The sequence below is a fragment of the Nymphaea colorata genome, chromosome 1 (genome assembly GCF_008831285.2).
Source record: "Nymphaea colorata isolate Beijing-Zhang1983 chromosome 1, ASM883128v2, whole genome shotgun sequence".
Taxonomy (NCBI): Eukaryota; Viridiplantae; Streptophyta; class Magnoliopsida; order Nymphaeales; family Nymphaeaceae; genus Nymphaea; species Nymphaea colorata.
In genome coordinates this window covers 24,505,488-24,576,662 of record NC_045138.2, presented here as the reverse complement: position 1 = coordinate 24,576,662, position 71,175 = coordinate 24,505,488, and the positions used below count along the sequence as shown (strand labels likewise).

The 71,175-nt window shown below is 40.8% G+C and overlaps 6 protein-coding genes across 9 annotated transcripts in view; 3 read left to right on the top strand and 3 right to left on the bottom strand.

Annotated features, from left to right (window-relative positions):
- The window catches only part of LOC116246352 (uncharacterized), a 3,491-nt gene extending 2,701 nt beyond the window's left edge, over nt 1–790 (bottom strand). The window contains exon 1 of the mRNA XM_031618198.2: nt 114–790. Coding sequence (XP_031474058.1) covers nt 114–638 — 525 coding nt within the window. The 5' untranslated portion in view covers nt 639–790. The remainder of the gene's footprint in view (nt 1–113) is intronic.
- A 5,644-nt stretch (nt 791–6,434) lies between these two features.
- LOC116248993 (indole-3-acetic acid-amido synthetase GH3.10-like) lies at nt 6,435–13,294 on the top strand. 2 transcript variants are annotated; one of them, XM_031622083.2, is made up of 5 exons: nt 6,435–6,700; nt 7,999–8,575; nt 9,207–9,308; nt 9,489–10,309; nt 12,576–13,294. In XM_031622083.2, the coding sequence occupies exons 2-5, from the start codon at nt 8,265–8,267 to the stop codon at nt 13,112–13,114; spliced, it is 1,773 nt and encodes a 590-aa protein (XP_031477943.1). In that variant the 5' UTR covers nt 6,435–6,700; nt 7,999–8,264; the 3' UTR covers nt 13,115–13,294. The 2 variants fall into 2 exon arrangements, with proteins under 2 accessions (XP_031477943.1, XP_031477934.1); XM_031622074.2 differs by having other exon boundaries at nt 6,435–8,575.
- A 394-nt stretch (nt 13,295–13,688) lies between these two features.
- LOC116256018 (helicase-like transcription factor CHR28) lies at nt 13,689–25,526 on the bottom strand. 3 transcript variants are annotated; one of them, XM_031632140.2, is made up of 14 exons: nt 24,890–25,526; nt 23,600–23,678; nt 22,722–23,420; nt 22,564–22,628; nt 22,217–22,328; nt 21,915–22,123; nt 20,957–21,028; nt 20,789–20,866; nt 19,787–20,681; nt 17,843–17,973; nt 16,980–17,201; nt 15,710–16,267; nt 14,980–15,189; nt 13,689–14,172 (listed from the first exon to the last, which is right to left on the bottom strand). In XM_031632140.2, exons 1-14 carry the CDS (start codon nt 25,043–25,045, stop codon nt 14,068–14,070), a joined length of 3,591 nt encoding a protein of 1,196 aa, XP_031488000.1. In that variant the 5' UTR covers nt 25,046–25,526; the 3' UTR covers nt 13,689–14,067. The 3 variants fall into 3 exon arrangements, with proteins under 3 accessions (XP_031488000.1, XP_031488009.1, XP_049934380.1); XM_031632149.2 differs by having other exon boundaries at nt 22,731–23,420; nt 24,890–25,525; XM_050078423.1 differs by lacking the exon at nt 24,890–25,526 and having other exon boundaries at nt 22,722–23,436; nt 23,600–23,677.
- Nucleotides 25,527–43,882: 18,356 nt separating this feature from the next.
- Nucleotides 43,883–47,679, top strand: LOC116249529 (uncharacterized). The gene is made up of 2 exons (XM_031622646.2): nt 43,883–44,495; nt 46,977–47,679. The coding sequence occupies exons 1-2, from the start codon at nt 44,211–44,213 to the stop codon at nt 47,163–47,165; spliced, it is 474 nt and encodes a 157-aa protein (XP_031478506.1). The 5' UTR covers nt 43,883–44,210; the 3' UTR covers nt 47,166–47,679.
- Nucleotides 47,680–59,933: 12,254 nt separating this feature from the next.
- Nucleotides 59,934–61,445, top strand: LOC116264567 (uncharacterized). The gene has a single exon (XM_031644870.2). It carries the CDS (start codon nt 60,187–60,189, stop codon nt 60,982–60,984), a length of 798 nt encoding a protein of 265 aa, XP_031500730.1. The 5' UTR covers nt 59,934–60,186; the 3' UTR covers nt 60,985–61,445.
- A 6,044-nt stretch (nt 61,446–67,489) lies between these two features.
- LOC116265962 (uncharacterized) lies at nt 67,490–70,640 on the bottom strand. The gene is made up of 2 exons (XM_031646986.2): nt 69,403–70,640; nt 67,490–69,276 (listed from the first exon to the last, which is right to left on the bottom strand). Exon 2 carries the CDS (start codon nt 68,660–68,662, stop codon nt 67,820–67,822), a length of 843 nt encoding a protein of 280 aa, XP_031502846.1. The 5' UTR covers nt 68,663–69,276; nt 69,403–70,640; the 3' UTR covers nt 67,490–67,819.
- Between the last annotated feature and the right edge of the window lie 535 nt (nt 70,641–71,175).

Below are 71,175 nucleotides of genomic sequence, written 5' to 3'. Positions count from 1 at the left end.
CCAAATAAAACTTCCGAACCACTTTTCTTCAAAATTAGAAGCTACAAACATCACGAAAACTCTCGAAAACAAGCAGCCAAACAACAAAATAAGACCAACACGAAATCACTCACCTGCCAATAGTCGTGATCGATAGTGAGCAACTTAGTGATGGCGAACGTGCCGGCAGCAAGAACTATCGCCGCGTTGATGGCCCTATCCACCATCTTGTTGTCTCCATCCCCACCCTGGTTGGATGAAGAAGGCGAGGAACCAGGGAACCCCTCCACCATGGTGTCCCCAATTCCCATCCCACTCTCAAAAGAGAGACGACCACCATCGGTAGCGAAGCCCCCAACGGGCACCAAATTGGAGCTCTCACCACCTTCCTCCTTCAAATTAATGGGCTCACCGTTCCGAATAGGAATCACATCTATCTCTTCAACGACAGACCTCACCGCCCAATTCCTCTTCTCCGAACCAAACACCGGCCTTAAAGGACTTTTCTTGGCCTTCTGATGCGAGAGGGAAGAGCCGGAGGGCCCTCTGATGGTGGTCAAGGCACTCGAGCTGGATCTCGAATTGGTTTGGGATCTGCCCACGATGGGTTTTGTGATCTGTGAGAACCTCTGTGGAGAGATGCTGCTCAGTGAGGCCATTTTTTTTTTTATTGCTGGGGCGTTTGAGAGGTGGAGGAGGAGATAGAAGTAGGGGGTTTTGGCCGAAAAAACCAGAGGATAAAGGGTGATTCAGGGGGCCATGAAGGCGTCTGGTGAAGATATGTAGACGTCGAGGATTTGGGGTGTTCGAATTGGTGACCTCTTTTTCCTTTTTTTGTGGTCAAGAGATCAAGCAAACAGGAAAGGAGGGTCCCAGGCGGTTCTGGGAATCTGGGATTGTTTTGTGCGGGACAAATAAAAAACTCAAGGTTGGGACACGCACACTCTCCATATATGCCTCTACCCCTGAGTATATACGCATGCGTCCATGTTCCAAACACACATTCAAATCTATACGCACCACAATTTCTCGCTTCCTTTTTCTCTTATTTTGACTATGCACTTGTGATCCACAGGTTTCAACTTGTAAATTCGCGCTCTCCGGTTGTCTTATTGTGAACAAAAGAGCCAGATTTTCCACAACTAGAACAAATCAATGGCTTACAACCAGTGGCGCAGCCTCCTTGCCCACACGAGCTCCACAAAAATACCTTATTCATATGTTGCTGCTTTCAAAAATTTGGTTTCTTATTTATATAAATTGGTGCCCCTCCAAGAACAAAAGTTTTGGATCAATGCTTTTTCATCCAAAATTTGTAGCTCCACCACTACCTATAGCCCACAAATTTAAGATTAAAATCGTGAAGCTAGCTGTTCATTTGACAAACAAGATCCAAATGCTCACTACATGTGGCCTCTCGTGCGTGTGTATGTGTGGTCCTAGATTTTCAGGCATTCATGAAAACTGATGTGAGCACTCTGACCAAATAATTTGCATCTTAATGAGTTTGCATACGTGAAAAAATAAATAAATAATAAAAGAACTTCAAATTTCAGCGTACGCAGTCCATTACTGAACGCACTCCATTGTAAATGCTGTTTTGAGCAAAACTACCTGCAACCCGTGCCCAGAAACTTCGAATCCTAAGGCGATGGAAAATATGACTCTTTTTACATATAAAATGTTTTTTTGTGCATATGATTCGCAGACATTCATAAATTAAGACTGGAAAAAAAAAATTATGTTCAACAAAAAAATAAACTTGTTTGCGGAATTGAGTGCGATCGTAGGCACCTCTCGTCCACCCAAAAACGAAAAAAAAAAAAACTCGTAACGAAAATATCTTCCAATAACTACAAAATTTTGTGGAGAAGAAAAAAGATGCAAGGAGAGCCTTAAACGCCAATGTGGGGAAGGGAAGGTGAGGGCCCCATCAAAGACTGCCGGAAGATTCTAAAACTGGGACCCACGAAGGCGCCTTGGATTGGCCGACGAGACTTGCCTTCATCGAATCCTCATATTCCTTCGAAGTGACGGCTTTGACGTCTACCTTCGGCACTTAAGATTTCTTTCTTTTTTTTTTTTTTTATCAAACCCGTTCATGTCAGCAGGATCGGATCTAGATCTAGATCTAGATCTAGATCCAATACAGACGAAATCCGAAACCTAGTTGCTCCTAATTTATTAAATCCGGATTTTGTGTTAAATGAAATCTTTAGATGACTGAGCGATGAGCAAGAACTACGTCTAACCTCGACTTTGAGGCCCATTCAGGCTCGACGTCTAATCAAATTCTTTTCTCCTCCTCCGACCTCTGCTTGTTTTGTTTCTGAAAAGAAGAATACAACCATGAACCAACCATCTCCACAAAGCAGTTCCTTCATGAAAACTCCAATTCCTCCAGCGTCATATCCCCGTATGACCACAGGGGAAACCGGAAAAATGCACTTGGATTTAGATCTATAGCCCCGATACGCCAGCTCCACGCGTCCGCAACCGAGTCCAACCCTTTCACTTTGACATCAAACTGAGATTGAACCTGTTCCCACACTTTCTTAGCTCATCTGCGCCTAAGAAACAGGTGGACCTCCCACTCTTCCGCTCCACAGCAGACAAGACAGGCATTAGCCAAGGTCAGGCCAAACTACTTCATACCAAAGCCAAAGTATGCCTCCCCTAGTGGATTGGTGAAAGGGCAGTCATCAGCTCCATTCTAGCTGACGGCTATTCATCTATATTATAAACAGTAACATACACTACTCATACACTACTCTCGAGTTTTAAAGTTTTAAAGGAGTAAGCATGAACTCTAGGAAGAGGGACAAGAGAAGAGGAGCTTTAGCCTCTTCGAAGTATCTCCCCAAAGCCAAGTACATGTTCCAATTTGCCAACATCAACTTATCTTGGCCACATGTCTGATCCAAACAGACCGAAACATGAGGATGTTAGACAGAAGAGACATGTCAATCTCTTCTGTCAATTGCCAATACCACAAGATCGACTCTAAGAAAAGGTTCTTTAAGTATCTTTCGAGTTCTTTTTACGTTACAGTACAGGATACAATGGATCATGCTTCTAACTATGAGGCCCAGTGTAACTGCTCAGAAAAAGGTTTTTGTCAGTAAAAGTATTCTGCAAACTACACAAACACATTTTTGGGATTCTAAACTATGAGAAAGGTTATCGGAGTGAGCTGACACCACCAAATTAGATAACACTATGTATCAGAAAGCTTCTGCAACAAAATGACAGGATTGGGACTTGCTCTAAAGCTTTCAGCTTGAAACTTTTAACGTTTCACTCACGCCACATGCTCAGTGAAACTTAATATTTTTTTCAAGATTTCCCTCACGTGTTTCACGTCCATTGCGAATTGCAGGACATTCAATGAATAATGTTATTTTTGCTGGTGCATTGGTAATGGGTACAGCAGCTGGAGAGTGTACTGCATTAACATTTTCCCTTGCCAATAGTAAATGCTGGTACTTTTCCATCGTTAGTCATGTTTGAGTTTGAATTTGAACGCGAGCTCGTGATCTTTTCAATTAAACCCAACAGATCATGTTCGTTCGGACCCAAGCCTGAATCAGTAGAACATAATTCTCTCCGTTTTTTTTTCCTGCTTTTTAAAGGAGCTATCCAGACTATTGAATTTTGCACCTCCTTGAAGATCATAATTAACTACAAATGTCCCTTCCATGTTTTGTCCTATTCAAGGCCCATGTGCGTTTGGCCTCTCACCATGAAAAAGGGTGTTCTTGCTTTTCTTATCGAGGGTATGTTCAGTTTTTTGTCATTCAGCACTTCAACACCCATTTCATACAAGGCTTGTTCTTTCCTTCATCTTCTCTGCCCTTACAAGGTTATCAAGAGGAGCTTAATTTATTTAGTTTATGTTTCTTTTGTGCATTAGTTGTCTCATTCTATGTTCCACATATATAATATAGAACTTTCACGAGCATTATCGGTGATGTACATATCGGAAGTCCCTCAGCGGAAACAATGTTAGACATTTTCAAATCAAATTAGTTTACCTTTACTCTTTTGAGCATTCTACTGTTTTTTACCACCGTTAATGTCACAATGCGGTCAGGACAACAGACGTTCTTCAATTGCATTGAAAGTGGAGGGAGAGTTCCCATAAATTACTAAGATTTTTCTGTGCCGCACATAATTCAAGGAGACCACATCAACCAATAATAGAACCAATAAAAAAAAATTTGCAAGTTTTTTCCACCATGGTGATTGCAGCTACTGGGTATACCTTGACCCTTGGAGCACTCAACCACAATATTGGGCTTCTGATTGCAATACTGATCTTCTTCACTCCTGATCTTCACCAATTAATGCGTACACAGCGTAAAAATTTATCTTTGTCCAATCTGACGAGGCAAGAATCCAGCGCAAACAATATTCGTGTCTATAAGTTATATACGAATGGATGTACGCTTGAGTGACATTATATGCTCCTCTACAGGAAACAATAAAACATCACATATATCTTTCCATGACAGCCGCAGCTGGGAGTATTATTATTCTGAAAAAATTTGTAGTTTTGTTATGGTCTTCCATTAGTTCGAAGAACCAATACGGAAAGGCAGTAGTCAGGCGCTTCGAATATTAAGCAAATAAGTGTTCTGGTTTCAAATTCTTGTGACACACTGTGCACCACCCAATTCTCAATAGATGATCTTCTGGTTCGTCCTCCTTTGTTCATAGAAATAGCATCTGCTAGCAACATTCCTCTCTTTTATACGCGATGTTGAATGAGGAGGTCGGCCGTTTTGCAGTGTTAATTTCGTGGTCTATTTCAAAATAATTTCTTTGTTTTAAAGGCACTTTTGCTCTTCTCTGAAAAAAATACCTCAAAAAAAGAGCAATATGTAACCATTTCAAAAAAGAAAAAACATAACTTGAAAAGGAAAAGAAAACTATTTTTAGTGTTGACCGCATCTCCATCACACCTCTCTTCCATTCAGTTGATCATATATAGCTGACAAAATTAACACTAATTATTAGTTTGAATAATAAAAGGGGAGTGAGTGAATGGTGATTCTGGTGGCTCACTCATTATGGCCATTTGGTTTATTATGATGAATTATTGAGAAAAAAAAAAGTGAGCATAAGTATACATTTTCATCATTTCATTTAATATTAGTTCACATCTTGTTTTTTTTCTTCTTTGTGTTTTTCTTTCAACCAACCAACACATTCAATTTTCCAATAAAAAGGAGGCTATTTATTAGTTGGAATAATAGAAAGGCCTCCATAAATTTATGTCACGATCGATGTGGTTAGCAATATGGAACTGCTATTCTCCTAAAGCTATATATCATTAAACTTAATTTCGTTAATATTGTTTATTATAATGGATATCATCCTTTTTCAGGTTCGTTGACAATTATCAACATGCATGTAAAGCCTCTGTCATGGATCTCGCCTGCACTTAGCTTACCTCGTGACTTTTAAGTTTTAATATATATAAAAAAAAATGGAAGTCTAAAATTGCTTAATATCTTGTCCAAATTAAACATATGAAATTAAGATTGCCGATATTTACGTCTAGAAGCCCGAAGCCGAAAGCTGGAGGTAAGAGGAGAGTTGCGAAGGATGTTGCCTTTACAACTTACGACTTACAACTTGCAGTTTGTCGTGGCGTCATCTTTGTAAGACATGAGGTAGGGTTAATACTCGCATAAGATCATGTGATTTTAACGTTAGTAAACAGGCCGCTTTAAGTTGTATGAGCTTTGGAATATTTTCTGTCATCAAAGAAAATATTACATAACATTTCTAACTGAAACAATGCTACGTGGTAGAAAATTAAACAAATAATGTTTCACAATAATGCATATAGATACATTATAAATCATTTTCCCATTCATAGAGTTGCGAGCCGAAAAGCACAGGTGTTCATGCTTTTCTATTTAGCTTGCATGTTGGCCTCACAGGATTGGTCACCTGAGATGACACGGCCATGAAAGCGTACCCAGAATTTAACATGCGAGCATCTGTTAACATGGTGTTCATAGCAAACTGCAAACTTAAAAGTTGGTCCCGAATCTAAAATTTTTGTTACTATTCCTTTGATGAACCTCTTAAGTCAGGAGGAGAGGTGGGAGAAAAGTCTGACCTGAAATTCATGAATTAGAAAAGTGACGATTACAAGTTGGGTTGTAATTCTTGCATCTACTTACCAAAAGATTTTATCAAATTAGATTCTGGTTAAAGACCATAATTTTAAAATCCCACCACACCACCTCGAAGCTCACACTCCCTCCCATCTAATGATGATGACCCCACCAGACTGCAAAGCAACCGGACTGTTGACAGAACGCGTTTCAGTGCTCCAGACTCGCTAGAACAGCTGGAGCCCATGGTATCGGACCACGTTTTCGTCTTGTCATCAGCATTTCTCTTTCTATCTCTTCTTTCTCTCTGAAGGGTGATCGCAGCAGATATGCTCTCAAACAAGATCTTCTCTGTGAGCAAGATTTCAAGAGAGGAAGTTGTTTCTTCTACCTTTACTAGGAAAAAAAATGAAAGCAGACAACCAAAATAGGCTCTGTGTAGTACTGCTGCTTCTGCCGTTTGGAAAGCTCGGCCACCACATAATGGAAGTGGCTACCTTATCAGTATGGCCAAAAGAGAAGGTGCTGTTCAATCAATGGAGCGAGCAGGAGGCTGCTCGTAGATATTGTCGCTATTATGCCTCCAAAAGGTGATACTATTGAATCAGATGGCGGTCGCCCCAAATGTCTGCAGCATCTTTGTGTTTCTGTTTGCTAACAATCCTGGTTGTGCAAAATGAGCGGTAGTCACCATGATATTTTGTGGGCAGCCTTCCCCTCTTCTGATATCGAAGACAGGAATGCATGATCCTACCTTCCATTTCTTATCTTCCTAATATTTACTTGTTATTGTTCATTTATTTTGGGGAGTGATTAATGCTGGATGCAAGATTTTCACAGTGAAAACCCTAGAACCGCACGTTTGGAATTTACTTTTATTAAATCTAAGATTCTACACAAATTCCGGAGATTTGAAATGATAGAAAAATTGTCCATTCAAAATTTCGAAACTTTACGTATCAGAAAACCGTTTTTGTATTTGAGTTTGATTTCCATGGGAAAAGGTAACAACACTACGGAAGGCTACCATCGACTTTAGAATCGATGGGTGTTGAAGTCCTTTATTTATTGGGCTGCTACAATTACCCACTGCCCAAAATCAAGAGGTGGAAATCTGGCATTCTGCTACACCTATCTGCGTTTTACAATTTCAGCGTCAGTTTCACGTTTTGTCCTTTGATTTCTGCTTACTGCTAACGCCATTACTACATGCAGCAACTTCAGCTATAATTATGGAATGCTTATCTCCTGACTTACCATCATCTCTTCAACCGTAAACAGTAGCATGCACCCGTTGGCAATGCTCTATGCCATGGTTATGTCTTTCATGCCCATGATTTTGCCAACAAAACTAGCTGGAATCTTTTCCGTTAAAGCTAGACTTTTCTGCTTCTTGACCTTGTCCTAAAACAGTATGTTTCATTGATATTATTGTGTCCATCAATTGGGTTAGTTGGTTTCGTATCTGGACATTTTTCTTTTATTTTTTCCTGAAAAATGAATTTCCCTGTGTTTCTTCTTCGTCATAGAATAAGACTTCTTCAACTTTCTGTGAATCAATGCTTAGATTAGGCTTATAAAAGGAAAATGGAAGCTCAGAATAAGAGTAGGAGTTAATTTTTTCATCAGAAAACGATAAATTTAACTTTTCCTTTCAGTGCAGAAGATGGAAATGGATGAGGCAATAACTGTTTTAAAATTCCTCCAGCAGAAAACGGAGGCGGACTAAGCATTATAACCTTTTTAGCAGGAAACTGGAAGTGAATGAGGATTAGGATTTTCTTTAGGGAAAGAAGTAAACATAGAAAAGGGAATGAGCACATTGAGCAGTAAACGTTTTTAGCAAAAAACGCAAACGGATTAAGCATCGGAATCTTTTTTTTTTCAGAAAAGGGAAAGCGGTGGGCATTAATAATATTTTTTCCAGCGATGGAAGGAAATGAATTGAAAGATGGATAAAGATTTCTGTGGTGGGGATTGCGTCGTACAACTCGAGTCAATTACTCATGGACACTGACCACAGCAGATTATTGAGAGACAGCTCAACAGCTGCTCTGTTGACGAAGGGAAAAGAGGTATAGAGGAAAGGGCCATTTCTTTCGGATCACAGATTGCACGCGCTTTCGCAAGGCGAGAGAGAGGAGAGAGACAGAGATGACCAGGAAAGATGGAGATGGGGGAGATATAATCCAGTGGTTCGAAGAAGTGTGTAGAGAAGCACCAGCAGTACAAGCCCGGACGCTAGGCCAGATAATACGCCAGAATAGTGGTGCAGAGTACCTCAACAAATGGATGGGACACCTCCCCCAGCTTCATGAGATGGAAGACCAGGAGTTAGAGTCACTTTTCTCATCCTTTGTGCCTCTCTCTTCTCATGCAGACTATGAGCCTTACATCCAAAGGATTGCAGACGGAGACCCGTCTCCCATCCTTATTCAACAGCCTGTCACAACCATTTCTTTAAGGTCAAAATCCCTCTCTTTCTCTCTTTTGTATACATAAAATTTAAAAATATATCTGTTCATGTTCTCCTAATCATAACCAGTCCGCAGAACATTCTTCTAGGCGTTGTTTGCTCATAAAAGAAGAAATAGTTTTACCTTGTAGCTACTTCTGCCTGCTCTCAGGACAAGGACTGACCTGCTTTCCAGGCTTATGCAAATTCCGAAAGGTGGGCATCCAGAAGCCGATCAAACCTTCAATCACGTGCCTAGGGTCGTGATACACCCCACTATGCCGCATCGCCTCCAGACACTAACTACTGTGCATGGTTGGATTAGAACAGTCCAACCGTTGTTTCATGTCAGTTCTCTTGTAGTACGAGTCTGCTAATTTTTACATGAAATATAGCATAGAAAATGGGGCGTTCTATACTAACTTAATATCGGGGTTGGATTTGTGCTGCTCTTGACATGAACTTTGGAAATCAACGAATTCTGAAAAACAAGTAGACCCATTAACATAGTTTTAAATCATCTAAATGTTAACACCTGCGATAATAGTCTCAACGCGTGGTAACGATGTATAGCGACGTGATTGTTCGGAACCATTATATGTGTTTTATCGGTTTCAGTTACACAGTGTTAACGTTTGCAGCTCGGGGACGACGGAAGGAAGACCAAAATTCCTGCTCTTCACTCGTCACAGTGCTCAATCCACCATTCATATGTTTAGATTGGCTGCAGCATATAGATCCAGGTTTGACCTAAATTGTGTCGTCTCCATCACATGCAATTATGCTCTTGGTGTTCAGTATCGAGTTGTTTATTTGTAGTTTAAGGGTTTTGTACTCTCGATTCCACATGCTTGAATGAAATAGGGTGTTTGGAGCAATTGGAAGATCATTTTTATGTAAATTTCTCACGTTGGTTGTTGTAGGTTGTTCCCAACCAAACCAGGAGGGAGGATCTTGGAATTCATATATAGCAGCAAACTGTTCTACACAACGGGAGGGCAAAAGGTTGGAACGGCAACTACCCACTACTTTGAGAGTGAAGAGTTCAAGATGAAGCAAATGAAGACAGAGACATTCACATGCAGCCCCAGTGAGGTCATCGCTAGCTCAGACCACCGGCAATCCACGTACTGCCACCTCCTTCTAGGCCTGCACTTCTCAGAAGAGGTGGAGTACGTGACTTCCACCTTTGCCTACAGTATAGTTGAGGCGTTCAGGGAATTTGAGCTGCTTTGGAGAGAGATTTGCAGCGACATAAGGGAAGGCACCCTGAGCCCAAGAATCACGTCGCCCAGCATGAGAAGGGCAGTCACTGAATTGATCTCCCCAAACCCAGATCTGGCCTCTACTGTGGAGCAGAAATGCATGGGCCTCAGGAAATGGCACGGGGTTATCCCTCGCCTCTGGCCCAACGCCAAGTATGTGTATTCGATCATGACGGGCTCCATGCTGCCTTACTTGAACAAGTTGAGGCACTATGCCGGTGGCCTGCCACTGATTGGCGCAGACTACGGGGCTACTGAGTGCTGGGTTGGGGTGAACACAGAGCCTGCTGCCCCTCCAGAGACTGTCTCCTTCACAGTCGTCCCCACATTTGCATACTTTGAATTCCTGCCCCTCCATCGTCGCGACGCTCCGATCACTTCTGCAGTGGCGGATGATGAATTCATTGAGGCTCAGGCAGTGAGGCTGTCGCAAGTAAAGGTCGGTGAAGAGTATGAAGTTGTGGTCACCACCTTCACAGGTACAGGAAGAGTCACAAGTTCCACGCTTTGATTTAGATACTGCAAAATATTACTGCTGCATATAGGAAGGACATGGCCCACAATTCAAAATCTGCCTTCCTTTTTTGATCCCATGGCCGTCCCAAATGAACCATCTCACAAGAGTACCTAGGACTAGTTACTTACCAGCCACCACATAAAAGGCCATAACCTTTCTCAGTGTCGGGAAACAGCAGTTCCCCGCAGACGTCGTTCACCATGATTGGAAACCAAAAGAAAGTCCTTCACTTTTTTGCTCCTTATGAAATTGCTTGGCTTAGGTTTCTTGATCAACTCTCAGATTGGAAGTGGCTCGTTAAGTTTAGTTTTCTTCTGCTTTTTTTATTAGTAATGCGGTCACCTCCCTCCCAGCGATCTCTGCTTGAGAAGTTTGTAATTTCTTTTCCATCATCATGCGACTGAAGGGCCCTTATCAAAGGCGGGAAGAAATTAACAAACCCCAAGTTGGGTGGCATTGACGTGATGTGCAGATCATATAATTCTGACACAGGAACAGCGGCTATTATTATCGCATCACGATTTCAAGGAGTTTCATAAATTGTTTAATACATAAGAATTTATAATCCTTTAAATACCCTAGGTATCAGCCCAGTCCTGATCTCTTTACTTTTGAATACAAGTCCGGTTGCCCCACCCACTTGCATGAGTCTTTCGCCCACGTCATTCTACTGTCATCAGTGATACTTCTACTCTCTAACCCAACAGTGATTCCTCTGGTTTTCACGAAAATTCCGTCGGTGACCATGTGCATTGACTATGTTATGACATTTGGGAGTCTACCATTTGAAGTTAAAAATTAGGATAGAACCGATTGATGGTAGGAAAGCAGCAAGTCTCCTTATACGTAAGTTCATCTGGACAAAGGCTTTAGCTCGAAAGACGTTGTATGACATAGCCAAATCTGCTTTTAGATGCGCTAGTGCTTAGCTTTTGAAGCTAGAATATATTTTTCCAGCTATGTAGAAATCCTTCTGACTCACTTGGCAGGGAATCAAAGTGGATGCCATTCTTGATCCATCCACGTCCTTCCTGGAGGGTTGGTTGGGATCGATGGATTGGTGGGGTCAGTTACTGAGGATGACAGCTGCTTGTGGGGGCTGTGAATTAAGTGTATAGGCCGCCCCATCCTATGCGTTCTGCATCCATTAATTCAACCTAGCCTTATAGACTGCTGAATAGAACAAAAATCAACGCTCCCAACTGGTCCCAATCTTGGTTTCTTCTTTTCTTTAGGAAAACGATCTCTTCGAAATCTTGGTAAGGCCAGTTTTTCAGTTGGCAAATTGATTAGGTCCTTGTATTAGATGTTTCAGATTGTAGTATTGAGGCTGCATTGAGGCTGCAGGCATCTTCGAGATCGTATTGTATTATAAACGCCTGAATTTTTTTCCAAAAGTTAACGGAGATTTTCGTAGGATCGCCTAAGTTCTCACTCTCTTGCAGGCTGATAGTTGGTCCTCATCACGCTAATCCTTAGGAACCACTTTCAATAATTTCATGGGAAAGAACTCTTCTTTCTGAATCTGTGCACTGAACCAAAACACGTGATCGGATTTCCAAATGGGGCTCACGCTACTTCTCACGAAGCCCGTCTGTTTTTCATGTGAAACTACTCTGGTCTTCCTCAAACAGACACCATTCTATGAATTCGCATCCGTGTTATGTTTTGTCATAGTTCTACTCATCTCGTTCTGAGAATGATAGAGCAGCTTTGCCAAATTGGCCGAATAAATATTCGTTTTGCTTGCCAAAATAACGGTGTCACGTTTCATATACTATTCCCTTTTGATTATTTTTATTATTTTTGAATCCTTTATATTATTTATTTTTCTTATAAATTTTCAATAATGTTTTTTGTTGATTCGTCTGAATTACTGCATCCACTGATTCGCAAATCGGCAGTCTGGCTGACACCATTGAATTTTCCATCTTGATGGCACTGTGGCATAGTCGTACTGACTTCTGAGGTCGAGGCGAGTTCACCGCTGAAAAGGATGCGGGCCTTTTACCACTACTGCCACCACTAATCGGTAGAGTATAGCACATGGCTGTGCTGGGGGTGTCCTCGGCTAATAATACCTCCATTATTATCTCTATCCCTGCGCCCGGAATTAATTCGTGTTCTTCCGCATGAATATCCACCTATTTTAGTGGGTTTTGCTTGTTTGATCTTTGGCCTGATCTTTTTCTTTGCCCCTTCTGTTTCTATTCTTCCCTGTGTCTCAGGACTCTACAGATACAGGCTTGGGGACGTGGTACAGGTATCAGGTTTCCACAATGGCTCCCCGAAACTGAGGTTCGTGGGCAGAAGGAAGCTCACCCTCACAGTCAACATCGACAAGAACACGGAGATGGATGTTCAGCTGGTGGTGGCCAAGGTGTGCGGGCTCCTCGTGGAGTCGGGCGTCGAGCTCATCGACTTCACCAGCACGGCCAACCTCTCGACAACGCCGGGAAGCTACGTCATTTACTGGGAGCTGAGCCAGATTCCTGCAGAAACAGGCCTCCTAGCCGAGTGCTGCAAGAGAATGGATGAGTCTTTTATGGATCATGGCTATGTTTTGTCCAGGAAGGCGCACTCTATAGGCCCCCTTAAACTCTGCATTGTTAAGAAGGGCACGTTTAGGAAGATTCTTGACCATTTTGTGAAGGATGGTGCGTCGCTGGGCCAATTCAAGACGCCTAGGTGCACCTACAATGAGTTCTTTATTCAGATCCTTGAGAGTTGCACCATCGAGAGGATTTATAGCACGGGTTACTGCTGAAATTGAAACGGAGACGATAGGACGACACGCTTTTTTGGTTGGTCTGGGGCTGCCAATCGGTTGTCCACCAGTGCATGTTCGGATAATTCCCAAGAATGTATTATCAAGCTGGCCCCTTGTCTCGATTCCTTTCAGATAGGCCATTTGCAGATGTAAGCACAAACAGAATTCAGCAACGCCACGATCTCGTTAAAAAAAAAAAAAAAGAATGATCAATAAAATTGCAGTTTTGTAAGGTTTCAGTTCTCTGTAAAAGATCTCCCGAGAATATCTCATGCACCCTTCATAGCTACCACCTTTCAAGGATCCTGTTGCTACGTAGATGAACAAGAGTACTTCTCCAAGCATAACTCAGATTTCAGATTGATGGATTATCCCATTATTCAAGCCCATGACAGGGACTCGGGGAGTAATCCCATCTTCGGGTGTAGCTTCCGAAAAGAGAGATTTATAACAAAAGAACCCGATCGTTGATTCTAGAGCATTATCAAATAAAATACATTGGGAGAGCTTTCATGGAAATAATGGACATTTTATGAACAAATAAGCTATAGATTTAGCATATACATCAAGGAGACTGCAAATTTTCAAAGCAATGCCATTCCCATTTCCCAATACACTTTATTAAAGTTCCCATTTTGGACACTGATTTTTCCATTGTTAAAACTGTGCAGATTTACAAACTCTATCCACAGATAATCCTAGTTAATGAATGCTAATTTTGCCTAACTTGCCTAAATTTACTGTTAGTTGTCACCTGTAGGAGCTTTACATCAGTTACCAAACTCAAAACTGTGAAGTCGAACAAAATCAATTGAATCATCCACCAATGCAGTACTGTTGGTGGCATCTTATCAGAAGGTAAACTGCACTACTGCTTTGACTGGCGTATGTCACTGCATGTGAAAGTTAACCACAAGTACGACGAACCAGAAAAGAATGGCTCTAAATCTTCAAATCATAAACAAATACTTCAAATCATCCTCAGTTAGCCGAGTCTGTCGACCACCTCTTTCATCTTCTCCAAATGCGGCTGCAACCATCACCCGTTTCTTCTCCTATGAACACATCATTCGACAGAATCAGGCAACCCGTAAGCAGCGGATGTCCATATATGTTCCATATGTACATATTTATGTGCGTGATGTGACTGAACTAGATTTATGATTTGTCACACCCCATTTTGCAATCTCTTAAACATTCTCAAAAATATCATTCTTGGGTTTTTAATGAAGATATTTTTCATGGGTATTTTTCAGCAAAATCGTTTTTCTTGGAAAAATCTCGGGAAAATTCAGAAAACTTAAAAAAAATAAAACAATTCACAAAGGTAAAATGAAATAAATCATAAACTAATAGGAAAGCATAAATAAAACTAGATAAAAAGGATGTTTTAATGATGATAAAAATGATAAAAAATAATTTAGTTTAAGTTTGAATTTGGATCCACGATGATATTAATGTTAAGAAAGAGAAAAATAAAAAAAAAATAAATCAAGAAAATTACGCAATTAATATATTTTCCCCTTTTTTGTGATTTTTTAACGTTTCCCAATTTTTATAGTTCTAGATTTCTCAGTTGTCCATAATTATATTCAAATTTTTTAGACGACTCATAATGAGGCTGGCGAATCCTGCCCATAACTACGCATGAATGAGCTTATCTGAGTTTGAAACCTTTTTATATGAATGATGATGCCTTTTCATCCAGAAATACGGGAAAATCAAATGAAAGTCCCACGTAAGGTAAGATATTCACAATGTAAGAGCCAGATTATCCTGGGCTCGGGACAACCATAAAGTACTAATATCAAAGAAAGAACAAACATGAAGGCAACTTTAAGCATAAGATTTTCTCTCAGTACCTGAAGCGCTAATATGCGGTCCTCAACTGTGTCCTTGACCGTCAGCCGAGTAACAGAAACAGGACGAGTTTGTCCAATTCTATGTGCTCTGTCAATAGCCTGATCTTCAGTTGTAGGATTCCACCACAGATCCAGAAGAAGAACATGGCAGGCAGCTACCATATTAAGACCAAGGCTTGCAGCTTTCAATGACATAATCATAACCGATACCTACACAAAACACAACTATGAGAACCAGGTTCCACTACTGCAGGGATAAGGACAATAACATTCATGTAGTATGAAACATGCCACTGCCAGAGACTGGCAGCAGGCTTACAACTGCATCAGGGACCACAAATGAGTATGTAAAGTCCCACCTATGGTTGGATGCATAAATTAATCTGAGTCACCTAATGGAAATGGCCACCTAGGCCTTCGACCAAGATGCTCATCAATTGACGTAGGATCTCGACCAACAAAACAAAAATGAAGATAATCAGCAACAAAAGATGGTTTTAACTTTGAAGAACTACCGACTAGTCTTGATAAGGCTACATAGGTTTACCAAGGGCTGAAGATTAACCACGTCCCTGCCAACCATACAAGGATCGATCATTAATTGATCCTATATGGATGAGCGTCAAATGTTAATCCATCCTCAATGGAATAACCATTAGACATCTAGTAAAACAGAGTGCCACGTGCTGCCTATATATTACTATTTACAAATGAAAGTCTTTTATCAAACCTCAGGAAGGGAGTTAAAATCCTTTACAGCCTTGTCCCTTGCAAGGACTGACATAGTCCCATCCAGTCTTCTGTAATTTATGGACGAATTCTTCAGGGGAACTTCAAGCAAGTCCAGCATTCTAGTCCACTGAGAGAAGACAATAGCTTTCTCTGTTACCCTGAGAGGCTTCGAGTTTTGTTCTGAATGACACCCTTCAGTAACAGAATCATAAGTATGACCTACAGAGATGCTTCGTGAGTCTGCTTGTGGCACTTCTGGCAATGTCTGCAAAATGTCAAGGGCAGCTCTGATTTTTGATGATTCAATTGATGGAAAATCTGTAGACTTCTCAGCTGCCTTAACAAGTTCACAACCAGATATAGCAGAAATATTGTGCTCAGTACTCTCATCGAGGGAAATTTTAAGTGTATTTCTTGAGAATACTGAAGAGATATTAATCTGTTTTTTGCAGTGAGCTGCAGGACATATGTTCTCATCACCAGAGAGTCTCTCGCAAATGCATTGATTGCAGAAAACATGAGAACAAATTGTGACAACTGCATCTTCGGGCGGGTCCTGAAACCATTTTTAGTTATCCAAAAAAAAGAAATAAGAGAAGAGAAGCCACTAGAAGTGCTTAAGATTAGAAAGCAGCAAAAGAGGAACAAATCTAGAGTGACCTAAGTAACTAAACTGCTTTTTGATACAGAAGTACAAATTTAAGGAAATACCAGTAATTACGATCTATTCAATAACGCATCCTCAACATTTAAGCATGATATTATGTTAGGTCCAGACCTCATTAAACCAATTCTCTGAATCACCAACAGGACATGAATGTATCAGTTTATGCATCAGTTTATGCATGGATACCAAAAAATTTTGACAATAAAAGGAGATCTATGCCAGAGTTCATCCTGTTGGTCAGGAGAATCTTGAAAAGTATAACACGGCATTACTTCCATGATAAATATGCAAGTCAAATTCAGAACTAAACAACAACAAACCAATCCCTTAATCTTATCGAATAGATAAGCCATATATAATCCATGTATACAGGAAGCATGTGTAAAGTATTTAGGAAATCAGAACTGAAGTAGCATGTTTGCACCACAGAAAAAGAGAGAGAGAGAGAGAGAGAGAGAGAGAGAGAGAGAGAGAGAGCTCTGTGCCATAAGATTTTACAAAAACAAAAAAAAATGGACACTGAAAAAAACAAAGATCATCCTAGAACTTAATAAGAAAGGTTTAATTGGGCAAAGAACAGAAAACAGATGGAAATCCATACATTGCAGATACCACAGAGTGACAAACAAGCTTCCAAATTGTTCAGCAGTTCTTCCTGCTTTTCTCTAGGAAGTTTTTTCGCAGATTCTAGAGAAAACCGCTGCACAGCAGCAGAATCAAATCCTTTCACAAGTTTAGGATGATCGCAAGCTTGTCGAAGTCGCAAAAGCATTAATAAAATGTTCACATAATTTTGTTTCACTGTCCCAGCATCAGCATAAACCTGAAAGTATAATAAAGGAGAATCACACAGCTATCAAAAAAGAGGTTCTAGATCAAAACAATAAAATGAAAAACAGAGCAATTGTACAGGATGAGCCAGCAAGCATCAGAAGAAAAAAACAAAAGTTTAAATATCTTAAATATCATAATGAACAAACAGAATCAGCAGAAGTTCAAAAAACTTCCAATAATACAGGAAAACAAGGATTCATAATTTCCTAGGGAAAAAGCACATACCAAGCCCAGAACTTACCTCCAAAATAGTTACTTACTATACAGAGATAGCAGGTTAAGAACTACTCTAGCTTAGAATTTTCACTAAACTCATGGTAAGGACTATTCACTGAACACGCGGCAGCTAATTCAAATTAAGAGAAAGTGATTCATCATGTATTAGATCGGGTCCGACATATGATGTATAATACACAAGTCATAGACTGGATGAGTTCGATCTCAGATAATCTAATATAATAAACTCAAGAAGGTTCACTAAGTAAGAATAATCAGTGACAAGGCAGAGGATATCACTGGCAGTGCAGCTTCTAGTAAGCTTCCAATGATTCATGCAAAAGAAGATGAAAACAAATTAACAGATAATCTCAAAGCCTATCCTTATATACCAAAAATAAACAAAAGAAATACCTTAAATTGTTCACGAGAGTCGGCCTCTAGCCTAGAATAAAAGTCTCGTTCGTCCATTGAAAAATCCACCTTCTTTAGTGATATGGACTTTGGAGGCAGTTTAATAATAGGTTCACCGTCAATAATTGTTCCTAGACCAATATAATAACAAATATTTAGATATATATAATAATAAGGCCACTCAGAAACAGAAAACACATTGCTGCAATATAACCAGATAAGGGAGCACATCTGTACACAAACATGTCAAAAAACAACATAGAGAATCAACAAGTAGGGGACATCAAAATTGACATGTTACGTAACACAACCAATTTCCAAAATCACCCATTTGGACCAGCTCTTATTCTGCAGCTGATGAATCACTTCAACATCAAACAAGATGGATCAGAGATATAGCATACCACTTATAGGTCAGTGACACCAGTACCAGAATGCAAACACAGGTAGTACAACGAGAAATGCATGCATAGCAGAAAGTTGACGTCTGCCTTTGTGTCTGAAGGACTAGAAGTTGCTAGATCCTAACATTCAGAGTTCAGACAATTCTAACCAGCAATGTCATAACATTATGCAAGACATCCTCATGCATATAATACAAACTAGTTCCAATATTTGCTCCCAAACAAAACTTAACTGCCCCTATGCATTTCAGGGTGCACATTTGTCAATGAGCTACAATAATGTTAATGAGAAATGTTAAGATAAAATCACTTATCCGGACTAAAACAAATGTCCCAACCAAAGCGAAGTTCCACCCAGGGGGATGTGGTTCAATGAACAGAGTATTTTATCATTTAATGTGTTTTCCCTACTCCTCTAGTTATCCTAAGTGTTCAGATCAAGGCATTTTTTTTTAATTAACACATGAAATCAAGCCTTCAGTAATGGAAGGGCTCCTGTTCTCAAGTCAGTAGTGTAGACATGCAAGGCGCACTTCCACATCTTGGATGAAGTGCTGCTTTTGTATCAGTTATAGGATCTATTCCCATGATCTCCTCAATCATAGAATACAAGGTCTTAACCTTTTCCCCTTGATCTTTGCCAATAACTCTTGTCAGTATTGACTTATTATATGTTGTGAGCCCATCTTGGAGAAATGTCCTTAATGGTCATTGGAACTCTGAAGTTAGTTAGCTCTAGGTGGTTTATCTATGTCCTGCACCAGCCTACACGAGTGGAACCACCATCTACTTAGAGACAGCCAGACAGGTATACATCTAACATCTAGATGTCACAGTGAAGATTCATAGGTTGACAACATGAAACTCATACCTCTGATTTGCTAATATTTCTGCCAGGTCATCACGATAATGACCAAAATTTTACTACCTGTAGGTACCCATAGATAAACACTTTAAATCCCAACTAGACATCCTACCTTTATAGTTTATACAACCCTGTGCAGATATGGAGCACACTATGATGCTAAGTCATGATTCTTCTGACAATGGCAACCTTATATGCACAAAGTCCTCTACTATAACAGGCCATGACCCACTGTCTATTTACTGAGGTCATTATAATTCAAGTGAATGGGTGCAACTGAGCCAGTCTTAGAGAGTGTACAGCATCCCAGGACTCTAAACATGTTTTATATTTTTTCCAACTCTTTCAATGAAGGCCCCCTTAGCTTACATTCTGAATTCCTCTGACAATAAGATATTCATCAGTTCTTTGCATCAGTTCCCAAACCTGATCGTATGTAAAAATTTGTTCAGTACTTAGCTTGTTAGGAGATTTGCCGGCTCCATTAGCTAAAAAAGTATCAAATGCATGGATAGCCAGGAAGAAAACAAAAAAATAGCCACAACCAAATGAATGTTAAAAGGAAAAGGAAAAAAATGAATTTATATGTTTAGAAAACACATACAGATTAACATATTGAAATAAGAGAAAATAAAAAACACGCAATAAATTTGCACAATAAGACCAACAACCCACCTTTAGTACGACGAAGCATAATTGTTTGCAATACCGCTTGTAGCTTCTTGTATCCAGTAGTTGGGGACCTACTAATTGGGTTCTTAATTGTAGTGCAAAAGGACTTGTAGACAGCATATGGGTCGTATCTAAGGAACCGAAAATAACTATACAGATCATCAATTGCATTCTGGATAGGCGTCCCTGACAAGCACCATCTTCTTTTTGCTCGAAGACCCCAACAAGCTCGAGCAACTTGAGTTCTGTGATTTTTTATGCTTTGAGCTTCATCAAGAATTACCCTAAACCATCCAACTCTTGCTAGTGGACGAGCAAAAGGCTCTGAATTTTCAGCTACTTTCTTGTTCTTCTTACTGTTCTTCTTATCATTCTGGTAATGTTTCCTTTTTTTGCCACTAAAAGAATCCGAAGTCAATCCTTCGGATTCATCATTCCTTTTTTCATCATCTTGATCAACAAGTGGTTGTTTTGGAACTTCCATGCTTACAATTGAATATGTGGTCAGCACCACATCATACTTGGCAAGCTCATCCGGATCTCTTGTTCTATTGCTTCCATGGTAAACAAGAACTGAAAGCTTAGCCTTAGCAGAAACTTTATTTTGAAGTTCTTCTGCCCACTGCCGAAGGACACTAGTTGGACATACGACCAGTGTTCCAGCTGCAGGCCTCCTCTTACATGTTGAGGTAGTGCTTTCACTTCCAAAAGATTTGGTACCTATGCTACACTCAGAATTTCCAGTTTGCTTCAGTTCCCCAGGTCCCATAGTTCCATCATCTTCATCAAGATCAAGCGGCTCAGGTTTAACATCAACCGTTTTTTCAGAACTTGTCTTCAAAGATGGAGACTTTTCCATTAGTATGAGAGCAATCATTGATACCGTTTTGCCAAGTCCCTGTCAAAAAGCCCGGCCACAAGAAAAGAGAGCTAAATACATAACCCATAACTTAAGGGCTGTGAAATATGAAGGTCAAGAGAACCCCACACCACAGAATATTTTACCTGGTCATCTGCAAGAATGCCACCAGAACAATGCAGAGTAGCAGTTTCTTTTTGCAACATCCATGACAAGGCGATACGCTGTATTAGAAAACATTTATATCACTTAATCAACACTATGCAGAAAAAACATAGTGCAAGGCCTTCTATGGTATAGATTTAATAACTCACCTGGTGCCTCAAAAGGGGCACTGCCAAAACTCCATCTGGAGGGCTGACTTCTTTTCTTGGCTGAGATAGATCCTGCAACAAGCCTAAACAACTTATATAAAGTTTATCCAGTTTTACAACCAAGGAGGTGAAACTGATGGCAGAGATATAAATCAACTTGTAGCATTAAGAGGGTAGCCTTTGTGACTAGTTGCCAACAGGGTGGATAAACATAATTACATAAATGTTAGGTTCTGCTATAAACTACTGTTCTTAGACACAGAAAGACAGACAATTCCATAAACAAGAAATCATTCTCTCCAGATCTCCAGATTAAGTTAAACATGAAGAGGCTCAAGCGAGTTCCAAATTATTCTGAAACCAAGCAACAGAACAAAGGTACAAAACAGTGAGAGCTAAATCCCCTTTTAGGGTTTTATTTTCGTTTCATTAAGAATACCTCAACCAACTAGTAATGCAACTCAATAACTAGCTAAACTAAAACAACAGATTGAAACCAACACTAGCCTGGAAGCAGAAGCATGCACTGCCAGGTTGACAAATTGCGTTTTGCAAGTCAAAGAATGGCAAGTAACATCCTATTCAACAAGTTCAAACAAATAAAATTTGGCATTATAACATCAGGTGAGCATTAAGCAATAACATTGAAGATAAACAATTTGAAGCATACGACAGTTACAGTTTCCAGAATAAAGATCACCAAAGGACGCAAAAAGAAAGATCAGTATCACAAAATGTAAAAGATTTTGAATGCCAAAATAAAATGTTCACATGTATATACGTGCATGGATATCAGCACACGATGATCCCAACAGAACACAGGACAAATATCCAGAGTACTCGTAGAAATATTATGATGATACACCTTCAAAAGAAAACATAACTTAAGATTTCTACAACAGCATTGCCAACCTAATAAAATTATCATGTGTGCGTGAGAAAGGAAGGCTGTGGATACCTGTAAAGCTAGCCTGTAAGTCAATCTTTCATCATATGTTCTCCCTCTTTCCTCCCCAGGCCCAACACGATGGAATGAGTCACCAAAAATAGGAGGTTGTGAAGAGGTAGGGACCTTGTTCTGCATAGTCATGAGAGGTGGATGTCCTCGAACACTTATATCTTCAACAATATAGACATCAGCATCATTTGAAAAGCTTCCAGGAAAATCTGTATGATTCAGTTGTCAAAAGAACTGAATGATAGTGTGAAAGTTAACATGCTGAAAACCATTTTATCTATGAACTTATGAGATAGTCTTACTAGTGCTTGATAGTTGAAGATTCTGAAAGGCATGAGCAGAAAAGATTTCTGATGATTCTTGAACAAAAGGTACCACATCAGCACTAGATTTTTGTCTACTCATAGAAGAAACCTGCAATATAGTTAAACAGATTTGTGCTTCAACTTCATGATGATAGCTAAGTGGTGAAACGTAATTTTAGAATTCAGATTAGCAAAGATTCAGAGTTAGACTAGCAAAGGTTTCTTCTAAGTGATGTATAACCACCAGATTGGTCTTCACCGTTGAAATAGACACAACAAATTTCTTCCAAACACTTCTTTGCTTAATAAGAAAAAATGGGTTAATGATGAATTCCTGCACTTACATTTTCACTATTGAAAAACACAGATTCTTTCTTCATGGAAATGGATTGATGTTCAGTGGGTGAACCTGCAGTTGATTAAACACATCCCATAATGTATCAAATGAAATGAGGAAGCCAAAACAAAACAAAAAAAAGTGTTATTATGTAAGAAATTTCACCATCCATACATCTATTGTGCTGAAAATCTTGAGAAATCAAATTGCAAGTCATGCCTCCGGCAACTTGTTCAGCCCCCATGTGGAATGGCAACCCATTTTTCATATTTTCCAACAAAACCTCATCATCACTATCTGAAAGAGTAAGGTCCACGACACAAGCAGAATCCGACAATAAGTCTATGTCTTCTACATCCAAATTGGAACTACCAACATGACCTAGCAACTCATTTGCCCAACGATTATCAACACCTTGAGTTGGACCAGGAAGAACAGGTGTCTCTATTGTACTTTTAACAAACATGCCTTGCTCAAAAGGAGAGAGAGATAACCAATCAGAGTAGGAATTTCCAGCATCATGGTTGACTAGAGGCTTCAAATCCACCTGCTGGGGTTTATTCAGCATATCCTCATCACATATTTGATCAGTGTATGCATCAGCAAACCCACCAAAGCTATCCAAAGACACAAGAGAGTCTACATGTTTCCCATCAGTGTCTAATGTTCCATTCAGTATTCCTTCATTCATTGGATCAATGTGTGCATCAGAAGCTCCATCATTATTTTCCAGAGACAACAAGGAGTTGTCCACTCCATTGTTACCTCTAAGAATTGGGAACTCCAAGTTGTTTGCAGAAGACAATGGATTAAATCCAGGTTGACTAGCTTCAAATGGAAGTGACCAAGGATGCTGGGATTCCCCTGAAAATTAATTCCACTTTGGCAAATATAAGTACAAATCCACTACCATTGGAAGAGCTTACAAAAATCTAAATCTGTAAACAAATCGCTAGCTTCACCAGTTCATCCTTCACATGAAGGAAAAAAATACAAAATAAATTGTAAGAAAAAGGAATATCTATATGAGTCAACTTTATTACCATGTTTAGAATCAGAGGGGATCTCAGGAAATTCTGGAATGAGAAATCCACTTTTCATTGATGAAACATCTACATTACCCTGTTATCAACCAAAAAACAATAAAACTTAGATTCTAGAAAAGACAGCCAAGCATATGTAACTGTTTGGTAAGATGGCACTCACTTACCCAAAAACTAATACATGTTACGGTCCTGCACTATGAAGAGGAACCTAGTAATCCAACTCAATTCTGATTTTCTTGGTACAGACACAAATACATCTTCCGTCCCATATTTTTGTCCCTATGTATGTGTGTGGGTGGGGCGCGTGTGTGTGTGGGTGTGTGGGTGGGGCGAGTGTGGGTGTGTGTGGGTGTGTGTGGGTGTGGGTGTGGGTGTGGGGGTGTGTGTGGGTGTGTGGGTGTGGGTGTGGGTGTGTGGGTGTGTGGGTGAGAGAGAGAGAGAGAGAGATTTGATTAATAAAGGCTAGCAGGAACGGCGTTCCATGGAAATCCCATGAAGGTCATTTTACTATGACGTATTTCCCCATCAAAGATGAACGATGAAATGGAATCCGTGCTTGACCTTAACTTGTTCATACATGAGAAAGCAATTCATCTTCTACGCAAATGAATAGATTTACCAACTCCATACCAGATCTAACAGTAGCTAGCTTAACGTAATAATTACCGGCGGCAGCAAGGTTCCTACTGTTCATACAAGACTGATCTCCATCAAGCGCAAACGATCGCTTTCCTAATCCACCCACCGTGCTGCAACAAAGAATATCGTGCCCCAAAATCTCTACTCCAAGAATCAAGAAACACATGCAAACCTAGATAATATGCAAGTAGCTAAGGGGAGACTAAGATGCCAACCATCGTTATGAAAGGATAAAAAAAATGTTAATCTTGTTTTCACTCTTTCAAGTATCGTGACCCAGTAATCGTCCGAACGCCCCGAGTATGCCAAGGGCATGATAACTGAAGATGTTTGTTATTCCTGATCTGGCAATTAATGATCAATTGCGACAATAGTGACTCCACGTGAACCCATAATAAGGCCACCGTAGAATTTTAAATAGCACGATCGCGGGACGCAATTCTTTCCATACACAGAGGGAGAAACGGATGGAACCGCATGAAAATCTTGTAATACAAAACAAAGAACAGTCGAATTTTCCTCTCAGACCAAACAAACGGATGAGGAGCAGCTCCCTCGATGGCAAAGAAGCCAACTGAATAACTGATGGAATCCGAGAAAAGAACAAGCAATTCAACAGTCCGAGAGAGAGAGAGAGAGAGCACATACCTTAGAGGAATTTTGCGACTGATTTTCGTTTAATATGTCATAGAATCTTTCAACACTGATTGAGTAGTCGTCCGAATCATCCAACTGATCGCCGCCGAGAAAGGCGGCGGCTTCCCCCCAAAAGTTGAAATTGCTCGGCCCGTCGGACACCAACATCGTCAAACACCATGAAAAAGCCTCGAAGGCAATCAACAACGTCAACAACGCCCGATGCAAAGATTTTCAGAGGGTGGAGACCCGCAATCAACAAGAATTGGCAAACCGAAGGATAAGGATCGCCAACGCCTTAGCAACGAAGAATCGCCGCCAGTCGAACCGAAACCCCCCAACCAGGCGAAAAGAAGCAAAAGAAGAAGAAAGAAAAGAGGAAAGAGAGATGAATCGAAGACTTTTCCGAATGGGCGGGCGCGTGGTGAGAAAAGAAAAGGGGTGGTTCGCGGGGTAAGAAAGGAGAGAAGGGGGAGGAAACTAACGAAGGGGGTGGGCGGTCTTGAGGCTTAAATAGGTTGTGGCCGTGGGTGAGATGAAGCGCGTGATCTGGAGGAATCGGGAAACAAGGAAGAGAGAGTGGGCAGACTCAGGCTCGTTCCCCTTCCCTCTCTCCTTCATCCACGTTATGTAGGCAGCCCTGCGATCGCAGCCTGAAAAGTCTTCTTCTCAATGCTTCCCCTTTCAAGTTTCGGCGCATGCAATCTCCGGTTCTTTTGTCAAAATTTTATCGGAGATTCATATGCTTAAAAACTTTTAGAACAGGCATCTAGTTTTTTTAATCTATGTAAGTTTTATCTTTTAGTTTGTAAATTTAAAGGGATCTGCGCCTTCCCAGCCGCCTTGCCATAATAAACAGACCTACAGTATTTGGTCGGCAAAAGATCAGCATCGCAGTTCATAAAAATTTTGATTACTACAACTGAATGACGTACCTTTCAAAATTCAAACTCATATTCTTGAATAATATGCAGTATGTACAACTCTATCGACCAAGATTCTCGGGGCTTTTTGGTTTCCACTTTTCACAAACTCATAAATATGTGTTTCTACTATTTGAAAATTGACAACTTTCTCGTTTTAAAATATCAAAATCTTTATAACCCAAGCATATACTCAGAGAAAGTCTCCCATAAAATTCATGTAAATTATAATATATATATATATATATATATTATTTATTGAAGATGGTAGCTGTAGTCTGCCAACAGGCAGCATTCTAAAAACGTAAGGAGAAGTTTCCAAGCAATTTCTTGATTGATTCTTATGTACTTGGCTGGTTAGGTTTTGATTCCTTACGCATCTTCTATTTTCCCCCTTGAAGTAGATTAAAAACGATACTCATTTGCGGTTTTTTTCTTTTTGGTTCTGAGTTTTGGTGGCGGGTCAGCTACCAATGGGTAATTCAGACCCAGTTAGTTTACAATGCAAAGGTACCAAAATTGAAACCAGGTCTGGATCTAGTCCTTCCTAGGGAAAAAATTATATACAGTTTAGTGATTTTTTATCTTATAATTTGAAAAGTCTAACTGCATCTGAGTAGGTGGTGAGGTTGTGAAAAAAATACCAAGTCAACAAAAAGATCCAAACTATATATATATATATATAGAAGTTAAGAGGGAAGTTTCACACATTATCCAGTGTCTTAATTCTTCATGTTCTGGTAAAGAGAGAGTGTGTCGGTGTGATTGGCTTTTTTTTTCCTGTTTAGTTGTTAACTTGCCAACAAGCATATAATATATGGCTATGTATAGTCAGGGGCAGATATAAAAAAATTTCATGAGAAAAGCTGAACTAATGTTTCTAAATTTTGACACGGACATAACTATCATTTTTCAAAATTATTATATAGGACAAGTAAAAATTTTTAAAATTTACATGTAAATTTTAAAAAAAAAATTGATGTGATGTGGGGCCAGGCCTATGGGGGGCCCTTGGCTTCGCCCCTGTGTATAGTCAAGGTCATGCTAAGAGAGAACTTTCCAGTTAGAAAATTTACATAGCATTAATGAATTGATTTTTAAGTCATGGTCACGCTAAGATAGAAATTTACATAGCAGTTCCTATTTTTAATTCTGTCATGGCCCAGCAATAACTCACCTACCATCTTTGCGAAATAATACATCCGATTAGTTTTAATGGCTAACAACAGCTCGGTCTTTACTGCAACAGAGCTTCGAATTTAAGACCTTTAAAGGCGTGTTTGACACACTTAGGCAACGCGTTGTCAATCACAAGAATATCAACATCTTCCGTGTACTTATTTTTCGTACCTCGTTGCCTGAAGTGGTACAGAAATCAACGTAAAAATCAAGACACATATACATCCGATTTATATTTCATGTTTTATTTTGTTGAAACAAAAAATGAGACAAAATGTCTTCAAAATCATGTCCCAAGCAGACACTTTGCGATCCTTTTTTTTAAAAAAAAAAAAAAAAAAAAACATATCCTGGCTATAGATCTAACTTTTAGTGTTAGTGTTAGTATTAACAAATGAAACACTGCATCAATTCTATGAAGGATAATTAAACAAGCAGAGATCCCAACTTACAGTTTAATAGATACAGAATCTTATCCCAACTTAAGAGGAAAGGATTTGCTTCAGGTACTCAAAATCTCTAAAACCAATTCCAAGACCCTCGGTACAAGAAACTGATGAGCAACTTGACCGACTCAAATAAGAATTTCTTTCTTCTCTCATCCTAAGTTCGCAACTGATCTTTTAATTCATTTTATCACGAGCAGCATGTGAACAAGGATTTGTTTGATGGCACTCTATTTCGGCGAACTTCTCGGAGATAATTAGGCGGACTTCACAATGCTTTTTTCTATGCCTGTTGGCTGTTGCCAAACGGGAACCGTAGAATCCTGAGTCTTCCTTTTCAGAGTAAGTCAAGGAGGGAGACCCTCACCACCACCGAGGAGACAAAGTCCATACTTCGAAAGAAACACGTTCAGCTGTTGCTTCCAAGAAAAGCCAACGAAGCTTCCAGCCACCTGCATGTACATGTCAATGAGATTCAAACGCGATCCATCAACTTGGTGACTCAAACAATATCACGATAGCTGCTTCTCCTATAATGGTGTCCATATATATCTTTGTTTATGAAGACTATATATACATATATATATATAAGGTCTCCACTTAACTTCTGTTTCTAGGTTTTAAGCGGCATCGACATAAATGATGACAACGATGTACTAATGGTAGAGTCAAAAAAAAGAATTGAAGGGAGCACTCTTTACATATTTTCATGTTTGAAAGAGTATTTATATACATAACAGATATTTAAAGATGTCTCTGCGATGTATCCTTCAATTCAACTTAAGCATCTCACCGCTTAATACAAAAACGATTAGTACTCACAGGTATCGAACTTAACTAAAAATATATCGTTTTGCAGGCCTATAATCCGACCAGCTATGACATGGGGGAGTTCGATAACGCTTGAAATTTCCACCTAAAGGTGTTGCTCGTGTTTGTAATGTTGTTCAGAAAAAGAAACCATGGTTAAAATTTATGCGAAAATGGAGCTAAAAAAGGAATTAGAGCATTTTAGTGCTTTGGAGCAAATCGCAGTAGTAAACAAGATCCAGAGTCACTCCCGGCTAGCTTAATTGGATCTTGGACCAGACCAGATATCTTTAACTTTTCCTAGACCCCAAATCTTTTAAATTCTAAGCTTTTAGTATTTGCAACATGGCTCAAATCCTTTTTATTCTTATCAAGTATCTGTGATTTGAGACACAGATTAAGATTTGGGACCAAAGTTACATATCAAATACAAACCCAATTGGTACTGGAATTGGTTTTTCGCCAAAATTGATAAGCATAATTCAAATTCGTTCAGGTTTCAAACCGATCGAGTAACTTGATCCACCAAAGGCTGCCAGAAACTCCGCAGGCCTTCGATTAATGAGTTGCTCTCGTTCCGGCCAAGAAATGATAGGGATTGCTCTTTGAATTTGGTTGAGAGAAACAGAGACGAACTGCACTAGTTAGATCGGGTGCTCAAGTGGTGCACTGGAAATTAAAGTCGTTCGTTCCTCCTCTAAGCAACTCTTTCGGGGGAAAAACATATATTTAATTCCTCCCAACTAAACTTACGGCCATGTTTGATTGCTAAGATATGTTTTCCTCATGCAAAAATTATCCTCGGCAATGAAGTGAAGGAAATAGGAAGGGAAAAGCTCGAACTGTGTCATCCAAACTTTAAGGGGAAAGTATTCCTTGTGGGTGTAGCAGTCATCTCCAATCTCTTCTTTCATCAAAAACTTGTGTTTCACACAAAGTGTTCAACGGCCGTTGATCAAACAGATGAACAACGAGTGGAACAGATGAGTACATGGGATTCAAGCTTATCTGCTTAACGGCTCATGCACATCAGAGAGCCCATGCCAAACAAGCTGAACTTCAGGTGAGTCTTCGGAAACCGATGTTCACAACATTGCACCTGAACTGATTCCTTCCACAAAAATAAGTATACAGAGTTCTGCTTTGGCATTATCTGTTGTAATCCAAACGTTTACCCTACAATATCTAAGATATATGCTATAGTTATGGATTTGTTACTGCTTAAAGAGTTCCATGAAAGTACATATGTTCTTCGCACTACACGAGCTCCGAGAAGTTCATACTACGCGAGTTCGAATGACCCACAATCTCGTCTCCCTCATCGCTTTCCATGCCGTTTGCGCTAGGACGATGTGAACCGCAGCAAATATAAAAGCTGATAATATGGCTTTTCTCAGTTTATGCAGCTACAAAAACTACTTTCCAGTATTATCTTTTATCGACTAACTTATTCGAAGATTGCCTGGTGCGAGATATTCGAGGACATCTATATCTCAAAAGCCTGACATCTCCTTTATTCTTTCCATTGCAGATGCAAAGAGAAGCAATGCCCAAGAATTTATCAAGAATTCATAAAATAAACGCCAGGATAGAAACAGATTAAAACATAAGATATAGATATATATAAGAACACGACGAAGAAAGGGATCAGGAGAAGATGGAAAAGACGATATGAACTGATGAATAACTTCAGGACAAGAAAATACAGTGTTGATTCCAATTAAAAACGAGTTAGCAACATTCCTACATTTCTCCTCCTCCCACTGAAATTTCCATCAGGTTCTGCATCTTAGCTTTGTAGATGAAAAGAATGAGCCAGAGGGCGAAGATCAAGGCGTCGTCGAGGTACCCACTTGAACTTGCATCGCCATCATCAAAATTGAGAGCATAACTGGAGGCATCATACCGAAACACCAGCCGTCGCTCGTTCGTCATGCTCTTGACGGCCTTCCTGATCTCTGCTCTAACTCTCCAATACAGTCTCCTGCAACATCTCTTGCTCTGCTCGTTCGCCCATGCCAATTTCTCAACCACGCGCATCTCTTTCTCTGAATATGATCAGGAAAAGAAACAAAAAAAGCATTAAACAGAAAGAAAACAAAAAGAAACCTCAGTTTCCATTGGAGTAATGAAGGATCAAATGCAGGCCTTGTTCACATACCCAACAAGAAAACTTCAGTTCAAGCATGAAACGCAGAAGCGGAAAACCAACAGGAGAACATCCGAGTAAGAGAAATGGGAGGTTGTCAAGTAATTAGAAACCTACCAAAAAGCCTTACTTCTAAATTCTAATCCCTTGCACAGCGCATAAAGCCGTTAGGGGGCTGAACCCTGGTCACATCAAAAGGAATCACATGCTTTTCTAGTCACGTACATCTCAGAGAATGAAATATATAAAATGAAAGGATAAATACATAAATTAATTTCAAATACCAGTCTGACTAAAAACATCAGATCCCAAACCTCAAAAACAACACATATTCACATTCTTTTTGGCACAAAAACTTAGCAAAACCAAACAAAAAAAAATAACTGATCACTTTTTCTGTATAAAGTTATTTATACCCAGAAAGATTTATCTTTCCGTTTGCACGACCGTCGAGCTTTCGGACATAAACATGTATGTGCAGATACAAAAACGCACTTGCTGCTGAAACTTTTATAAACACTTTATATATAATGTATGTAAACATAAATATGAAAGATCATTCATATTTTAACCAAAACATTGGTGAACACAATCAATTTTAATTTTCTAAAGGGTTACCATAAACTGTAGCCTTTATAGGCCACACGTCGCTCACACATCGTTGTTTTCTTTGAGGACCAGGCTGTGAAAACTATCATGATTTTAGTTAGCTTTTCGTATGGTCCTATTAAAGGTGAGTTCCAAGCCTTATTCGCGAAAGAAACGAACCAGAGGGCGCGCTTCTCACTGACACAAGCTGCCGAGGGGCTCCCCTTTAATCGTCTTCCTTGAATGCTGAACAGAACCATGATCACATCGAAGGAGAAAAGCAGTCAAAGAAAATGACCCCATCTGAGGATGGTCAACGTATTGTAAACGCAGCCTTTTTTTCATGCCGATTGCCTTTTTATCACTTGCAATATCTCATCATCCTCAGAAGAGAAGACTTCAACAATGCGGTGTTGCAGCAAAAGTGGCGCCGTAGTCTTTGAACTCGGAACCTTTCATCTATTTTTAAAATATTTTTAGGCAAATCAATGTCAATTCGACAAGTTATTGACTAGGAGAGGGAAAAGAGAGCATAAGATTCAAAACCTGTGAGATACAGAGATCTCTTTTATACTTGTATGTGTAATATATCTAAAAGGAAAGGGCCGTCAAAATATGAGTAGTCACATAAGGATCAGACCTGCTTATGCCCGCTTAGCCACATTGAACCAGGGCGTGCACTGAGCCTCCTCGAGTGCCTCAAATTCCATAACATTGCTCCCTCAGAGGGACTAAAGCGACGTCTCATAACTCGCTCTGTCTTTTTAACTGTTTGTCTCTTTAAGGGTGCAATTGGTGAGCAAAGCTACGGAAAAATGGCACTGGACCATTCTCTCTTTCTCTTACCTTCTTTTTTTCTTCCATGGAAGTCAATTTCCTTCTTGACTGCAACATTGGTGAGTAGTCTCAATCAATGGTCAGAATGTCCACGGCGATTGGTGGGTGCTTCTGCCACAGCCTGCTAAAATCGTCTGCTTCGTGCCTGCGAACGAAGACCACGTATCTAGCCAGCTACAGCGGTAGGCTTCTTCAAATGGTCTATCATTCCTTGATGATTGATGAGAAATTCTACCTCTACATGAATCGGCAGTAGGCTGTTGGAGTCACATGGGGATCCTGAGGACCAGTTCGGTTGGGGATCAGGATTGATTTTCAGAGACTCAAATTTGGAGGATTTTAACAGTACAGACTTGAGACTACTGAATGTCCACCAAGATATTGAACCTCAACTCCTCATTATTATCACTATTCCTCTCGTCATTATATCACACTGGTCATAATTATTGCCATCATTATATCGGCGTCAGAGAGAACCATGAATTTCTTGTCTTAGCCAGGAAAATACACTACTCGTTGAATCTTATTTAAAAGAACGCAAAGGGGGGGAAACTTCACCCGAGTTCATTTGAACATGCGAGAAAGAACCCAAAAACGGCGAGTTAAACCTTTGATAGATCATATGGGAGACATAAATGACTGTTTTCTTGTTTTGGCACCTCCCATTTAAGGACTTGATCTTCAGTTTTATCTTCCACATCCCGACTGGGGTGAGGGAGACCACCACCAATCTCTGCCGGGAGAAGCGTACCTCGGGGATTGAAGATTTTGTCCCTTTTCAGCTTGGTTGAAGTTTTTAAGCCCAAATCCCAAGTCTGGCAAAAGAAAAGCACCAAGGTGTGTGCTTTTTTCAGCCTTTTCTGGAAAGAGTAAAAACCTACAGGCGTTTCTGCAGGCAAGGGATCAGAAGCGTTTGGCTTGCCTTCATCTGTGGATTGTTCCATCTGGGCATTCTTCATTTTCTCGCCGCGATAGAAAAAGTGGAGTGAATTGTCGACTTCCTTCTCTGCTGCCTGTGGACAAGAAAGGTGCGCCCGCACAACATAAGATCATCCAAAAAGCATCAGTATTTTTCATTAAAATTAAAGCAAATGTTCATGGAGATTTTAAGTACGTTGAATGAGAAACCATTCTAAACTTTCAATTACGAAGGCGTCAACTCCTCATCGATATACAAGTTGAAGAGACATCAGCCCAAAACACTGATTCTAAGGTTGAGTAAGACTTCTGCATTCAACAAAGAGCTTCAGCATTCAGTTAAAATCCGGACACTTCTAGTTCAATCGTCAACTCTTTGCACAAGTTAGAGCATATAGAAGCCGTTTATGGAGGGATTTTGTAAACCCCCAGCCGACGGGCGGAGCTAGGATTTTTTTTAGGGGCTGGATTCGGGTAGGGCCAAATTGAATTCAAATTCAAAAATTACATGGCGCAATTAAAAATTTTTATTTTTGTCAATGTAATTTTTTATGTTTTTTCATTGGCCAGCTACAGCGGTAGGCTTCAATCTGATCCGATTTTAAAGTCCAACAAATAGGATTTGCACTTTCACGAGGGCGGCAGCTTGAGGAACATGGTAGATATACAGGAACATGCCATGCTTCTCATCCAGATCCGGCCATCTGGGTTTCATCTTATGTCCACGGGGATCCAACCATACATGATTCACCATGTTCTCTCTGGATCGGTCAATACTGGTGCACTCTATTGGATCTGACGACGTCCATTAGGACCAAACAGAAAACTGATGGATCTTGGAGCTGTCGTGGAGGGATTCTGGTCTGACCTGGCTACTTGTTGGATGCTGACAGAGGGGTGGAACCAGAATTTATTTTTCATAAAACACTAAATACATAATTAAGAAATTTACGCGAAAGCTCAAACTAAGTACGCACCTTACATGTGGTTGGTAGAAGATTGGTCACTTGTTCGAGTATCGTAAGTGTCACATTTACCGCAAGCTGGAGCAGCTTTATGCCCTAGAGGAGGGCATTTGCAGTGTTATGCTATGGAGCGAGCAAAAAGTCTGTTGAACTTGACCTGGGTGTGTTTATTCAACATAATTAATAATAATTAAAAAAAGTATGAGTTGAGACATGGTTGAAGTGAGGGCTGCACACGAGCCGAGTTGATCCGAAGCTTGGCCGGCTCGAGCTCGGCTCAACTCAAAAAACTCAAGTCGACCTCCTTATAGCAAGTTTGAGCTCGGCTCGACAACACAAAATCGAGTTTGAACTCGACTCGTTTAACTCATTTAGATTTGGTAAACTGGTTTTGATAATATTACATAAAGTACCGGTTTACGAGTCAAGTCAACTCGACCTGTTTATTGTTTTGAGAATCTTTGTAAGCTCGAACTTAGCTTGTTTATAAACGACGAGCTGAGTTTTTTCAAGGGTGTTCGAGTGTAGCCCAAGTTGGCTCGGCTCGTTGTGCAGCCCTAGTTGGAGTAGAGCACCATGGGTTCTTGGGATGACAGTTGACCTCCCCCATGTGCGCCCTGGATTCAAAATCTTAACCTCTTATTCACAAGATGATGACACATACTTTTGAAATCTAAATAAGATGCAACTAGATCTTTACTTTCCAGTCATTAAATGCGAACATTGTGTAGAAGAAACGTCTAGGCCAGATCGGTTCCGAACACTGTTCATTAATATGTCGAGGTTTCCTTGTTTTCTTTGTCGACCATCTTACTTTCATCAACATAAATAGGTTTGAACTTTTAAATCTGTTTAACTTCTGCAATTAAATAACTGTTGGCACTGCCATGAGAATCCCACCGGCCCATATACAAATGAAAAAGAAGTGACGATGATTGAGGGCTACCATTCCCAAAGAAGCTATATATATATATGAGTTCAAGCAATAAAGAGTAAAACTGAGAATAGCAGCAATGCATGGACAGGTCGGCCCCTACGTTTCTGTGCATGTATTATTTAAATAATATTTAGCCTCCAAAGATGCTGTTTGTGTGCATTTGCTTTTTACTAATACATAAGAGAGTGAATGTGCTCTATCTTGGAACCTTTTCTTAAGCAACAAGTTTTAAAATTTTAATAAAAAATAAAAACTTTTGGAAAGTACATCTGCAAATTTTGTGTAATATTTGTTGAGTGACCTTTAGAAGCTATATTTACATTCCTATATTTTCGATCTATACTTCCCTTTCAAATTGTAAGTAAAAGAGTATAATATATTTTGGCATTCTCAAATTTTTAAAATCTTTTTGACCTCAGACATTCTAAAGGCACTAACGCTTTTGGCCAGGTTTATTTTTTATAAACCGCATCAGTCGTGCCCCCATGCCTTTAAGAACTCTGACCCAAGTACTTTATATAAAGAATAAGTTTCAAGAAAACGATGAAAAAAAAAATTCAATCGAAAAGGAGGAAGGAATTACTTAAGATGCAAGCTTCCCATAATTAAAAAGGAAAAAAATCCAAATCTCGGTTAATGACGAATGAGTTTCCCTAAGTTTCTCTTGCTTTAAGAGAAGGACATAGTTTCCAGCTTCAAAAGCCTGCTTTTCTAGGAAGTCAAGTTAAAGTGGTCTTCATGGCCTGAAAACGTTTCACTAATGTCTATTAAAAGTTGGGACAATTTTATAGAACAGATTTCAAAGCGCTGCATGAATCTGCCCCAATTTTAAGACAAATTCATATACTATTCTGCTTGCCACATAACCTCTAGTTATTCATGACCATGTTGTTTAACATTTATCTATAGCATCATTTGGTGCTACCACAAAACCAGGAGACAATTGGTAACACTTATATATATTCTCTTATATCCCAAATTAAAAACAAGATACTACTAACAACAACATCAGCAGTAAAGAGTTACCAGTATATTGCAAGTTGGGATTAGAGATTCATGGAGCTGGAGATATAGGAAGGTGAAAGGCGAAGCAACAAAACGATAGCTTTTGTTACTGTTTCCATGAACAAGTAAATAACCTACTTTTTCCTTGCCTTGCAATAAAGTTTGAATCGGCAGCATGTATGCTTTTAATGTGCATGGTTGTCATTTTCAAGTCTTAAACTTACGTGCCACATTTGTCTAAAGTTAGGCCTCAAGTTGTTTCTGCCGTATATGGCAAGGGAACCAATAGCTTTATAAGAAACATCACTTCACATATGAAAAAGAGAAGAAAGCCCGCTACATTGAAGGCAGATCCAGTACCTCGGTCTCGTACCCACTTAAGCGCAGACCGCATCATGTGGGTGGAACCCACCTCCACAAAGACATGGATAGGTGCGTCTTAGCTTCTTTCCTCGGCCTGGTCTGCCCCCCGGACCTGCGCCATTCAATTAAACTTCTACATGTTGATAATGTAATTTCTTCATACATACATATATATATATATATGAACAATTAACCAGAGTTAAATCTCTCGCGGCGGACAAGATCCCACAATTGGAATACCTTGATCCAGATAAATGCCAGAAAGCGTTTTCACTAAAAATGGCAGCCTGAGAAGGTCGTCTTCAATGTCCGGCCAATCCGCAGCAAGCCCACGACAAGAACCGGCCGTGACAGCTCGGGCGCCTGACTTCGAGTCCATTTCATGATGAGCTTTATGGGTCCAGCAGGGTCCATTTAAGCTTTGGGCAGTTGGGCCCGGTGAATGCCTCTAAGTCCAAAAGGACGTGATGGGTGCAGGCTGTAATGAAGCTAAAACTAATGAGACATGCACACATGCAAGCGAGTTAATCAATGACCCTCACGTACCGACCAACAAACACGTACCATACCATGCCTACCCACATGGGAGCATGCATGGTAAGATGTCCAGACCCAACCCCGCAAAAGCACATGACAGCCTCATTTATATGTGCGCCCTACCCAACCCACAGGCGCACGGCATCAACAACAAAGCTATGTCATTCCTCAAGTACAAATGCATGCACATATAAATGCATGCACGTCCACATGCATTTTTATATGGTACGTTCCTCTTACAAGTTACACTAAATACAACATGATTACCGTCGATATATAATATATCATGAAGTTGCCTAACGATGAGAAATTATCATGCTTTTATTCTTTTCCCATGGTTGGTATGTGCTAGTTGCCTATGGTTAATACATTAAAACATCAGACTTTCGTATGCTTAATAGATTAAATGCACTTTTATGTCCAAACCATTCAAAAGGAAAAGTCTATATGTAGCCGTGGTTATTGCCTTGAATTGAATCTGTGTGCAATTGTCAAATGGATATGGATCTGAATCCTGCTATGGGCCCTTATTAACCAGCTAAGCTTGGTTGCAGTTCTCCTTAATAAATTCCAACATTGTCATCCATTCAAATTCTTTCTGACTTGATCCTTGATATCTTTTATTGAAATTTTCATCCCATGGTTGACGCCATTACCGTCGTCGATCTTATTTCTTTCACCTAAAAGACTCAGCCCAGATTGATCAGATTCACATCCCTGTGTGAATTTTACCAAGAAACTAGACATGCATGATCATATACAAGATCCCAATTCAACTTCAAAGAAAACAAGAGAAAAGGTCAAACGAATTGACAGCACTTGTGGCTAGACAGACACTCGTGGGGAATCAGTTTCCCAAGTCTTGAAGGTCGACTTTCCACCTGAGAATCAAAATGTCATGTAAGACACAAACGCACCATTCCCTTTCGTTCGCCATTGACTCAAATTATGAGAGAAATATTCTCTGTGATTTTGAATGATGATTTTTCAGGAGAAGGAAGGGCTACAAACGTGGCGTTAAAGGGGATAAGATTCTACGTGGTCGATTGTACTGAGACTGCCTTTCCTGTTACTCAATCATGAGCATCGTCCTGCACAATACCAATATGTTGATCAATAATGAAGCAAGCGGTTTGGATCCTGGAAATTAAGTACATCATATTAGAGATAGGGGCCAAGTCAAATTTGGTACCACTGAAATGACAAATCCCTCATACCCGAGCTGACCCATTTGGGACCGCATTGTGGCCAATTGAATTGAATTGAATATCTACTTGGCTTCACGCCCAATGAATGAAGACAATGAAGTTTTGTAGGATGAAGTTATGATCGAGTAAGGGTGGAGAAAAAAGATTACACTCCGGCTTATGATTGGCTATCATTCTAAATATTTTTTGGGAAAGCACGTCGGACATCGAAAAGATGTAGAAGAGCAGAGTACTCCATATGGAATTGAAGTTCTCATGAAAGTTTTTAACATAAGATTGTACCATACTTACTGCTTAATAGAGTTATATTAAAAGTTTTCCTGAGGACCACCCTATGTGTTACAACACCATGAAAAAGCTTGGAATGTTGAGCGATGTTTGATGAGGTTAGGATTGTGTTTCTACATTTTGATTACATGAGAATTGCTTTATCAAACAAAAAGCTTTGATTCTGAAATTATAGGTTCAAAATTCAAGAATAATGATTATATCCTAGGAGGTAGAAATAAGATTGTAGAATTTTATAATGTTTTCATCTCTCTTTAGGGCACATGTCTTTGATGGTTTTAGTCATCAATTCTCTAATTTTAATTCTTGTTTTGTCAAACACGACGACAGTCGGAGTGTGAATGAGATGGAAATATTTGACTACTGATCCAAAACTGGGTCTACTTAAATCGTGGGACTTGGACTTGAATTAAATGTATGGTTTATGTGACTGAATTTGAATGACATTTAAGACCCAATTCAGATTCCACCTGATCATGTGTAAAATTTTCATTACATTTATCGGATCTTGATTCAATTTTAAAAAGTTCAAGTTTAAATTTGACTACGAGTCAAAATGAAATTAACAAAGATCCAATTAAGTTGAATCTTGTAAACAATGTCTCGGACCCTGGTCGGAACGGTTTACATCTATATCGGCATTGATTTGAGCGGCTCTGTATCCGCCACTAAAAAGCCTCGCGTCAGACAGAGATCTAGGCAGCGTGTCTGTTGTAACGGCTACCCGAATGATTAGTCTATTTTGAGACAGAATGTGGTCAATTTTATGTTGGACAGCGATAGGGAAATGGTACAATGCGTAAGGAACAAGAATTTCATCAATTTAATTAAAGTCCGGTTTTCATTGAAAAGCCCAAGCTGTTAGCATTTATGATTACCTTGGACCGTTAATTTGGGGAAAAGAAACAATAATACGCACTGAATGCATATTTAATAATAAATATATACCATAATGTGCCGTCTGAATCAACAAAAAAGCAAAATGACGTTTTGTCCAGAATATTTTGTGCTTAACAAAGTAGTCTTTCTTTTCAATTTTTTCACCATGTTCTTCTGTCTAACGTTTGATTTATATATGGACATTGATGTTTGATGTCAGTGTTTTGAATCTGATTAATGGGCAGTTCAACTACCACCTTTCCAATGTGGAATACATGATCATTGTTTATACATGATCATCGTAAACAAAAGAAGAGAGAGAGAGAAAGAGTCAAGAAAATGAAAATGTATATCAAAATTTAAGAACAAGAAGTTCCTTAGATACAAAAATTAGGAACAAGTAGTTTCTTAATTACTGTAACAAACCGCAAAAAAGAAAATATACAATACAACTAACAAAAAACAACGAAATAAGAGAGGTGAGAAGAAAGTGGAAGGACGAAACGACACCATCACCCAGCCGCAAAATGTAGACGCCGCCGCAATCGAATGACAAAATGAGGGAGAGTTCACTAATGAAAGGCGAGGCCATTGATTAATGGGACTTGGAAAATGACCTATTATTTGAATTTGGAATACAGTATATTATCAAAACATAATGTTCTTTTTATCAAACATCCTGTTATGCATGTTCTCTCAAATTTATTCAACAATCGAACAGAGGAACTGTTGATGAATAAGTTAATAACTTTTCTCTTGAAAAACATGCAAGTGAGCTTGCAAATGCAGTTAATGTGGTTATTTTGTCAGCAACAAACCCATGATTGAAATTCTTCAATCACCTAACGATGTGAGACGACCTTAAGTTGATTTTCAGCTTGACTTATCATACTAACCGAACAGTATGTTAGCCAAGGCCGAACAAAATAATGTTTTCAGTCTTTCCACATCGGTGCCACTGCTGCGAACGGACTCTAACTCAAACCGGAAGAAGACGGCCGTCAGGTTCAACCGCCACCAGAAAGGACTCCGATTCTCTGGAAGCACACGCGGGAGAAAACGGCGAGAACATGAACACGCACTGTTCCGCAAAAATGAAGCCTTCTGAACACCAGAGTTACTGTGTTACGCACGTGATGGTTGTCCACACAGGGAAGGAAAGCCAACGATGGAAGAAAGCAGTCGTAGAACTTTAAAAGTAGAGACACGGCTGCCTCCGTTTCCCAGTAGACAGAAGGACAGCGAGGTGCGGGTCCCACGCTGAGCCTGATTGATGGGTAGCCGTGTCCACCGGTGGGTCCCCCTCCTCCTCCCGGCTCCCGCCCTCAAGAGCAGCGCCCCACCCAGAGCATGGGGTCACGAGGCGGACCAGAGAGGATCGAGACGGAGATAATCCCATTGTTCGTCTCTCGAAGCCAAATATCTATTAGATCTAGAAATAGAGGAGAAACCGGGAGGGAAGAGGCTCACCAGAGAACCATTGCTGTGGAGAGCTTGTGGACTTTCTCCTTTCTTCCCTTTCAAACGATGTACACACAAAGAAAAAAGAAAAAGAAAGGAAGAAGAGATTCCAAGCCAAGAACCGACAAAAACCTCTCCCGTCCTTTTCCGGGGGAGCAACAGCGGGATTTACGGTGTCTTTTCAGCCAAATCACAGAATTAGATGCCGAGATGGCGAGACGCCGAGAGGCCCGAGACTCCGTCTATATCCGCGGTCCACAAAAAATCACAAACTACGACACTTTTAAATGAGAAGGAAACAAAAAGCCGGCTCGATCAAATCTCCAAAGCTAACAGGTAAATCGCGATTCTCTTCTCCAAAAGAATAAATATTTAAGAAACAACAGAGATATCATCCGAAATAACAACGACGAAATCACTGTTGCGAGAAGATTAGGTCAAACAAGCTTTCTTCATTATACTACTACTGTTTACTTCTTCCTTTTAGCTTTTCTTCCCTCTCTTCGTCCGTACCACCGGCGGAGAACTTGAAAAAGAAGAAAAGGGAAACAGAAAAGGAGTCGCAGTCGCCTCAGGCGCGGCGAGCGAAACCCTAGACGCAGAAGAGAGAGAAAGAGAAGGGCCCTTCCCGCCCGCGCAGTGATTGCGTACGTAACACGCTTCCCGCTGTTCGTACAGGAGCAGGTATGTCACGTGACTTCACACGCGTGGGTATGCAGCTCGAGCGAGACGAGCGTGCAGCCCCGCGACTGCTTTCTCGTTTTTTTACAGAACAGGGAGCCTCACTCCCATATTTCCAGAAAACCGACGTATTTTTATTTATTTCCAATAGGAGTCGCCAGCTGAGCTTCATTTTGGTAGTCCTCGGCAAAACTTAAGCTGGGCGCGCGTATTCAAAAACTTAGAAACATAAGGGCCGCCTTCTGAATTATGAAAGATGGGTCTTGCAAATTAACCTTTTCGCCATTTTCTTTACCATTTTCTGACGGTCAAAGAAATGTGGACCCTCGGGCACTCCTTTCTGCACACTCCCTGCATTCGAGGACCCACAGGTGGACCCCATGGGTTATACACGTGGCCGTGAACAGTTCCCACCATCTCGATTTTCGAGCCTACGTGGACTTTTCAGCGCCCCGGATGCTTCCACGTCCGCCGTGCCAGTGGAACCTCGCGATTCATATATAAAGTGGGGCTTATTTATTTATTTATTATTGAGAATTCCGATTTACTTGCTTCAGACGGGGGTCGCGAGTCTCCGTCTATTTCTTTCCCGTTGAACTTCAGTTCATTCCTTGGCCCTGACATTGCCCTTAAATTCCGAGATGCCACCATGCCTTCCCCCGGCGCGCTGGTTCGGATTTCGGAGCTTGGAACCAAAACCTCGCCGGATTTTCAATATTCTCCCTTTCCCGGTGGTAGTTCATCCATAATATTTAGGTAATTTTTTTTATATTAATCTGACAAAGAACTTGCTTATCTTCACCTCTTGTGGTACTATGTCTTCATATCATCAGCATACAAATGAGATGAAGATACTGATGTCAGCTTAGAAAACAATGAGGACGAATCGAGTCGTTTGCACCATCTTTAATTGGATTCAAACTAATGTTTAACTTGGGAGACAGAAGTAGGAACCTTGAACTGGATCTAAAATTTATGACATAATCAGATGGAATTCTTATCGAACCTCGAGTTCGGTCACTTCGACCACATACCCAATCAAATTCTCATGACTAGGATTCGAAGCCGCTTTTTCTTGATTGCAATTCAATGGTTCGATTTTATCGGCCCATTTACATCCCTTCACGCGTCACTTGTACATTCACAGAAAAATCTTGCCCGCTTTAAAAGAATAATGTGTCATTAAAACTAGTCTCTGATACATTGACAACTAAACTTTGTTCACATATTAAAAAAATATTGATGCCTTCCAACAAGATTCAGGTTCGCACTCATACATTTTGCTGGTGCACTGCCGGAGTGTTCAACGTAGGGATGTTTTTCAAACCATAGCAGGTCCAACGCCGCCATGTCTTCATGCGTCAAATGGCATTTCTTAATTATTCTTTCAGGCTACCGGTGGTAGCAATCTCATGATCATCACGCAGATGAGGCGCCACACCTGTCGATGTGAGTTGGCTTAGAAAAAACAAGATGATCTGGGTAGCCTCTTTATATATATGTACTTTTAAACTTTTGAAAATAATTTTAAATGCCTCAAATACGAGGTATATACATGATAGGTCAAATTTTCCTGATAATTCCTCATATACATAGTAAAATATGGCGAGGTGATTATATAATAAATCAAATTATATGGGTAAGCGCAGACAACTGCCCACATGTGGCGCTGCCATTGACTGCCACTAACTACCATGATACTATATAAAAGCTTAAATTGCAGAAGAACAAGGTTGGGACTCAGATCTCGAGTTTTGGAATGTATGCTTTTCACTTCTGAACTTGTTTGCATCTGCTCCCCACTTGTATAAAAAAAATAAAGTATAATATACACGTATAACTTTCCTCAAGCTGTTCTGAGACCTTCAAGTTGGCAAGGAACTTAACTCAAGATTTAACAGGTAGGAAACATGGATGGGGCCAATAAGCCACCACCAGTAACCACTCTGCAAGATTAGTAGGACCTTCACCAACTTGAAAGCTACAAACAGAATTATAAAGGAACCGCTTTATGAAGGAATCCACCATGGGGGCCAATGTTTGGTCCGCTAGCCAGCGTACAGTGCATTATGCAGACAAATCATCCTCTATCCTTCCCTAAAAGGATCCAACCATATACAACAAGCAACCACGACAGCTTCATTTTACCGCACGTCAAACCCCAAATTAGCATTGACATCCCCAAGAGAATCATAAGAAACTTTTGAGTTTCTTTCTTCCAAACAAGAACATTTTTTGTTTTCCATGCCGATTTAAAGTTAGACATACAATTTTATTAGTTTCTCTATCCATGAAATCAATATTATTACGTTGCAAATTGGATTTCCGATTCTGTTTGCAAGGGAATTTACACTACCAACATCGTGAGATCAAGTAAACAAGAGAGAAAAAAAAAAGGAAAAAGTGTGGCTCCTCACTCCAGACTGGTCCAGTTAGCAGATAAGAAAGCCATCATAAGGTCGAAGACTTGAACATGGCTGAACTCATCATCCAAACTAATACCATCTTCAAATACATTTGTATATGTATATATACACACACACAAGTTTATATACAATTAAATAAAAGCTTAAAGGGAAGAGGGATTAGATAAATAGATAACGTATAAAGTTGGTACTGCAATTGTAACAGGTAATGGTATGCCAATGATGAACGGATCCCTGCTCAACTAAACGCATACAGAACTAGTAAGGGACAGCGAATCAGCTGAAGTTGGAACCCAAAAAGGCCGGCCAGGACACAAGGAGGGACACATGGTACCACCGTGACTTCCCCACAAAGTGAGGGTACTTCCAAATATCTCACTATTATATAAACACCTCCGAGCAGTGCTGGGCCGACGGGTCAGTGAGGGTGGACTTGACACTAGAAACCGTGAGCTGATACCGCTGGCCTTACCTCCATTGGGACGCTACTGCCCTCTCTCTTTCTCTTGGATTGAAGAAGAGGACTGTACCGCCACCATGATTTCTGCCACTAAGGTATGCACCCCAACAATTAGAAATCCCCTGTAACACCCCCCCTTTATCCACACCTCTCTCTCTCTCTTTCTGGCCGGCAGCATGATTTCTGCCAGAGAAGCAAAGACCAACAATGAGAGATGAGAGTGCAGTCTGCTGATTTCTGTAAATAGAGAAAAGGGTGTTGGAAGAGGAGGAAATGAGTGAGGGCAGCAGTTGGGGGCAGCCCCCTCTCCCTCCTTCCCTGGCAGACAGCAGGGAGGAGCACTGGATGCACTTCGACAGCTCCGTGAACGCCATCTCATTCGGCTTTGTGGCGACTGCCATTCTCATCTCCATGTTCCTCGTCATGGCCATTTTCGAGAGATTCCTGCGCCAGAGGTCGCAGCAGCAGCAGCCGCCGGCTATGGTTCGTGGATTAGGCGATCCGGAGGCTCCGCTGGCCCACGCCTTCCCCTGCAAGCTCGAGGGATCCCCTCCCACCGTGAGTTTTTTCTCCTCTCATCTCTCCTCCCCCTCCCCCTCCATTTTTTGCCTCTTTTTCACCTTTGTGGAGTTTGGTCTCCCTTCAAACAAAAAGGGGAGTTATGCTTTCTGGGTTTTGGGTGATTGATTTGCCCCATTCTCTTGGTGGTGGTAAATTCGCAGTCCTTGTTTAAGACTCGGCAGAAAGTGTGCAATCGCTTCAGATGCCTGAAAGGAGAACCCAAAGTTGGTTTTTACGGTGAAAATCAGGAGCTCCTGGACTTTCTTGGTGGGAAAATGTTTGTTTTTGGTCATTTTGCCTAAAAAGAAAGGGATTCTCCGTTTGGTGTTGGTGGCATAATTCCTGAACTTGGGCAGCCTTGATTGGTCTGAATTTTCACAATTTATGTCCTTGGATTTATCTAAAACTTGATTTAATCTTTGTCTGGACGAGTCTCTTTGGATTGAGAAGAGAGAATGAGCACGTTACTGCCTTTGTGTGAGAAATCCGGAATTTGGGCCAAACAAGCTGTTGCATTGGCACCAGTATTTCTCTATCATGGTGTTGCTTGGTTCTGGTATAGAATACCATCTTGGCGGTTCATGTTGTTGCATTGCAGAGCGGAGCTTGCATGGTTTTCTCCTCTGAACAATATTAGATGGTTCGGTTCGAGTGACTGCTTGGAGCCTATGTTTCTTGGTCTTCGATTCTTCCTCCTTTTGGTCTGGATTGTGGATCGTGTTAATAAAGTTTTGTGTTTAGTTCTTAAGCTTGCGTAAAACTGTCACCTTAAGAGCGCCTGCCCCATTCTTCTGAGGCTCTGCTTGGATTTGTGGAACGTTGTCATAGTGCTTTCCCATCGCTACTTCTCTTTTCTTCTTTAGTCAATTTGCAGTTGCACCTAATCCAGCACCACAGACATGGTTAGAGTAACTGGGGCTTTGTATCCATGGGAATGGAACAAGAAACAAGGCATCTCGCTCTATTCTGGGGCAGAAGGAACAAAGTCTCAATGATTAATAGGGCTGCAAGGTGGTTGCGTCAAGTGGGTCCAGACTCCAGACCAAGCTTGGTGTTTAGTGGTGACAGTTCTGATATCACCATTTGTTAAGCCACTTTAGATAGGCCGTGGAGGGATGGAGTAGACTTAGGATTCTAGGTTTAGGGACCCCACATGAGCCTCCTTGACCCAACAGGGTTGATAAGTTCTGCTGGCTGGGGTGGCTTTCACACCGCTTCATGATGGTGCTTGGGCGATGGCCAGACAGGGCTCGCTGGCTTAGGGCCCGTTGGGCCCGGCTTGGTTTTATGTGGTCATGATCATCTAACTTAAAGTTCAAAAATCTGGGTCACAAATTTGTCAAGCATGGACGATATTTAGAAGCATTGCAATTTTATTGCAAAGGTTTCCAAAGATCCATATGAATATATGATATTGCTTGCACCCATTATTATATATTTTTTATTGATGAAAAGGGCTTCTAGTATTTATTGGTCGTGTAGTTTTTTAATCATAGCCTTACATATGTTCTTTATACACTTATTGCAGACTACAAGGCTAGGTGGGCATGATTAATGCCTTATTAACCCTTCCCGTACAAATATCTCAGATTTTCACGATACATTATAGAAACTTTACTTTTTGCGATAGATGTCTAAGTTTGAAAATTTCAAAGAAAGTCACATCTGCTTGGTTTCTCTAAGAATGCATGATTCACGTCTACATTTAATTCATGCGAGGACTCACCTTTTGCAAGCTTGTGAATGCAGTTATGGCACCATGTGAGAGAATGATTGGCATTTTGAGAGAGCTTGTGAAGTTGGTATGGACCATTCCTACGTTTGTTATAGTTGCCACTTATGAATGAGAGTGGATTAGGATACTTGGGAGGTGACCCTCTCAATGTTAAATGGCACCAGGGTAAACATGTACTGTGATTGGTCTTTACTGCCTTTCTGATGGGGCTTCAGGCATAATTCTTGCGTGTGGTCTTTGAGATGTTTCACATGTACAGATCATCCTTTAGGTGACTTGATCTGCACTCCATATGAATCCAAAACTTGTGAAGGTTCAAGCAGACTTGCTTCAACAAGTAGGGAAATTATTCAACTTGCCAAGAAGTGCTTTTAATAATTCAGTGAATGGCATTGTGTGATCTGAAAATCAATACACATAATTTATACGTTCTTGCTGGCTTGCTGCTCTGAGAACTCAGTCCAGCTCTAGTCTGTTTTAACTGCTATTGCAAAGTGTACTTTTTCTTGCTTCCTTGGTCTATGTTTGGCTTTGTTCTTAAATCCTTTGAAAAGCACAAACCTTCAGACTAATTGCATCTAACTGCCCTGCTTGCTGCGCAAACTGCATTGTATTTGTTAAGCCTTATCAGAATATTGGCTTTGGGATTCATTCGATCTCGTTCTCATCCTATTAGCACCATGATTTCATGTTTTGTTTGGTTCTGCATGATTCCACTGATATTTGGTTCGGCTATGTTTCAGATGTCTGTGTATGCAAAAGGTGTATCAGTGTTAATGCCTGGCCAGCAGATCCCAACCTTCATCGCACATCCTGCGCCGATCCCCTGCAACCGAGAACACGTACTATGGCCGCACCATCAACATAGCCCATTCTCTAACTTCACCCAAACGTGGGAGCATTTCTGTTCTGAATCTGCTCCAAATACGTAAACCTTTCATTTGGTTCGCTGCCGTTTTGTGTAATGAATCAGGTGGGGTTTTTGGAGCCAATGGAAATCAGTGATGAGGTGCTTCATCCCCTTTGGCTGTGTCTGCTTGAAGGTCTGTGCACAGCCATTGCTGCACCCGCATGTTATATTTTCAAGTTTTTATCTTCTTCACATTGGGCTGCATGCTTGCCTTTCTGCAAGTTCGTTGTAATGGCAGCCTAGATATCATGTACAAATTAGTGAATTACTAGTGATATCAAATTATGTTGGGGAATGACCCCACGTCTCATTTTCGACAGAAAAGATCCATGGAAGATGTGGGGCATTGTACTTCTTGGCTACTGAGGAAAGTGCTATAGCGCTTTATCTTTTTGCTACAGAACATGATGAGTAGAGAATTTCTTTTTATTTTTTGTAGGCAAGCCCTCATTCATTCTTGCTCTTGATCTCTTTGTTGAGAATTGTTTGTCCCAACTGACAGATCTTAGATACAGCTGATATCTTTTCCAGTATCAGTTCCGTGTATCTCGGGTTTCAATCTTCCTGTAAAATGGAGTTGGCGAGATGCATCTTTTCTGAATCGTGTTATAAAGGTTATATATTTGGTTAGTTCTTGAACTAGCGACCGCGCCACTGTTGGGGAGTGGACTTGTGAAATCGGTGAAAGTATTGATCCCAACCGGCAGATTTTGTGTGAAATTGACGTCAAATAACTTGGCCATAAGGATAAAGACTGTTTCGGCCTCTTTTGTGAACAGGACTTGCTTTTCAGAGGGTAAGACTGGTTTTACTTAACTCGAAGGGTGCTACTTTTTATGTTATGAACAGGAACTCTCGATCGGAAACAGTGAGCAGGTCTTGTCGTCTGCTAAATCATATTCTTCAAAAAGATTTGCAATGTCCACTCTGTTGTTGGTTCAGTTTTGTTGGCTTCTGTTGATCTGTACCGCTTGATGGTTGAGCGAGGTGAACAGAATGTGGATCTAATGTCCCTGTGAAAGTGGACTTAGCAAATTTAAGTTTCTTATTTTCCAAGTACTACATACCATATTCGTGTGTGAAATATAAAATTTTGAAGCAAAGGCCTTGGAAGAAGCGCAATTAATTACAAAAAAAATGCAAATTGGAGGGCAAAACGTTTATTATTGAATGGTGAGCAAATTTGGATTGGGTGGTCCGTCCAAAAATATTTCTTGAAATCATACGGCATTTACTATCCTTGAATACTGCTAGGTGACTTGTCACATTTAAATTATTGAATCATGATTATCTATATCATCTGTTGCACATTGTTGAAAATTGTGTATCGTGGCCTTGGGGAGTTTCAGGTCACATGTCATTTCAAGCCAAGCCTCGTAGTCATAGCGCATTAATTTCTGGTCCTAAACATGAGGGCGTCACAGAATGGAATTCTACGCAAAAGTGTTCATGCTTGCGTTTATTAGACAGGAGCGACATATCCGTGAGCGCATTTGGCAGCATTCTAGTTCCCCCACATATATTTCTATATAACCTACCGTTGCCGATGAGGATAGCCTATATATATATATATATATATATATATATATATATATATATATATATATAGGACCTACATCGTCGGAAGCATCGTTTTTGTATTATTTTTCTAATAAAAAAAATTGACAGACGGTTTCCATCCGTCTGCCCCATTGCGCGATGCCCGGGTGAGAACTTTAGAATATTAAAAAAAAAAAAGAACAGTGCGTGACATTTGTGTCCCTAGTTTTGCATATATCACATCAATGAATTAAATTTATTGAAAATTTTATTCGAATAACCTTATTTAGGGGAACCTACCAGACGTATTATTAGGCATAGATATAGCCGATTGAAAACAACAACACCAAAATTCAAATCCAAATCTAGGAATTCAGTATCCCCAATAGTATGTTCATCTGCCAGACTTTGTTATTCGTGAGAAAGGTTTGACATAGATCCAAATAGATCGGATCCAATCCTAAGAATTCAAGTATTCGGATATAAATTTACTTGAGCATCTAATAGATACATTTTATTGTTAGAATTGTGTCAAACATCTTATAAATTAATTGTATGGATTGGGTCTGATGGTTCATTTTGTTTGTCCATCACTATGTCACTTAAAGAAGGGCCTTAACTAATGATTTACTCGATGATCTATGTCTTGTTTCACCAAAAGGTTGAACTAGATTTATTTACGACGAATTTATGCATCTTAATAGTTTGTTTCGATACTGATTATCTTCCATAACTAATATAAATTTAAAGAGAGTCGACAACATAATTTATTGGCACCAACATTACATGTGGAATTTGCAACAAAGTTAGCCAGCAATCAACCTATCCAAAATAAACTTATGAGCGGAATTTAAAGTTTATTAAACCATTTAATTTACCAGTATTTTTGAGGACCGCTGCTAATACTGTTCTATGATCAGGTCGTATAGATAGATAAGTAATGTATTGGCTCTTCATCGAATGTTGCAGCCACTAGAAAGCCTTAAATGTTGACCAACACAGTAGCGTGTTTGCAATCTATTTTGCAAGTTATATTGGCAGTTCTTTTTAATGAAATAATATCAAATATTTAATTTAAAAATTAAAATGTATATTTTTTGAAAAGACGCTCTTTAAGTAAACTCTTATGTCTTTGTACACGATTGCGAGTACTTGTAGATTTGCGTGGATAAGCGGAAATCGCCATTGCCACCATGCATTATCTTTATCTTTCGGAAAGGGCACCATGCGTTATCTTTATCTTTATCTTTATTTTTTGAAACTTGGCAAAGAAAATTGTATGTTGGGTATTTTTTTTAACATATGATACATAAACGCAAGTTATTCTTTGACAAACTTAGTTGCATGAGAAATCCATGCTGAAAATGAAAAATCTGCTCAAAACATGTATAGAAAAACTTAGTTACATAAAGCATTCTTATTTATTTATATATAAAAAAATTATTTTAATCCCTTTGGTTTAGGAGAGAAGTATACGTCAACGTATCCATAACTGGATTATCTTCATAAATTCGGTGGAAGTATAGAGGAGAGCAAACACTAATAAGAAAATAAGGGATTTGGAATATATATTTTGGAAAGGACGAACCGGAGAATGAACAATAAGGCAGATTATATAGAAAAATTTTCTTATGTATTTAAATTGCACATACCTCACAAAAAATTTATATTAGTTTCATATACCAAGAGACATATAAAGGCCCTCATGGTGAACTACGGAGCTCTACTCGATCGTCGAATTACATTGCAAGAAAACAAACAGATACCAAATGACTTCGTAATTCTTAGTTCTTTCATTTAATTCATTAATAGAGCCCTCATGGTGAAGATACTGCGGAATGCAGCACATTCGTCAAACTAAACATACATGGGAAGCGCTAAGTTCCCTCTGCAAATCAAACCAAATTTCCTTCTAATCCTTCACATTACAAAGAACAAATGGATAAGCAAAATATGTTGCACAAAAATAAGCACAAGTCTAAAATTCCTTAGTTCTTGTGCATGCACTTGATTCATTCATTCACGGAGACAAGTTTCCACAAAGAATGATTCCATGATCTAATTACAGAGCATGAAATTAAACAGAAAGCTAAAGAATATCATCCCCTAGCGCTTCAAACGAACGAATCTTGAGAAAGAAAAGACGGTATAGATTGAAGCGTGTGAAAGAATCAATAAACTGTCATCAAGAAAATAATCCTCCCAGTTTGGGGGTGGCGGGTAGCCCACGCACAGACTTCGGCATCTCCCTTCCCTTGAAGTTTATTGTTTTGCAGGAACTCTTTCCACTTCCCCAACAGGATGTAAGTGCCACAGGACTTCCACAGCTTGAACCTCATCGCGTACTCTTCTCCGTTTTGATCAAAGGCGGTGAGCTCGAGCCCGTCCTTGCTGTCGAACTTATCGATATCTTCTTGCGAAAAGATGGGCCGCTTGAAATTTGCACGCACAGCGGTCTTCGGCACCGACAGTCTGCATTGACTCAAATTGGTATCGGTGCTTGTCAATTTCTTGCTCAAAAGAAAGCTGGGCCTGCAATTGAGGAGGTCAGCTATGTTTCTGAGTGGACCATCTTCGGGAAACATCCTGGGGTGCTGCTGCTGCTGCCGCCGTTGCTGAGCTCTAGCATTGTTATTCTGCGGTGGAAGCAACGGAGGAGGAGCCAGGTTTTGCTGCTGAAGCTGGGGCTGGTCAGACGGACCTGCTCTAGCATTGTTATTCTGCGGTGGAAGCAACGGAGGAGGAGCCAGGTTTTGCTGCTGAAGCTGGAGCTGGTCAGACGGACCTGCTCTAGCATAGTTATTCTGCGGTGGAAGCAACGGAGGAGGAGCCAGGTTTTGCTGCTGAAGCTGGAGCTGGTCAGACGGACCTGCTCTAGCATTGTTATTCTGCGGTGGAAGCAACGGAGGAGGAGCCAGGTTTTGCTGCTGAAGCTGGAGCTGGTCAGACGGACCTGCTCTAGCATTGTTATTCTGCGGTGGAAGCAACGGAGGAGGAGCCAGGTTTTGCTGCTGAAGCTGGGGTTGGTCGGACGGACCTGCTCCTGCATTGAAGGCAAGCTGAGTTCCAACAGGCGGCATGTGATGATTTTCTTGACGGTAATCGGAAGCTGGACCTGCAGCAGCAACATTCTCCATCTCCATATAAGCAAGAACTGCTGCATCTTCATCCAGCTCGAGGGAAGTATCGAAAGCTGGAGCTGCTGCATCTTCATCCAGCTCCATGAAAGTAGTCCAAAAAGATTCATCATCGAGCTGGAGGCATGGAGGATCGCTGCTCATCGAGTCATGGTGGGAACTTTGAAGGGAGTCGGGGATGCAATCGGGCGCCCATTGTTGCCAGTCCGACCTGGTCCACTCATAGAAGCTGAGCGGCACGTCAAGGATGTAGGGCAGCCGGCAGGAGGTCCGATTCCGCTGAGGAGAAGAAGCCATTGATGAAGCTTGGAAGGAAGACAATGCTGGTCTCGTTGGGACCCTTCTATATAATATGTCATGTCCCCGCTTCCATGGGCCAAACTTTCGGTACATAACAGAAAACTGTCATTCCACAATCCGAGGGAGGAAACCTCTATCCAAATTCTCTGCGGGGTTTCATGTATATCAAACGACGCTGCTTTTTACCGGTTTAGAGAAGCTTAATCACCAGGAGTTTTCATATTTACTCGTGGAGCTTCGGAGCTTCGTTATCAAATCCAAAACCATTTGCGTTCAAAGGAGGGTGACATAAGAAGGTTCAAGCAGCAAATATCTCAAGGTACCAGATCCAAATCGATCGATCTAAATTGAAAATTTACCGTGTTCGATCGTGGTATTATTGCAAGTGTAAACAGAATCTCGCGGCTCCCGGGATAATCCAAATCCAAAAGTTAACGTGTTTGGGACGCAAGAGAAGGATATGGCAGCAGGCTTATCAAGTATCTCAAGGTGCCAAACCAGAATCCAAGTTTTACCGTGTTGGTGCGAGTTTGTTTTGCTAATAACTTAAAAATTGAAGCTAAAACATGTGTAATACCCATGGTCACCGACTGTTTGGACCTAATGAATGTATTTTGCAATGTTCTCCACAAGTAAATTCTGGTGCCGTATAATGGGTGAGTATTTTTTTGCAAATCCGTAATTAAGTTACTTGGGTTCACTGCATCATTGGTGGTTGTAGATCTATAATTTATAATGCTTTTGCAAAAAGACTTAATGTAGATCTATATATGTTGCCGTTTCTTATACAATCGTGTATCAACTAGAGTCCATGTTGTCCCCTTGATGAAACAAATGAGACTAGAAGGGTATTAATTGCTAGCTACGACACAGCATTTGCGCCAGTGACTAGATTCGATGATGCTGCCTAACGCACGACAAGCTTATTGTAGTTAAACACAAATGGTGTCATTGAGCAGGAAAATGAAACTTAGGAACAAATTAATGATATGAGTTCATGAATCAAACCGAAAGAACACCCTACATCTTTTATGCACCTCATTCATATATATATAAGTAACTAATGTATGTACCATTAGGGATTTTTCATGAATTCCCAACACTAAAATCCAATTTTCCAATGTATGTTTTTTCAAGATTATTTTCAAATCAATCCCCTAACTTTTCAAAATAGCCAAAAAGTTTCGGTGATACACATTTAATGTTACTATAACCAGAGTCATAGAAAACGAGTTCTTTCAAAAAAAAAAATGCGAAAAAACGTGATAAATTAACTAGTTGTTTAAAACTTAAAAAAACGTTAAAAATGTAAAAACACTTTTTTAATGCTTTTTTCTCATTTTTTCATTTTTTTAATGTTAAGCAGTTTTTTTTTTCATTTTATATTTTTTATTTGTTGCAATTCTACTTATCTTTTATGTTCGTGTAATTAGTTTCACACTTATTTTATTTTTATTTTTCTTTTTTTTTATTTTTTATAATTTTTAAAAATTTATCATATTTTTCTTGTTTTTTCAAGCTTGCCGTATTATATTCTAAAATATATATATATATATATATATATATATATATATATATATATTGCTTCCAATAATGCCACTAATGCATTAATATTACTGGTACAATAGATTTATGATAAATTGACTATGCAGCATTGAACGAGTGGCACCTTAATGGGTTGCATAATTTTCACAGATGGTACATAATGAAAAGATATTAGATGTGAATCGGAAGCGACATGTATTGAAAAGTTATTTAATTTCGATAAACTTAATCGGATACAAAATACCTCGGCGTTGAAAATCCAAAATTCAGCTTAAGACACGTTTATTCGAATGTACAGATTCCGTTCTATAGGAAGATATACGAATCGTCAGTCAAACTTTTCTGGACAATAAAATAACTGTTATTCACATATTAAAAAGATTATATTGATCCCTTTGGTTTTGGAAGCGAAGTTTGCTCCCATATGGTTAATTTCATTGCAGATGTAAACGTAGATCGTATGTTTCTTCTTTCCTGAGATACAGCAGATGCAGAACTAAGTTCCACCTTAAATTAAACCAAATTTCTTACTAATCCTACTAACCACACTGAACGATTCCATTGTCAAATGTATAACGTTGCATGATGCCTAAAACTTATTGAGATAGACCTCATGGTAACGATGCTGCAGGCAACACCATCATCAAACCAAATGTGCAGAGATCAACAAAGTTCCCTCTGATTAAATCAAATTTCCTACTGATCCTTCTCACAATGAAGAAAAATTGGATGAACAAGTCACATTGGATGAAAATAAGTAAAAATCTAGAATTCGTTTGTTCTTGCACTTAATTCATTCACAGACCTCACGGGGTTGAGGATGCCGCAAGATCACTATAGACCAGACCAAATATACACTCCCCTCTTCAAATTAAACCAATTGTTTTGTAATCCTGCGAACCACAGAGTATGGTTCTATAATCTATTTACAGTGCATGAAAGTAACAGAAAGTTAAAGATATTCCCTACTGCTTCAACTGAGAAGAAGAAAAACGGTATCCATTGGAGGAAAAGAATCAAAGTAATGTGATCAGGAAAGCAATTCTCCTTGTCTGTGAGTCGCGAAAAGCCCAGATTCTGACTTCCTCCCCTGTCCCATGCAGTTTATTATTTTGCAAGAACTCTTTCCACTTCCCCAACAGGACGTAAGTGCCACAGGACGTCCACAACTTGAATCTCATGGCATATCTTTCTCCGTTTTGATCAAATGCCATGACCTCGAGCCCATTCTTGCTCCGGAACTTGTCGATTTCTTCCTGCAAGAAGAGGGGTCGCGTGAAATTCGCACGCACAGCGGACTTCGGCACCGACAATCTGCACTGGCTCAGATTGGTATCGGAGTTTGTTAATCTCTTCTTGAAAAGAAAGCAGGGTCTGTAATGATGTAGGTCAGTTATCTTTCTGAGTAGACCCTCCTCTGTAAACACGGGCTGCTGCTTCCGTTGCTGAGCTCCGTCGTTGTTGTTGTTGTTGTTCAGCTGAGACGCAAACTGTGGAGAAAAGACGTTGAGCTGAAGCTGGGGATGAGATGAAGCTGCTTCTGCTATGATGGGAACCTGAGTTCCAACAGGCTGCACTCTTCTTTGGGGATGATTCTCTTCTAGGTGTCCATAAACTATAACTCCTGCGTCCTTTGTCTGCAGCTCCGGTGAAATACTCTGATGGGATTCAGTAACGTGCAGGAGGGATGGCGTATCACTGCTCCATTGCTGGTGGTCAGCGCTGGAGTCTTGGTAGCGACGCGGAATGTCCTCGGGTACGCAATCAGGGTTCCATCGGAGCCCGTGGGAAACAATCAACTCAAACAGGTGGCGCAGCAGGTAAGCGGCCGGGTTCTGATCCTCACGATCAGGAGCCATTGCTTGTGAGAGGCTTGACGATGCAGTAGATATGATCACGTAGAGAACAGGTTGAATTGCGAAGCACTGCAGTTGGGGACCGTTGTATTTAACACGTCTGCCCTTTGGTGTGCCACACTTTCCCTGTAAATTATCGTTCCATATTTCGCGGGAGAAGAGAGCCTTATCCGCCATTGCTTCTGATCCACCATTGAATCTTCTACTCAACATGGGCCTGCGGGCCAGATGGATTTGATTCTAGTTAGGATGCTGAGGGGAAGAGCCAAACTCTATAGATGAATGGATCATGTATAAAACTTTAAAGCATTCAAAATGATAAGACATTTTTCTAAATTACACCTTCTTAGCTAGAAATTTTACAGAAACATCGTTGCCGATAAAGGTGGAGCATTAAGAACCTGGATAGCCCAAACCATTGAGAAGATAGCGGTGCATCCACTGCACGTAAACATGTCAATATTAAATTTTACTGTGTAAAAATGTCGCATAAAGTAATAAGAAAGCGTGCAAAGAACCGAAAAAGGGCAATGTTTGCCGGTTTATCTCTCCTTTGGGGGTTCCAAAAAAATTCGAGTGAGTTAAATTTTAAGATAAATAAACCTCATTTCATTTTGGAAAATGCTAGATAAACATTCACTTTGAAAAAGATTAGATTAAATTAGAAAATAATTTGAAAGGTCCTAATTAGATTAGATATATCAGCTAGCTAGACAAATGAAGCTTAATTTCATGGCTGGATAAACATATTTCGTGCTGCTAAGATATTGTTAGATTTGTTTAATTAGGATTTTATGTATTGTTGTTTTGGATCGTCTATGATCCAGATCCGTGTCAATCAAATCCAACATGACTAGGTACACTTTAGTCCAGAAAGATAACGAGGTTCTAAAGAGTTAGGCCCGCCTACTTTCACTTGGACGGGGGCAAGACGGACCCAGTGCTTCCTAATTTGGCACAGTTTGACATTGACTTGGATAAAGCTATTCATGTAGAAGACAGATAAGCGGATCGGGTCGTACCAGGATTATTTGAAAAAGAAGCAAGGCGAAAACCCAATTTATGTAACTGAAAAGACATTTTACATAATAATTCCAAACTGAAAATTATACACAAATAAGGTAGTTGTCACATTGGATATTTAGATGCGGATGTTCCAAGTTTGCCCGATTTAACCCAACAATGACATTTGGACAGCCATAATCCCTAATTTGATCTGGATTAGAAGTTTATAAACCAGGTTTGAGTCCCACGTCCCATGATCCATATCTTTTCCTGTCCGAGTGCTTGTAGACGCAAACCCATAAACATAAACAGGGAATGGCTCAAATGTTGATCGGTATCTACCACATCTCCCTATAAAAAGATGAAGTTCAAGGTTAGTCACCTACTATAACAACTAGGTTCGAGTTCAACCTCAAAAAGGTTAGAAACCAAGACAACTATTTATGCCAGTAACTCCCTTTATAAACCTTTAAAGATTTCTCACAATCTTAAATATGGGACTAAACAATTAGAATATTACACCTACGAAACATTGATAGCATTTGGCAATAGAAATACTAAAGTAGTGTTTCATGTATCTGTCATAAAAATTGGAGCTGCTTCATGAGACTTTACAACTCTTGCAAAAGTGCATTTGACAATAATAACACTAGTACGATACTATCTCTTGAATCTGTTCTCAAAATCAAGATAGATTCATAAAACACCACATTCAAGTATCTTAATCTTTAGAATAAATTCATGGAATACCATGTTGGTATTCTTATTGCCAAACACCCTCTAAGGTCTTATTATTATTATGAATTTGCAACAATGGTTGATTTTGTTTTTTATTTTCCCTATTCTTTGTATTATTGTTGTTTGAATAACTAAGGGAACAAGAGAAAAAGGAGAAGAAAATAGATAGCCATACCTTTATGGTAGGCTTGGGTGATGGACCCGAGGTACCGGCCCGGGTCGACCCAGCCCAGCCCGATCTGGCCCGTTACTAATTAAAAAAATATTTTTTTATTATTTTAAAATTTAATAATATGTATTTTATTATTAAAAATATATTTTATATTATAAAAATATATTTTATAATTAAAAAATATTTTTTATTGTCAAACGACCTGAGTCGAGAGAGCCAAGATCTGAGGCGGAGGCTTCAGGCCCGACGGGCCTTACTCTATGGGTTCCAAAAGATCTGCAAAAAAGTATTAATATTCAATCGACTGCACATTTGTCCATAGATTCTAGCTAATCGATGAGGAGTGGAGCCCATTTCACAAAATTATGAGGCTGACCATGTTCACATCGAAGTGAGTGGCCTGATGTAGACAGGGGTTTCCGAGGAATCGAATTGTCTTTCCAGAATTTTTTAAAAAGTTGATTGTCATTAGTGTTTACTAGTGAATCCATTTCTTTTCTTCCTTGATGATTTTGTTGTGTTTCGACATGAGCATGGTAACATGGAAACAAAATCCGTGCCTCTGTTTTCTAGAGAAAATTTTTTACCAAGTTCTGAAATTCTTACAGCACCTAAATCCAATGAAAGAAGTAATTGTGCTTGAAGCTAATAATCTCACAACTATCTTAGTGTTTTGGAATACAAACTCACGAAATTTTAAGAACATTGCCTCTTCTAATATCTGATCAAAATGTCACACCACAGAAAAATTGAATATAGTTCCCTAAACTTCTAGGTGTTTTTTCAATTGAGAGTTTTTAATATGCTTGTTGATATTATCCGAAGATCTTCCAAGTTACAAGCATAAGCATGTTCTTAAGACTTATTACTAGTTTCAGGGCTGGCATCCAATCTCAAAGAATGCTTTCTTACTGATAGGGTTTAGAAGTTCTGAGACATTCCCTGAAACAATCAGATAGCCTAAAACTAGTTTGAGTCCAAATTTATCGCTAATTCGGAGCTAAGATAGGTGTTTTCTCGTTAGACAAGTCGAGGTCGCTGCTCAAGGCATGTGATTAATAGTTTCCATTGGCTTTGATAATTATTTCTTGAGCAAATATCCAACCTGTGAACTGAACCTACCAAACCCAAACAAAACCCCAGTTGATTTAAAATGGGATTAGGATGTATCAGAAGACTTTAAAAAGTAAGTGGAGGGTTCCAGTAGCTCAGAGCAGGGCCTGACTATAAGCATGTGGATAGGCCCCACTTTAAGAGTGTTTTATATGTGGAATGCAAGACACTGCAGTGTAAACTGGGCTGGACCCAGGTGAGCATGGGTCCATGCCTGCACCCAGAATGATTAAAGCATTGCTGCACATATGGCCACAGCCATGTTGAGAGAATCCAATCCACAAACCTGTTCCATGTGAGCACTGGCCCTTGGTCAGTTGTATTCTTGTTAGTCAAACTCCAGGAGTCTTACCAGGACACTCAGACCTGGCGGTAGGTCTGCACATAAGTCAAGCCCAAGCTGCTGTATGTTTGTTTCTTAATGCAAATGAGTTCAAACAAAGATGTAGGTCGACCTGAACATGCACCAACCTCAGTTCAAGTTGGTCAAGCGTGTACATTCTTGATACCGACTAGAGGTGCCAAAGAAGATGATCTGTTCGCGGTCAGCTCGGTTGGGCCTGGTGGGCTGGGCTCAGAAAACTAGTTTGGTTTGGAGTAGGCACACCAACAAATTTGAAAGGTTCTTATGCCACCAACTTTGGGTGGATCTTTAGCATTAGTGTTCGATGGGTCTTGAACAAAAACCATATTAGGGTCTAAATTTTGTGTTAGGAAACAGCTAATTGAGCTCCACATGGTAGACCTAGTTCGATTTAGCTTGGCATGATCACTTAAATTCGAACTCACCCGGCTCAGTTTGGTGGGCTCGTGTGCCATGTTTTGACCGGTTCCAGGTTGGGCGCCATGAAGAGAGGAAAGGAAACTTTGGATCTTAAATCTACGATCCAAACATATTCTCGAAATAAGTTATATTCGGTTGAAACATAAGGGCTCATAAACGAGCAGAATATACATGCATCTCTAATCCTCAGATCCTAAATCCAAATCCACAGCGTAAACAATGTATTAGTCCACTGATCTTGCCTATCGATCTCAAGTTCTTTTTCACACATCCTCTGAAATCCAGTTTTAATTCAGACTCGAAATCCATTACTAGATCTTACATTGTTATCGAATTTGGATGTAACTCATATTAATTGGACATCTACCGCATCCTATTATTAGAAGAAGGATGTTAAAGAGAACCGGGATTAGTAAATAGTAATCTTCCACCAAAGAAGACTAAAAGAGGATAGATCTTAGATCAGTAACCCGATCCAGATATCTCATTCAATTCCATTACCAACGTGGATCAGACAGCCGGAAAGGGCAAATCGGTAATCTCGTAATGTAAACCTCCAGACACCCGCCATAAAACTCTGCATCTCCACCACCATCTGCTCCTCCTCCTCCTCCTCCTCCTTTCTCTGTCTCAATAATTAACAATTTCTGGGCAGTCTTCTTCACAGATGGGACAGCTTCACCTCCCTCTCTAAGCCGATCTCCTTCGTGAAGCCACTTGCTTTCAGTTAGCTCGACTGAAGTCTGTAAAATTCCAGTGACGCTCACAGTCTCCATTTCCTTTTCCCCCTAGCTCGACGAGTTCCAGACGCAGCAGAGTTGACTAAATCCATGCTCTAGGAGACCACTGACAGAATGGGAACTTGCATGAGCAAGAAATCGTGGACGGCCGACGATGAATCTGAAGCGTCGTCAGGTAACCCGCCGGAGGAGAAGGTGAAGGAGGTCCTATCCGAGACGCCGAGGCCGAGCATGCGAGCGAGGCGTTCGACCGAGAAGGAGCCGCCGGTGAGGCGCGACCTAGTGACGTCGGAGAAGCGCCGAGAGGCGGAGGAGAGCGTCGACGTGTCGGAGGCGGTCAGCGCGAGCGAGGGCGTGTCCGTGGCGCTGACGGAGGAGGACAATGCCGCGGAAGTGCAGCAGCCGATCCGTCGTAGGTCGTCTCCTGGAAAGAGGGGGTGGGTCAGGGAGGAGTTATCGGGTAGGAAAAGCCCGTCTCCGTCGCGGAAGAGGGAGGTTTCGCCGGAGAGGAGGACGGAGGGTCAGGGCACGAGGGCTGCTGGGAGGTCGCTTTATGGTGGAAGTCCGGGCGGAGAGTGGAGGAACGGGATGAGGAGGACCGGTGGAGAAATAGGTATGAGAGGGAGTGGTCGGAGATCGAGATCCCCGGGGTCTCCAGCGGATTCCGGCGGGAGACCAGTGGTAAATAGGAGCGGATCGAGGAAGACGCTCCATTCGCCTGGCCGGGTACCGATGACCGGCTGGGAAGATAGTCGAAGGGTACTACAGTATGGCAGCGGCTACGGCGGTTATGGTGGTGGCGGCGATGGGGATCAAGAGGAAAACCTGAAGCCACAAGATGAGTTTGGTTCTGCTCCTAGCGAGTCTCTTGAGAACCCTCTTGTTTCCCTGGAGTGCTTCATCTTTCTTTGATCTCGCTTTGGAGTCCCTTCCACAATTTTGCTTCTCCACTTTTTCTGTGGCTTTTCTCTCGGGAAATATATTATTCCGGCAGTCAGTGCACCGGAAACTTTTACGGTGGCTGGAGAAGTTGCTGTAAATGGAAGTTATCTGAAGTGGGGAAAACCGAATGCTCTTTTGGCTTATTAGTCTCTTTTCGCTGTTGTACATAGTCGGTCCTCCTAGTGCTATTGAAACAGAATTCTTCCCTGTTCTTTGCCTTCCCTGGTTTCTGAAATTTTCTTGTTTGGAATTTAGCTCTCTCTCTATCTTTCCCTTCCGCTGCTTGTTGACCACTTTTAGATGTGGCTTTCTCTCTTGTTCCATTTTGGAATGTACACCTACTGATAGAATGCTCTATCCTCTTTCTCACTGTGGGGACGAAGGAGCCCCGTGTCGCAGAAACTGTTCACTGCGTTGCCAAATTTTTCTTACCATATGATGTTCCAATTAATGCTCGAATTTATGCCTCTGCCACTCGAAATTTATGGTATCGGAAAAGAAGCCACGCATGGCACAACCTGGCCACTGCCCACTCTTTATGAACAATAATCAGCATCTTCAACAGCAACACCAAGAAAACTTCCACATTCCAAACCCTCTATATACCAGAGGCAAGATGGATCCAGTGAGCTGTCTTCAAGAAGAGTGACGCCCGGTGACACAGAACTTTTCCGGTGGGTCCCTTCACCGAGCGCTTTTTCCAAACGGTGGACCAGTTCGGGGGACCCGCCATGGACAGATCACGGCCTTTGGATCTTCCAGTCGGACGGTGCTGGTGGTGGGGGGGAGAGAGAACACCGGTGCTTATGTCTGGCACCAAACTCCATGTGGTTGTTAATTGCAGAAAGGGGTGGGATTCCCAAAACTCCATCTAGATCTATATTGGATGAAACAAGAATCATGTGAGGGTCAGAAGTGAATCATGTGAGGCCTCCACGCCCATTGTGAGCTGCTGCCACCTCTCTCCCCTTACTGTTTGTTCATAATTTGCTGTTCAGATTCAGAAGGCAAACTAATCCTGCAGAAAGAAAATTCCCATCTTCTGTCCTGTTGCAAGCCACTCTTTCAGTCCCTTGTATGTGCGTATCACTTCCCACTTGCTTGTCTTTTGATCTCGATGCATTAAATTACGTGGTAGATGGCAGTAAGATCAGTAAGTACCATATTTTTTAGGCAGTCCCTTGAGCGTGAATGAACTGTGCCATTCTTTCTTTTTAATGCACCTTAAGTTGAGCGACAGGATTGGCGAAAAACTCGGATGAATTAAAAGTGGAGTAGTGGGAAGAGTGCAGGATGTCATGCGACAGACTCCACCGTGTTTGACTCAATGACGCTATCAGTATCTTCAGTTGGCCTGGGATGGAGAAAACTTTTGTAAGTTCTTCAAAAGTCTCTCACTTTTTAGGAGTACGCCCGGAAAGCTCCACTTGGGAGCGTTTGATTACCGTGGATTTTAAAGGGTCTGACAGTGGACCTACCTTGAATTCATGGCTCTAACAAATTGTAGAGAAGCCCAAATCTAAGATCTCCTTTATGCTTCAACTCCATGGATCTCAAGTCAAGGTGCAGAAGGTCGGACTGGAGGCCTATGGACTTGAGCAAGTTTACAAAGTCATGGTGTCAGTCTCACATCTTTTGAACATAAGATTCAAATTCTTGTTATAAATCAAGGACTCTAGAGTCTAAGATCCCCAAGATAGTAAAGCACCTTGAATCATAGATTGATTGAAGGTAATCAAACACATCTTATGGGCTGAATTTTGCTGACGATGTAACCACGCTATGCTTTTACAAATCTTCTTGGTTTTTAATATTTTCAAGAGAATTGCTAAGCAATACCACTCTTATTGTTTTGAGTTTTCATGTTCACTTCAAAAATGGAAGGTTGGACACATTTAATCATTCATCGTGACACGATTCACAATCCATCTTACCATATGCTCACCCTATATGAAAAGTTCGCAAAAATTCCAAATAGCTCCAGCCTAGTGCCCAGCTTGGGTGAGCCCATTTTTATGGTCCTGACCCGGCCTAGTTCCCAGTCTTATTTGAAATACTTTGGGATTGCAGCGTGCCATGTCTAGAACCTGTGTATGACTTTCAGCTTTACATTTTTGCACTAATAGAAGTTACGATTCGAGATCCTAAAAGGGAGAATCTGATCTCAAAAGATTATATCCCAAGTAATCAAACGCCTCCAAAAATTAGTTTTGTACTTTTCACAATAAGATTGAGGTCAAATCTATTTTGATTAATGCAGAGCCTGTGATTTTGAATTCCTGGGATTTAGGATCAAGATCTCTCCCCTCTTATCTTTTAGATCAGAACTTTTGACAGTGTTCTCCATAGAGGGGAATGAGCATCTCAAGTGTGAATCTTGGGTTCGACCTACCTGAGAACTTTATGGACCATGGCGTGTGGTGTGAATTTTTTCCAAACATAAAAAAAGACCACAACAAATTATACCTATGGATTGAAGACTCACGGCATCGTCCAAAAAAGGGCCAAAGCTCTCCACCTAAGCTCTATCCCCAAAGGTATATGGTCTGCTTTCGGTATCTCGAGATGTCACCCATGTTGTACTTCAGCTTGCAAGTCAGTGGCCCCCATTTGCAGCACAAAGGTTGATGCCACTGGGATTCGAAATGGGAATCGACCCCCCTGCCCCAACCATTGCATTCCTGCCCCAACCATTGCATTGGGAATGTAAAAAGTTAAAATAACATTCTTCACACAGTCATAATTGAATAGTGTAGATCCCTACTTTGAAAAAACCTAATTATATAGTCAAAATCCAATTTTTTTCTATTGGATACATTGGAAAGATCAGAAACTGAAAAATCAATTGCCGAACGTTTTCAAGTTACAGTTTCCACTTACACGTACAAAAATCATCTTCATATCATTGTCAAAGTTTCTTGCCATAAATATTTCATTTGCATAATGCCACTAAGATCAATACTTGAATGGAAACCAAAAGTCATGCGATTCAGCACATGAACTGAATCGATTCAGGATTGGAATTGTTCGCGAATCTGGTTGATTAAAAATGTTTTTCAATTCAAAAAATAAAAAACTAGAAGAAACTGAAACAGGGATGCGAAAAAAAAACGTAAAGGCTTAAATTTTTTTTTTCAAAATAAAAATGAACTACAAAGTATGATCTCAATCAGTGAAAGCAATTTACTGTTAGATAATTGCAATATTTCTTTTTTTTTTCTCTCTCATATTGTGGAAGAAGAAAACTATCATCTTCACAACGTGGAGACAAAGATGAAAAAGAGGATAACTGCAGTAATTTCCATGCCTGTTTAATGCACCATTGTATCAAACAGGCATTTAGCGAAATACTGTCAACATCTTTTGGGAACTAAAGACGGCAAAAGGTTCAGGAACTAACATGGGTTGCATGTTAGGGGATATGCAATTACTGAAATACCCTTTGTAAATGAAAAAAAAATAAATATCATTGTGAAGTTACCTTTTCTGAAAAAATGAACAACATATCCCGAACAGGCTCATTTGTCCATGGTCTGAATTACACTCTAAAATTTATAGCATTGTTTTGGTTCAATATTCTCTACTAAACAACATTTTTTATGGGATTGAATTTTGAGGTCAAAATGCAATTGCCATGAAGGGAAGTAGGACTCAACTTTGACATGAAAATGTTGGGTTCCACCTTTGTTATGCTTACACTTAAGAGCAATAAATATTACTATTTTCCTAGCAAAATGGGCCTATTTTGACATAGAACTACGTGAAACAAGCAAACGCCTTAGTCAATGGTTTAAATTGTTCGTAGTCTTATTGTCGATCTCTTAACTTCAATCAACTACTTGCTTTGCTAGGGAACAGAGCTCCCTAGCTTCTTGTTTATAGCTGTTGGATGTACAAGAAAACGTCGAGAATGTGGAAAAAATGGACAAAGAAACCAGTTCATGCATTCGTATCTTGTACTCCGTGGAGGAAAAATATAAAAGCAGATTTGCAATAGATGCCTTCAGTTTCAATCAATAAAGCACCACCCGTCCATGTGAACCATGTGCTCGCGCTTGGTAAAGGTGAGTTCTTCTTCTTCCTGCACTCGTTCCAGAAGCCAAGTCGGTCCACTGCCTCAAATTAACCTTCTATTAAATTCCCCCCCACCAAGACATGTTCACCATAGTCCATGACAACTATATAGATATATATATATGAAGGAGAAATGAACTTACGTTTTTGAGATTTGAAGGGTCGCCAAGTACCAGAAGGGTGTGAACTCCAATGCATTTGGTGCAAAAAAAAACTAACGTCCCCATGACAACGATCGTTACTTTTCTCCTTTTAATTTTCCTTACTTTGAAAGTTGGGCCAAGACCTTGGGTGGGGTTGTTCTGCTTTATTATTATTATCATGTTGGATTCAATGATCATTTGCATGAGAAAAGAAGCAAATCGTACTGTTCTGCACTAGATCAACAGGGTCATCAGTTTCTAAAGCAACTAAAGAACAGTTAGGCCCTAGTTTCCATGATTACTGCTTTTCTTTATGTTTGCAAATTGCAGTGCATTTTAGAAGTACAAGACCCAGTAGTAGCGCTAATATATTTTGACCAGTACAAGGCTGATGTGAGAGCTCCTCATAAGTTTTAAGTCATTACAATGTTTTTTTTTTCATTTTTCCAGTGAAATTTTTTATGTGCTTGGTTTTTCCGCAGCCCACACCAAGCATTTGGTATCATGTATCTTGGCAACTGATTCAGGCATTGGTGAAGACAGTGACTTTGTTTCTTTTTTTCTATCATGTGAAATAGAATTGAACCAGGGGCGGCGGAGACAAGGTAGGGCCAGCATGGGTTCTAGCTGGGCCTTAAAAAAAAAAAATTTTAAATGTATATTTTAGAAAATTTCAATTGTTGTATATAAAAATTTTTGAAAAATAGTATTTCGACCTTAGCTAAAATTTCAAAACTTTAATTCAACACCCCTCATGAAAAATTTTTGGCTCTACCCCTGAATTGGACATTCTGCCAAAATATGGCCCGTTGTGAGCATTCCAGCTAGGGACGATACCCCGTCCGGCGAACACTTTAAACTAAGCATGGGCATTGGGTCGGCCCAACATCCAAAAACCAGGCTCGGGCCCGATACAACTGAGCCACAGCCCGAGTCTGACCCGATTAAATTTAAAAATATTTTTAAATATAAAATCATACATAAATATAATTAATTGTAATAAAACATTATAAATATATATATATATATATATATATATAATCATAAAAATTAAAAAAAAATCAATTATTCGACTCGAATCGGGCCGACCCGGGTTCCTTTTTCTTAGGTTCGGGCTCGAGTTGAGCCGAGTACCTGGCAGCTGCCCGAACCGTGCCCAGCCTTAGTTCACCTTACTTTGAACCATGCAGCGGTGGTGATGAACCATGCAGCAAAACTCCTTTAACCTCTTAAATTGAGTTTAAAGGCTGTGGAAATTTCTCTCCTCTAAGTTGTCCAACTTGTTTCTGTTAAAATTAGTTTTGCTCCCGCCAAAAGGCTGCATGAAACAAGAAGCATACTGGAAAGGACAGCAAAAATAAATATGGGTTTGGGTCAAGCTGAGGGCAAATTGAATCGGTTTCATGGGAAGAAAAGGTCCAGAGAGGGTGATGCAGCCTGGGTCAAATGCAATAATGCATGAAGTAGCTCTGTAACTCAAGAAAGAGTATGCACTTCTAGCTTGTTCTTCCTGCGCTAATTCACTTCTACATTATTCAATGTGGCTCTGACGGCTGGAAGGAACTCGACGGTGAACTGGATTTGGTGTAGATGGTACACCAATACAAATGACGTCCACGTCAAAGATCGACGCCCTTTAAACCCGTCACTAAAAACCAAGTCCAATTATTTATTCACGACCAGAATTCGATGTTTTAAAGGTTGGTTAACCATGTGTTCTTCTACCCTCACTAAGTTCTTCTTTGATCATTTATGAACATGGGAATTGATAACTGATCTTAGGGTTTGCTAACGAATTATCATCATGGTCTTGGAAAGCAGCTGATTCTGTCGCTTGTTGCTCCTGAGGCTCGATATTTTCCAAATGGAGAGTTTGGCTCACGCACAAAGAGAGGGAGAGAACTGCAAGTGTTGCAGGCAGGTCAATGGAAGACCGTGTGGTCCTCCACGGGTCCTTCGTACGTTTAGCATATTCTCTCTCTGAAGATGGAATTGTCAGGCAGAGTTCCCCACCAAAACCCGTTTAAAATCGGCGCTTCATACGACAACTTTACAACCCAAGTAGAACGCCAAGCCAAAGGACGTTTCTACAGAATAAAACTTTGCGGAACGATAATTGATTCTTCACAAGTTGGTTCATTCTGCCTTCCAATCTCTTCATCGACTCAACCCTTGAATCCAGAGGACTTTGGTTTTTCCCCAAGTTCAAAAACCAAAACAATAAACATCCAAAACTTCAAAGCAAAGTTAGTAAACAGTTTAACATCAAAATCCAACTACGACCTTTATGATTCCTTTTTCTTACAGACGCGTTACGTTTTTTTACATTCGACAACATTTCGAAATTGCAATCTCCAGACAGCATTCCTCTCTCCGGAGATATTCTCTCATTTCGTCTCCATCACTGGTTTTCTTTCTTCTTTGCTTTTTAACAGTAAAAACTAAAAACATTCCCCGGACAGCATTCCCCTCTCCGGTGACTGTGAAACTCCCGTTTCATCTCCGTTACATATTTTTGATGTAAGAACAACAAAAACGTTTAAAAAAGAAAAGAGAGAGAAAAAGAGGGAAGAAGATCGGACCAAAGCTTACGCCTGGTCAGGGTGGAGGGTGGGCTTCCGGAAGGAGACGATGTGGCTGTTCATCATGAAGGCGGTGACGCATTCCGAGACTCTTATGTCCTCCATCCGGAGCTCATAGAGCCGCTGCGCATACTCGGGCACGTAGACGAGATCCCACAGCACCGCCCTGCCGCCGGGTTTCAGCACCCTCACTACCTCCTGGATGGTCTTGTTCCTCTCTGCCGCCGCCGCCGCCGACTTCTGCCCGTGCTCCTTCCCCACCGTGTGCAGGAACACCGACGAGACCACCACGTCGAAGTAATTGTCCGAGAAAGGCAGGCAACGAGCATCGCCCCTCCGGCAGGTCACGTACTCCTGAACGCCCTCCACCGCCGCCGTGCGCAGCGTCGCCGAGACCGTCTTCCGTCGATCGAGGCCCACCACCCTCCCCGAGCTGCCTTCTTTCTTCAGCTGCAGAGCCACTGCGTTGAGAAGAATCCCCCGGCCGCACCCCACGTCGAGGGCGTACTTGACGACGGACCAATCAGGCACCATTGACACCATCCTCTGCGCCATCTCCCAGTGGAGCGCTACACCGGAGTACCAAATGTTGGCGGCGGCCACAAAGAGGCAGACGGCGAGGAGCGCCGTCAGGCAGCCGGAGAATCCGGCAATGAAGCGCGGCGCCCCGGCGGGCAGGAAGGGGAGCCAATTATGTAGGGAAATGCAAAGCATGTCAAAGTAGGCCAGCAGAAGGATGGCCAGGACGGTGAAGAAAGAGGCTTGGAGGAAGAGGAAAACAAGGGATTGCCATTCCTCCATGCCATAGGTGGCGTATAGCTGCATCCAGTCTCTGCCCGTCTTCCCCATCTACTTCTTTCTTCTCCTTCCTTGGAAGCCCAAATTTCTATATCGGGAGGGCCGGTTTCTTTCTTCCCCTCTTTTCTTATCCACAAAACCTACAGAAGGAGTTAACCAGGAGGATCGACGAGAGTTTTCTTTGGGTTGCTATCGGACGGAACTCCGGAGACGGTCCGGATTTTTTGGGCTTCTGTGACCGCGAACAAGAAATGGGATTCTCCCTCAAGACTGTCGGCTCTTTAATAAAGGTCGAAGGAAAAGAGAGAGCATATCAGGAAAAGGGGCACCCTTTTAACAAAGAATCATGAGGGCGGCATGAGAGTGCATGGGAAACGAGTAGTTCATCTAAAGAAGCCGAGCTGTAACTGCTGGAGCACTTCACCAGGAGCTACAATTTAGGAGCTACTTGATGAGAGAGAGAGAAATAGAGAGAGATCAGGACGCGATTCCGCGTGAATCTGACTCTTATCTTTACGACCGGATCGGTGAAAAGATGCACCTTTTTTGCAGCCGGGACAAAGGAGATAATCGAAGAAAAGATTGGACGGAAATGGACGGTTCAGATTTCAAGTTCGGACGAACAGATCGCGCCAGAGTTGAAGAGCGGACAGGCGATACTATTTCTGCAGATGATGCCAAGTGTGAAGGCGAAGAAAAATGAGAAAGAAAAAGGTGATATATTCTGCTTGGACTACAGTATACGAGTTCAAGTTGCTGAGTAAACAGCTCAGGGAATCACGATTTCATACCGTAGGCTTGCGTACCTCGAAACAGAGGACTCTCCGGTCTACTCTGTTGGCCAGATATCGGGAAAAGTTAATGGAAAATGGAACAGGTTAATCTCGTCGCCAAAGCAGAGAAATTCTTCGACAGACGGCGTTTTGAGCGCAACGCCTGGTTGAAGAACCAAAGCAATCAGGATTTCTCAGATTCTGGAACTCCAAACGCAGATAGCTCCCGATCTACGGCATTCAAGCAGCAAGAGAGCTAAGTGAACCCGACATTTTCTAAGCTGTAACACTTCAGCAGATCTCATAAGGAAACAAGCTCATCTGACAGTCGATGTCTCAATGTCCGACAAGTTCGAAGGCCGCGAGACTGTGAAAATCCGGCACTCTGACCGTCAGGATCTCCAAAAGCCGATCTGAAGCAACTTCCCGATCGACTACTCTCCAGAGAGTAGGTTGCTATAGATTTTGGGATCTATCGATCGCTCTACCGGGGGAACACATAAAAGAAGGGAATTGAAGCCGCCGACAATCCGTAACACTCCGGAGAGCTACTTGTAGCCCGAAAGCACGGAGTAAAACACAAGGTCTCACCAGAAGCAAAGCCAAAAGAAAGCGACTCCTTTAAAAACAAGAACAGTCCAGAAATCGGAGACGAAACAAGCAGCGAGCCACTCGATTTTCTCTTTTGGGAAGTCCAAGCGTCGGTGAGCGACACGACCGCTTAGGGAGATCAATATCAACGCGAAAGCGACTCCTCGCCTTATTATGAAACCGGAGCGGGGGGACTGGAAAAAGGGGAAAAAGAAGAGAAAAAACCTTCGCGATATCGCGTTTTTCCTGGTCTTCAACCGCGATTGATGATCTCACCCACGTTTGGAGTTGAATAAGCTCCGGAAATCGCGGCGATGCTCTACCGAGTCGGCACTACTGGCTCGGATCCTTTAACGCTTGGGCGAGGGGGAAAAAGACCGCAGAACCACGACGGAATTCGGCGGAAGCGGTTCGAGTCCTGCCGCCGCTGATCAGACAGTTGCGGTGGAAATAATCAGGCGGCCGGAGGTAAACGGTGGGGCGGCCCGTCTCTGTCTGCGTACCGTCGCGGTCAGGGCGGCTGGGAGCAGGAATTTACCCTCGAGCTTCACCGTTACGGTTAACTCTTGGCTCAGCAGCCGCAGACCGTGACCGCCTCCAGTTAAATCGTCTCGTTTTTGGCTCGAGCTCGAGAAATCAGAAGTCATTAATGGCCTCCACCCTCACAAACAATAAACAAAAGAAGAACAAAGATCGCCTATTCGACGGTGAGCATTTCCCCTTCTGCCGTTTTTTTCCTCTTTTTCCTGATGGAAACAGAAACGAATTGGGTGAAGGTAAAAGCTTAAATGCTCTAAGATCCACCACCAGTTCTTCATCTGTTTGATTGACAGTTTTGTCTCAGATCAAAATCATATAATTGATCATATCTGCGCGGCTAAACTTGTTCAACCGAAATAATGAAAACAAAAAAGCCAAGAATTGTCAGTATTTTTTTAAAACCTGTAGCTTTTACCGAATCCCAACACAAAAGCGAAGATATTTTGTACTCTTGCGGGATGCAGAGCAGGCCGAGCCTCTGCGGATAACAACATGCGACGCGTTACTTTCGAGGGCCATCGCCTGCAGCTTGCGTAATTTACCTTTTACCCCTTGCAAATGGACGAACAAGATTCTCGGTGCTCGGTGATGAGTCCAGCGGAGGCAGAGGGTAAAGTCGTCATTGTGCGAGGACGCCGCGTCCGCCATGGTCCGGGCCGC

Coding starts and splice junctions, on each gene's coding strand:
- LOC116248993 (XM_031622083.2), top strand. CDS start 8,265: ATGACCAGGAAAGATGGAGATGGGGGAGATATAATCCAGTGGTTCGAA. Junction 8,576..9,206: donor GTCACAACCATTTCTTTAAG/GTCAAAATCCCT, acceptor TAACGTTTGCAG/CTCGGGGACGACGGAAGGAA. Junction 10,310..12,575: donor TGTGGTCACCACCTTCACAG/GTACAGGAAGAG, acceptor CCTGTGTCTCAG/GACTCTACAGATACAGGCTT.
- LOC116265962 (XM_031646986.2), bottom strand. CDS start 68,662: ATGGGGAAGACGGGCAGAGACTGGATGCAGCTATACGCCACCTATGGC.
- LOC116264567 (XM_031644870.2), top strand. CDS start 60,187: ATGGGAACTTGCATGAGCAAGAAATCGTGGACGGCCGACGATGAATCT.
- LOC116249529 (XM_031622646.2), top strand. CDS start 44,211: ATGAGTGAGGGCAGCAGTTGGGGGCAGCCCCCTCTCCCTCCTTCCCTG. Junction 44,496..46,976: donor TCGAGGGATCCCCTCCCACC/GTGAGTTTTTTC, acceptor GCTATGTTTCAG/ATGTCTGTGTATGCAAAAGG.
- LOC116256018 (XM_031632140.2), bottom strand. CDS start 25,045: ATGTTGGTGTCCGACGGGCCGAGCAATTTCAACTTTTGGGGGGAAGCC. Junction 15,190..15,709: donor ATTTTAACTCCCTTCCTGAG/GTTTGATAAAAG, acceptor TGTTTTGTGTAG/GTATCGGTTATGATTATGTC. Junction 14,173..14,979: donor ACCGCATATTAGCGCTTCAG/GTACTGAGAGAA, acceptor ATGTGTTCATAG/GAGAAGAAACGGGTGATGGT.